Source organism: Medicago sativa, chromosome 7 (assembly GCF_051527215.1).
Source record: "Medicago sativa cultivar Bolivia chromosome 7, Bolivia_mono, whole genome shotgun sequence".
Taxonomy (NCBI): Eukaryota; Viridiplantae; Streptophyta; class Magnoliopsida; order Fabales; family Fabaceae; genus Medicago; species Medicago sativa.
Window position 1 is genome coordinate 25,640,543 of NC_140755.1, and position 72,089 is coordinate 25,712,631.

Genomic DNA, 72,089 nt, shown 5'->3' on the forward strand with positions numbered 1-72,089 from the left:
CTAACCTAAGCCGATCAGGCCTCTCCTGCTCAGACATATCTGCACAAAATCAAAAAATATTTAACACATTTTCACATAATTTAGACAGCAACATACGTGTAATCTTTAACAATACAACAACAACACTATGATGTCGACAGTGACATTTGAATCCATAAACTACCACATTGCAGTCATATTAACTATATTCAACATTAACAAACATAACTCTAACTAATTACATCACTAACAATCCAATAAAACAAAAAAATTATCATTGAGACATTTCACCGAACACGTAGTGTGCATTTTTCAAACAACTATGTAATCTAGCATTTTCAAAACCCTAAACTACCACACATTGTACCCTAAACAACATCTAAACAACAATTCCTAAGTTAAATCATCACTAACAACCATAATCTTTAACATGCAAGACAATTTTTTAAAAACCTAAAAATGTTAATTTTCTACATAAATTCGAAAATTTCAACCAAAATAATGCAAAGAAGTAGTATAATAATCACTTACTTGATGTTTTGGACGAAATTTACTTTGAATGGCGCAAGATTGATGAAATTCGAATATTGGGGTGCAATTTTCGTCTTTGGAAATGTTGGAAAATGATGGTTCTGTGTTGCTGTGTTGGTGAAAACCAACTTAAGTAACGCTGCGCAACTTAAGTTACGCGGCGCAACTTAAGTTGCGTAACCGTTATAACTAACGCATGTTAACTTGCGTGGCGCATGTTAACATGCGTAGGGGCTTTAAGGTAATTTACTTTGTGAATGAGCATTACTGTTTGGGTAAAGAGCAGGACTCACATAGGTTTTGGGAGGTGGTAAGTAAACTTCCCAAAAATCCAATAAATATTGGGAAATTATACCCTATACCCCAACATTTATACCTTTACCCTACAAACCATATTAAAATTCCAATTTTACCCATTTATCAATTCACTTCACCCCCACAAGATTTCCAATACAAAAAAGTTTTCGGAAATAACATATTAAACAATTATTTCGCATGTCAAGATGAAAATGGGGAAAGAATGAAGAATTGGAAGCAAACCTATAACATATGCCACAAAGAACGTAGAACCTTGTGAGCCCTTTTGAAAATCAAACATACAGAATTGAAATTAATCTCCAAAAATACCCAATTTTATTTTCAATTGAATCTATAATAAACATGATTAAGTGAAATTGTAAACCGTAACCATGAGAAAATGTTTTCGGAATCTGCAGATTTTTTAAAATTCAAAGAATAGGCAGTTTAGTTAAAATTATGGAAATCTGTACTTTCAGTTTACAATTTTGTTTGCGATAAAATTGATTAACATAGACTGGAAATCAATTCAGTTCCGGAAAACTTTTATGCATGGGAATGTTGTGGGGGTGAATTCAATTGAGAAAATGGGTAAAATTGGAACTTTCTATGGTTTGTAGGGGTAAAGGTATAGAGGTAGGGGTGTAGGGTAAAATCTTCTAAATATTGGGGGAAAGTTACCCTTGAAGAGCAAAATGGGTATCCAATTTCTTTCTAAGTTTGAACAATTTAGTCCTGTATATGTGGCATGGAGTTAACTTACATTTGAACTTGCCACTTACGCAGTTAATGTCCACATCATACCCTCTAACGGCCTCTAAGAGCATCCACAATGGTAGTTCCATAACAAGAACTCCTTAAATGGACCCCACGTGACACATCACTTATTTATAATTTTTTAATAAAAGTACCTATTAAGGACTCAATGACTCCAATGGTAATACACTAATAAGGACTCCAATAAAAAGTACTTAAATATGTCCAACTATCTTTATATCATTAAACAAAAATAATTTATCTATTACTCCTTTTTACAAGTGGGACCAAGTAGTACACATTTTATTACTCCTTTGTGCAAGTGGGACCAAGTAGTACACATTTTATTACTCCTTTATGCAAGTGGGACCAAGAAGTACACATTTTATTACTTTTTTAAACGTGGGACCCGTTAGTTACCCAGGAGAGAGAGGGTCCTTATATAGTTGCCCGTTCCTTAATAGGGACTCATTTTTTCTTCCTCCAATGGAGGGTCCTTAACGGGGAGTGGTCCTTGTTAAGTAAGGACCCCCCATTGGAGATGCTCTAAAAGCATAACTTACAAAATGTATTATCGTATTAAGCACAATATGAATGGGAACAAACCCTGCTTACAAAACTATTATGTCACGAAGATGATCTAAAGTGTCCTGATGTAGACAGCAATGAACAAGTGTTTCAAGGGAATAACAAACAATCAGGAAGTTGAGTCAACAAAATCTGATTAATAAGTTACAATCATGTAAAATCACACTACTAAGTGTCATCCTTGTTATCTGCAACTGCAAGTTTTATTATTTCATCGGCAGAACATTTCATAAACTTCTAGTTGAGGCTAGATTGACACTGTTAGGATAGTCATCTAAGTATATTGTTTTTAAAATATAAGAAAAATTCTGTAGGAAATGGTAATCTCATAAGAAATAGCATTTGCTGAAAACTAGCGACTATGATTGAGACTCGGCACCAAAACTTGATGAGAAGTTACACACACCATGAAGGCTTCTTCTCCATGCTATTTGCAAGATTAAGTTTTTCCTGATACAGCTTCAACAAATGAGTAGAATCCTCCTTAAAACATTTCACAAACTTGTCCAGAAACAACTTTTCTGACATAGCAAATGGTGTATTTAGTGCCGCGTCTTCTCTTCTCAAACCTTTTGATACAAGGAACTTCAAAATTGCAGCCATTGGAATTACCCGTTCTCAAGTCTCAATAGAGAGATTCCCGGAGTACCCTATATGATTCGGGTCTTGGGTTTGACCAGACCTAACCCAAACCCACCCACGTACACCCCTACTCACGACAACATAACACTACCAATTATTTTTTTCAAAATATAAAAATAATCTAATCAAGTGATTAATTAATTTTTATGCTAAAAAATAATCTAATCAAGTGATTAATTAATTTTTATGCTAAATTTATTAGATATGTTTACTAAATTGTAGCAAAAAGTAGTAAGTGTTTTTTTTTTTTTTTAATTTTTATGAAAAGTGGTAAGTGAAATTAGTGCACTAGATATCAGTACCAAGCTTCTGTTGAAGTCATTAACTTTCTAAAAAATGAATTTGTTGATCCTTCTCCAGTGTGTCCATCCAGTTTGATCACAATAGCCTTGTCATGGTATGGTGTTCCCTCATTGTGTGAGTGGCATTATTATAAGACAATTATATGATATTTGGGGGATATATTGATATAAATTAAAGTGATAACAATCATTGGCCATGAATTAGAGAAATAGTACCATTTTTGCGCTATTACCAAGCATATGACTTTTAATTCCAGCTAAGACTCTAGCTCTTCTCATGCTGCTTTACACACCATGTCCATCAGAACAATGTTGTCGAAAGCAAATCGCAAAAAATAGTAGTTTGTTCAAATTCCGCTATGCTAGAATGTTATAGGCAGGGGCGTTGCCAGGACCCTGGTTCAAACTTTTAAACTTGCATTAATACTCCATTCGGTCATATTTATAAGCAAAAAAACATTTTTTTTAAGTACATTAAATTGTTTTGAGACTTTTTTAGTACCTTTTTATTTTAAACTCAATATTATTGCAAGCTCCTTAACCTCTCAAGAAGAAAAAGCCGGTGCAAAAAAAAGTACAAATTTCTAACACTAAGGCAACAATTTTTTAGTACAATTTATCAAAAAAATGTCTCAACTTTTTAATTTACAGTTATTAATTAAAACACTTTTTCCAACTCTTGTTTAACTTTTTTTTTAATATTAGTGAGTATATTTAATACTTCACAATTTATTTTGCAATATATTTATAAACATATTTAAAAAATTATAATTATCAATAATTATGTTGGTTTTGATCCAGTTTGTTTCTTTGCCTTATAAGAAGTGAGTACATAACGAACCAAATAGTCACCTAAGAAAAAAAATTTAAAGCTTACATCTATTAAATAAATATAATATTATATTATGTCTTTAGCAAAATATAATATAATACTATAGGTCCACAAAAGCCATATTTTACAGCTTGCAACTATTTTCTCCAATTACTGCAACTACTTTGAATGCTAAAAACATAAAGCAGTTTTATGTGCTAACAGAACATAACGACTCTTTTACTGGGGGTGTAGCTTATCAAACAAGAACTAAACCACAATTTGTAAGGACAATCAGTAACAGAAATTAAAATTATAATATTAGTTATGTCACAAGGATTTATGTTTATATACCAATCACTCACAACTTCAAGTCTACTCAAACAAAAACAAGATTATAAATAATTAAGGTACCAGAAACATGTAGCTCCAACGTTATACATAAGGAAGCAAATCAAATAACAAAATTATAATTAATCAATGATAATCATTTCAACATCTGAGCAACCTTTGTTGATCTTATTCATAGCTGCTTCAAAGACCATCTTAAGCTCCTTCAAAAAGTTTACAAAAACAGACGTATCTTCCTGCTGGTTGCCATCAATCAAACTTTCTCCCTTTATCATTGCAGAATTAATCTTCTCTTTGTCTACACGGTCGAGCTTTGAACTAACACTATCATTCTTCATTTTTTTTCTCATTTTGTAAAGATAATCTTCCAAAGCATTTCTTGCTTCAACTTTCATTTTGAACTTCATGTCTTCAGCCTTGAAATTGTCAGCTTCCTGGATCATTCTCTCAATCTCTTCCCTTGATAATCTTCCATTTTCATTAGTTATTGTAATTTCATTTTTATTGCCACTGGTTTCTTCCACTGCAGAGACGTTTAATATACCATTAGCATCTATAGCAAAGTATACTGTGAGAGGAAGCCCACGGGGAGCAAGAGGAACTTTGAGATCAAACAAACCAAGCAAGTTGTTCTCACTTGCAACAATTCTCTCACCCTCATAAACCATAATTTCAACTAAAAATTCATTACCTTCAACCTGAGGGGTATAATAAACTTGTGTCTTCTTGAATGGTACAGAAGTATTCCTAGGAATCACCACACTCATAATATCTCCTTCTGTATCGATACCAAGTGACAAAGGAGTAACATTCCGCAGTACCAAGTTTGGAACATTCTTAGTGTCTTCACTAAGCAAAACAGCCTGGACAGCTGCACCATAAGCAACAGCCTCATCAGGGTTAATGCTCTTGCATAATTCCTTCCCTTTGAAAAACTCCTGTAATAACTGCCTCACTTTAGGAATCCTAGAAGAACCACCAACAAGGACTACATCATCTACACAACTCTTGTCCATCTTAGCATCTGCAAGACAACTCTTAACAATCTCCATACACTTTTCAAAGAGGTCCATATTCAGTTGCTCAAACTTAGCCCGTGTGATTGATGAACAGAAGTCAATTCCTTGACATAGAGCATCTATGTCAATTATGGCCTTATTGATATAAGAAAGTTCTCTTTTTGCCCTTTCGCAAGAATTTCGCAACCTCCTCAAGGCTTTTGGGACGCCACTAATGTCAACTTGGTTCTTCCTTTCAAACTCTTTCACAAAGTGTTCCACCATTCTGTTATCAAAGTCCTCTCCTCCGAGGTGTGTGTCTCCAGAAGTGGCCTTGACTTCAAAGACATTATCCTTAATTGTGAGAAGAGAAACATCAAAAGTTCCACCACCGAGATCAAAGATGAAAATATTTCTCTCTTCAACACAATTAGATTTCTTTTGAAGTCCATATGCAAGAGCCGCTGCAGTTGGTTCATTGATTATCTGCATTACATTAAGACCAGCAATTTCACCTGCATCTTTGGTGGCTCTTCTTTGAGAATCATTAAAATAAGCAGGTACGGTAATCACTGCATTCTCAACAGGTGACTCCAAAAATGCTTCTGCAATCTCTCGCATCTGTGTGAGAATCATAGCTGATATTTCTTCGGGAACAAGATGCTTTTCCTTGCCCCTGTATTTCACAACGATCATCGGTTTGTCATCAACACCAGCAATGACCTTAAAGGGCCACAACAGTATATCATTCTGAACTATGGAATCACTGTATTTCCTTCCAATTAACCTCTTTGCATCTGCAAAAATTAAAATGGTCATGCATATATTATTTGTTTTTCAAATGTAACAATAGAACATAAAATATAACAATAACAATTTAAATAATATCTAAAAGAGTTAATTATGTTTCTACTTTGTAGTCTATAATCATCTCAAACAAAATTGAAATTAAATTTAAAAGGGTAAAAACAGAAATATTATAAACTTTATAGGAAATAAAAAGATATTTTAACCTAAATAGAAATCAAAGAATGATGAACAAACAAAAATGAATTACCAAAGACAGTGTTGGTTGGGTTAGAGGAAGCTTGATTTTTGGCAGCATCACCAACCAACCTTTGAGTTCCAGTAAAAGCAACACAAGAAGGAGTGGTTTTGTTTCCTTGATCATTGTGTATGATTTCCACTCTATCGTTCTGTTCATTCCATACTCCAACGCAAGAGTAAGTCGTTCCAAGGTCAATTCCGATCGCAACTCCATCGTATTTTTCTTCCATTGTGCCAAGAGAATGAAACCGTGAATTCATTGCTATTTCAACAAAAACAGCATAAGAAACAAAAAACAGCTTAAATGACAAGATTAAAAAGTGTTTGTTCAAAAACAGCTTAACCAAAACACCAAAGAGCTTATACATGCAATGATTCAAACCGAAAGCAAATGAACTCCAAAGATGAAGTGAAGCTTGCTTACCTCAGAAAGATGGATCTCAAGGCAGTTTTATGAAAAGAGAATAGAGGATTTTTGTGGAAAGAGAATAGAGAATCTTATTGAAAGGGAAAGGAAGCTACTCCTGACAATAAGCTACTTTGGAAAAGATGATTTTGAAATCTTATTGTGGAAGAAAGTATGTGTGTGTTAATGTTTCCGGTGGAAAGTAAGCTACTCCTGACATTTTCTTCATTACAACATAGGTTTTCTCTTTGTTCATAGGATAATAGCATGCTCATGTATGTCTGTATTGACCGAAAAATAAAACAGTATCCATCACATTTATCACTCTTTTACTAATTAATAAGGCCGGGTTGGTGCGAATGATTTATTTCGAGCAAATATATTTGGAGCAAATGTAATTTGAAATTTGAAATTTGAATTTGAAAATTTACTTCTAAAAATGTATAAAAAAAGTATTAATAGGTTTGAATTTTGGATTTACAAATTTAGGATTTGAGATTTAAGTTGGGAACTATGAAGTACATACATCTCTCATTAGGCGTGTCTCGATGTCGGATATATGTCGTGTTCGACACCGACGTTTGTAATTACACTTAATTATGTGATTTTTTCAAATTATTAGCTGTGTCAGCGTGTCAGTGTCCGTGTCGTATCCGGTGTTCGTGTCCGTATCTGTGTTTCATAGTTTGGGAAGATATTGATTTTGATTTAGGGATTAAAGTGACTATTTTCTATTTTTACTTTAGTCTCCGTGATACCCCATGCACGACACCTCATCAGTTAACAAGAGTTTTTAACGTCAAAGACTAAACTGATAACGAAACTGCACATTCAGAGACTACTTTATATTTAATCCTGAATCAGGAACCTTTATGACATCGAGGTGCAGAATCAGACATCAAAGTAATTATTTACTCCTTTTGATAGTAGTATTAGGAATAGTAGTATTAAATAGTTTAAAAGTAGTTAAGTTTTGTTTATATATGTGACCAAAATTTGAGATAATTTTTTGTTTATAAAAGTGACCAGAGAGAGTAGATTTGTCCTTGTGGGGATGGTGAATATCTATTGTGACAGCATAAAAGAATATTGTGTTGCTTTTGTCCTATTAGAAAACGGTTTCTATGGTACCATTTTAAAGTGGCGTTGCATTACATTATACTTCCTCCGGTCCTTATTATAAGAAACAATTGACTTTTTTGGTTCATAGATTAATTAATGTATCTTGTTATAAATATAGACTAGATACATCACTTACACAATGAACCTAAAAAGTCAACTTTTTCTTATAATAAGGACTGGAGGGAGTAATTGGTGTAATGTCAACAGTCAACCATATAATGTTTATGTCTTTGATTATGTGGTGACTTTTTGTTGCTTTGTTATTCTCTCTGACTCTTTCTCTATGATCTCTAGAAAGCAAACTATATATGCTCATTAAAAACTCGTAATTATGTCAGCTACATGACATGTTGGTCTCTCGTTTATATTGTCAAGTTGATTACTCCCTCCGGTCACATTTATAAGCAAAAAACACTTTTTTAGGTATATTGAATAGTTAACGTATCTAGTCACATGTATATGTTAGATACATCAATTATTCAATGTACCTAAAAAAGTGTTTTTTGCTTATAAAAGTGACCGGAGGGAGTATGTTCATATAATTAAAAGGGAAATGCGAAGAAGTTTAAATAAGATGATTAAGGGTGTGTTTGCTAAAGCTTATAGCTGATAGCTTATAAGCTCGTTTGACAAAAAAAACTCTGTTTGGTAACGCTTTTTCACCATGAGCTTATATCTTATTTCACGAGCTTATAAGCTATTTTTCAGAAGCTATTCCAAGTAACGTTTGAGCTTATAGCTTATAACTTATTGTTTTTTCTTCCACTTTTACCCTTACTATTTTTTCTAAAATCCTTTTTTACCCTTTATAATTTATATACGACCTTTTTTTTACTGTGCAAGTGGCATGCAATTTTCTTCTTGTTCCATATTACGACCTTTTTTTTTTACTTGTAGCATTTATAATATTCAACTAAAAATTTATACTTTAATTTCTTATAAAGATACGTTGTGCTATAATTTATTTCTAAAGTATAAAAACTGAAATGGAATAAATTTAAAATATAACTATAACAAAAAATAATAAGTTAATAATACATATATTAAGAATATAATTTAATAATTCTATTAAAAATAAGAATGTTGAGGAGGTGTAGTTGATATTTGTTATGTGCAAAATATTTTTAGTGCAATGTTATGAAGTATAAAAACTGAAATAAAATAATTCATACTTTAATTTTTCTTTAAGTCTAAAAATCAAAATGGAATAAATTTATAAATAAAATTTTAGCAAAACATTAATTTAATAATATATAAAATATTTATTAAACTAATAAATTTAAATTACTAAATATATATCTTAAATATTAATTGATATATATTTTAATATAAATTAAGAATATCTTTTTATGTCATTTTACATTTATCAGCTAGTTGAACCGCTAATTTTACCAAACACTTTAATTAGCTTATCAGCTATAAGTCATCAACTATAAGCTATCAACTATCAGTTAGCTTATAAGCTATCCGCTATTTTTACCAAACAGAGCCTAAGAAGTTTAAATAAGAAACTTTATTTTGAAAATGAAAACTTTTAAAAATAATTTTTTTTACATAAAATTTACCAATTATTTCAATTTTTGAATCTTTAACTGGACACTTGTTAGCAAAACTCTAATTAAAAACTACAATTCATTCTATTCTAGAGTGGATGCTCAAGTAACTAAACCCTCCGATCACAAATATAAGCAAAAATTCACTTTTTAGGTTCGTTCAATAAATGATGTATTTGGACTATTAATAGTCCAAATACATCATTTATTGAATGAACCTAAAAAGTAAATTTTTGCTTATATTTGTGACCGGAGGGTGTATTTTCATTGGAGACCACACTAAATGTGACTAACTAGGTTCTTCAATAGGGATTAGCAATCGGCAAAACCGATAAATACTTCCACGAATTACATGGTTACCAAAAAATATCTATACTCATTATAAATGTCAATATTAATTGAGATTCCATCTTGAAAAATACTCTCTCCGGTCCGAAACAAAAGTATCAAATTTTTTGGTCCTTTTTATAAGAAACTTTGACCAATTTTCAAATATATTAAATGTTAAATTTCATCTATGTCCTTATTTATTATGAAAGAGAATTTTAAAAGTAGATAAGTTGGTGTAATCAAGTTAATACTCTTATCAACTTGATTGTGCACCTGCAAATGAATCAGTTTGTACAGAACGATGCATGAAATTTTTACGCCTCAGTTCAGTTTTTACTGATAAAATATTACTATGTGATTATGAATTCAGACATGGTGGTCATGCCTAATTAGTTAGCTTCATATACTCTATTCAAAATTATTATGAGTATAGCCTTTGGGAGTGATTCCTACCAAAGGAACATTAGACAATGCCAATTGTCAACATTCAAAATCAAAATCTCATCATGCAGACCAAGAACACTGCTGTCAAATTCTATTTCTGATGTAAATAAAATCAAAACCATATAATGAGAATTCGGTTAATTTCAAGATCAATCTCAACTCTATAATGATACTCAAAATTAGAGCAGATAGTCACTTTAGTCCCTCACTCTGCACCTCGCTGTCACATAGGTCCCTCACTCAGGATTAAATACAAACAAGTCCCTAACTCTACACTTCCGTTATCACTTTAGTCCCTGCCGTTAAAAAAACTGTTAAGTGATGATGTGGCACGCTGACAAGGAGTTTGACGTGTCACAGGGACTAAAGTGAAAGTAAAAAATGGTCACTTTGGTCCCTGAATCGAAAATCAATATCCTCAATTTACTGTTAGATCTCTGACTGTGTATACTTACTGTCAGTTAGGTCCCTGAATCGAAAATCAATATGCTCATCTTACTGTTAGGTCCCTGACTGTGTATACTTACTGTCAGTTAGGTCCCTAACAATAAACACGAAATTTCACTAAGATCCTTGCCAAGTTGTTAGTTTAACATGCTACTTCCTGACAACACTAAGGTATCTGTGCTAAATACCAAAATATTATTATAACCCTTATAAAAATGATTCCATAGTTTAATAACAAATGTTTCCATAACATAACTATTAAGTCATTAATGTCAACCATAGAGTAATCAAAAGATTGCACCATATTTGGGCATATAATTCAACAAGTCATTACATAATGATTCAGTAAAATATTAAACAAAATATTGCACCATAATTGTGCTTATAATTTAGCAATTTCAGTACATAAATAAACTGACAAACATCACATAGTTGGCCTCGGACACATAGTTGTGCTTATAATGATTCCATAGTTTAAACTAACAATATCAGACACATGCAGGGACTTGTAAAGTACTAAAACAAAGTCAATTGCAGTTAAAAAACAAATTGTATATCCATTAAACTATATTGGATTTCATAGAAATATAATGGATTTTATCTTTAAGATAGTTACAGAGCATTGTCTTCACTGAGTTCTATGCATCTTTAAGTTTGCTATTAATGCTTTATTTGATTTAAGTGAGTCTGCATACCAAGAAATGAGATTTTGGTATTACTACCTCCAGCATTTGTTATAAGAAAAGCATGTTACTTTTTATCCTATGCTTATTAATCCTTAACTACTTATTAGTGCTTATTCTATGCTTATTTCATAGAAATAATATTGGTTAAACTATGTGTCCGAGGTCAACTATGTGATGTTTGTTAGTTTATTTATGTACCGAAATTGCTAAATTATAAGCACAACTGTCGTGCAATATTTTGTTTAATATTTTGCTGAATTATTATGTAATGAATTGCTGAATTATATGCCTAAATATGATGCAATCTTTTGATTAATAGTTAAATTTATGGAAACATCTGTTATTAAACTATGGAATCATTTTTATAAGTGTTATAATAATATTTTGGTATTTAGCACAAATACCTTAGTGTTGTCCGTAAGTAGCATGTTAAACTAACAACTTGCTAAGGATCTTAGTGAAATTTCGTGTTTACTATCAGGGACCTAACTGACAGTAAGTATACACAGTCAGGGACCTAACAGTAAGTTGAGGATATTGATTTTCGAATCAGGGACCTAACTGACAGTAAGTATACACAGTCAGAGATCTAACAGTAAATTGAGGATATTGATTTTCGATTCAGGGACCAAAGTGACCATTTTTTACTTTCACTTTAGTCCCTGTGACACGTCATACTCCTTGTCAGCGTGCCACATCATCACTTAACAGTTTTTTTTAACGGCAGGGACTAAAGTGATAACGGAAGTGTAGAGTCAGAGACTTGTTTGTATTTAATCCTAAGTCAGGGACCTATGTGACAGTGAGGTGCAAAGTCAGGGACTAAATTGACTATTTACTCAAAGATAAACTAGCCCACTATAGCATATTTTACCAAAATGATAAAATATGTAATCAAAGAAACAAAATAAGTAGGCCCACAGTTATAGAAACGGATGCAAAGAAAATTGGTAAAAAACTACTAACGATAACTAAAGTACTAAACCAGTATCTTAATCAACCAAACCATTTTTTTTCATGCCCAAAGTAGATCCGGTGATGCTCTCAAGCTCCTTCAACATGTTCACAAACACATATGCTTCTTCCTTCTTGTCACCATCAAGCAAATATTCGCATTTTGTAATTAGAGAAGTGATCTTATTTTTGCTTTGTGTAGGAAGCAAAGAACTAACATTCGTATCCTTCATAACTTTCTTCACATTGTAGAGATAGTCATCCAAAGCATTTATTGCCTTAGATTTCTTCTTGAACGTCATGTCTTCTTCTTTGAAATTCTCATCTTCTTGAATCATTCTCTTAATTTCTTTAGTTGATAATCTTCCATTTTCATTAGTTATTGTAATATCTTTCTTATTCCCAGAGGTTTCATCCTCACGAGACGTTCAAAATTCCATCAGCATCTACTTTAAAGCATACTACATGAGGAAGGCCTCGAGGTCCACGAGCAACTGGGAGATCAAAAGAACCCAACAAGTTGTTCTCGCTGGCTGTTATTCTCTCGCCCTCATAAACTTCATTCAACACACTGCGTTGGTTATCATATATTGTTTCATATGTTCTTCTTTTCTTGACAGGAATGGAAGTGTTCCTTGGAATCAGTATATCCATGATATCTCCTCTAACTGAGGTACCAAGAGACAAAGGTATAACATCTCGCAGCATCAAGTTCGGAGCAGTCATAATGCCTCCACTCAACAAAGCAGCCTGGACAGCAGCACCATAAGCAACAGCTTCATCAGGGTTGATGCTTTTAAAAATATCTTTCCCCCTGAAAAAGTTTTGCAAAAGACTCTGCACTTTGGGAATCCTACTAGTACAACATCATCCATACTACTACTGCTGTCCATCTTAGCATCATTAAAACAACTCTTAACAGTCTCCATACACTTTTCAAAGAGGTCCATGTTGAGTTGCTCAAACTTAGCTCGAGTGATTGATGAACAGAAGTCAACACCCTGACATATAGCATCTATATCAATTGTGGCTTCAGTGTCGTAAGAAAGCGACCTTTTTGCCCTCTCGCATGCAGTTCTCAGCTACCTCAGGGCTTTTGAGTTTCCACTAATGTCAACTTTGTTTTTCCTTTTCAATTCATTCACGAAATGATTCACCATCCGATTATCAAAGTCCTCTCCTCCAAGGTGAGTATCTCCGGCAGTGGCCTTGACTGTAAAGACATTATTCTTCAATGTAAGGAGAGATACATCAAAAGTTCCCCCACCAAGATCAAAGATGAAAACTTTTCTCTCGTCAACACAATTAGCTCTCTTTTGAAGGCCATATGCAAGAGCAGCCGCTGTAGGTTCATTGATTATCCTAATGACATTAAGGCCAGCAATGACACCAGCATCTTTGGTGGCTCTTCGCTGTGAATCATTGAAATAAGCAGGTACTGTAATCACTGCATTTTTGACAGGTGACTCCAAAAATACTTCAGCAAACTCCCGCATCTTTGTGAGGACCATAGATGATATTTCTTCAGCAAAAACGTGTTTCTCTTGACCCTTGCACGTCACAACAATCATGGGTTTATCATTAGCATCAGCATTTACCTTGAAGGGCCACAACAGTAAATCATTTTGAACAACAGAATCACTATATTTTCTTCCAATCAACCTCTTAGCATCTGCATTAAATTTCACAATTTTTAGGAAAAAGAAACGAGTACAATAATTAAAAATAAAAATAAAAAATGTAAACGTTATAGAGAACAAGAACATATTTGACACTAACTAAAGATTAAACAGTGCTGGAACAAAAGAATAAATGAATTACCAAACACAGTGTTTGTTGGGTTAGAGGAAGCTTGATTTTTGGCAGCATCACCAATCAATCTTTGAGAATTAGTAAAAGCAACACAAGAAGGTGTTGTTTTGTTTCCTTGATCATTGTGTATGATTTCCACACGATCGTTTTGCTCCTGCCACACTCCAACACATGAGTAGGTCGTGCCAAGGTCAATTCCAATAGCAGCTCCCTCATATTTTTTTGCCATTGTTTCAAGTGAATCAAACTGTTCGTACAGAAGATTTGAATTAAATTCAAACTTTGGAAAAGATACAGCACTGTATTTCTGATTGGTTTTGAATCTGTGGTATATGAACATTAGCTACGTGCATATGTGACAGGTGAATGTAATGAGTTTAATCTTCCTATCAGAACTGAAAGCCTTCAAGTGATAGCTAATGTGATAAGTGTCCTATCCATAATTAATTTTCCTTCTTCAATGTGACTCGTTATTTTTTCTTTTGAAAATGTTATTTTGACACAAAAAGTTGATAGTCGACACGGAATATTATATTAAACGATTTTGAAATTTTTTATTAGTCTCTACTATCTCCTTCAATCAAATACACCCTCTAGTCACTATTATAAGCAAAAATGTACACACTTGGATGAAAATGTTGATTTTTGCTTATAATAGTGACCAGAGGGTGTACACACTTGGATTGCGTATTTTTTCATATACGGTTGATGAACACAATGTCAATTTTTTCTGTTTAAATCATTGCTCATCATAGTTCTTACTAAAATGGTCAATTATACCAAAACTAGAGAGTAAACTGTTATTTTGATCCATGAATGTGTGAGGTGATGTCATGACGATATATGAATGTTATCAAAATTGTAAGTTCATTCAAAGTGTCTCCTTTGTTTGTAATTTTCCGAACTAAATAGACTAACGAAAGACACATTTTATGATCAAAATAGCTAACTAAAAAGACGGTTGAGGATGTGTTAGCAATTTTGATACATTCAAGGACTATCAACATCTCGCACATTCAAGGATCAAAATGACGGTTTACCTAAAACAAGATCATCGATTTCAAACACCAGTTCACCAAATGAAAGTGACATATCAAAATAATACCTAGGTCAACCAGAGTTGCTTAAAATTCCAAAATAAAAAAGAAATGATACAAAATACTACCACTAACAGATTTAATGTATAATATGCATATTCTATTTAATCACGGCAATTTCGGTTTCTTGGAAGAAAAAAAGAATTTATTAATATTCTTCGCTAACGTATTACGAAGAACTCTAGTAAGAGTGAAAGGAAGAAGAAAAGGTTTACCTTGCTTTTTCTTGTTGATTTCAACTCACGCTGAGGAGTGAAGGTTCAAAAATGTTGTTTTCTTGAACTTATGTGCACTTTGTGATGTTGTACGAAAAATGCGCAACCGTGACGCGCCGTGCCAGATTTTGAATTTGATTGTTTAGATTTTCTTGAACTTATTTCTTTTTTTACAATTTGGTCCTATAACATACTCCGTCCGTTCTTATTATAAGAAACAATTAACTTTTTTGATTCATTGTATAAATGATGTATCTAGTCTATATTTACAATAAGATACATTAATTATTCTATGAACCTAAAAAGTCAAATTTTTCTTATAATAAAGACTGGAGGGAGTAACTTTTTTTTTTTTTTTTACAAAAGTTTCAATTTGGTTCTTTTATATATGTTTTTTGTCAATCATTTTGGTCCTACTTTGTTAATTTTAAATTTCTCAAAAAAGAGACGGTTGGATAAAAGAAATCTATCATATCTAACGGTGTATCATCAACACTTAATTATTTTTATTTTTTTCATCTTCTTTCTTGATGGTGGTCAGGAAAGAAGATGAAAAAAAATAAAAATAATTAAGTGTTGATGATACACCGTTAGATATTCTTTCCTCGTATAACCTTTATCATCTTCATAAAAAAACTCAATTTTTTATCTTTTAAAAATTCATCAATTCAACTTTAACAAAAACCATATAATCAAACTCTTAAACCTAGAGTTAACACTACCACCAGGGCCGTTTTTACGAATTTGGAGGCTCGGCTCTGTAAATGAAAAGAGGTCCGTAATAAAATAAAAATGTTTTTTTTTAAAGAACAATGTTCTATTTAAATTTTTTAAAACATAATTACAATGTGCTGTATATATCTTGTACACCCAAAGGTGAAAATCACTACCGTATACATGAGGAACCTCAAACCATCATCCCGAAAAAACACCCACCTAACATTAAAAGCAAGAGGACTCAATTCTAACCCAAAGGAAAGGAAAGTGGAAACTTTTTGGTGAAGCTTTTGGCTTGGTCTTAGATTATAACTCAAACTAAGGATCACTCCTACAATTTTTTTGAGGGAAAATGCTTAGAGGTGTTACTATTCTCGTATTTTGATTGTGTCTGTTGCGTTGTTATCCCCGTATGCTTATGTGCTTTTTTATTTTTTAACTTTTGTATAATTTTTATTTCAACACTTTTTGTGTTTTGATTGTTCTGTATTACATATTCCCCGTATGCTTAGTAGTGATGTTTTGAGGTTACTGTATGAGTCTTATAGTAATCAATAACATTAATTCTGGTATATACTTTACTGCTTAAAATTTATATATACATTATCAACACTATTCAAGATTTCTGGATCCGTCCCTCCTCATAAATGCCAATCCCAAAGTTAGTGGCCAACTAAGAAAACTAGGAGCAATATGAAAGATTTTATGTGCCCATGAAAACATGATTAGTCTCCATAAAAAGCAAAAGACATTCTTCCAATGAGGATTTAGATTTAGATTAAAAATACAACAAATCCTATTAATTAAATTAGACTAGCAATGTTGCGTAGGAGTTAGGACATCCTTCTTTCAGCAGATAACCAATAATTCAGCTTGGATACTAAGGCTTTGTTTGCGAGTTGGGTTTTGGAGGGGAAGGGAGGGGTAGGAAAAGCTTATGGAGAGGTAAACCCTTGTTTGCAAGTTTTAAAAAAACAAGGGAAATGTTTTGGGGGGTTTAGAAGGGCTTCATTTGTTCAATTTTAAAGTTCCCCCAAATTCGGGGGTTTTGAGGGGTTAAACATACAAATTGACAATTTTGCCCTCATAATAATTCAAATTGACAATTTTAGATATAACCCAATTATTACGATCTCTTTTCAAAACAACTTTTTCAAAACAACTTATTTATCCAAAAAAGCTTATTACAACCTCTTTTCAAAAAACAACTTATTTAAAACAGCTTATTTATGCAAATCAACTTTTAACGACCTCTTTTTCAAAATCAGCTTATTCAAAACAGCTTATTCATCAAAAACAACTTATTACGACCTCTTTCAAAAACAACTTATTGAAAATAACTTATTCATCCAAAACAGCTTATTACAATCTCTTTTTCAAAATCAACTTATTCAAAAAGGCTTATTTATCCAAAACAGCTTATTATGACCTCTTTTCAAAAAACAACTTATTCAAAACAGCTTATTTATGCAAAACAACTTATTGCAACCTCTTTTTCAAAAACAACTTATTCAAAACAGCTTATTTATACAAAACAGCTTATTAACACGTCTTTTCAAAAAACATCTTATTCAAAACAGCTTATTTAAGCAAATCAACTTTTAACAACCTCTTTTTCAAAATCAGCTTATTCAAAACAGCTTATTCATCCAAAACAACTTATTACGACCTCTTTTTCAAAAACAGCTTATTGAAAACAGCTTATTCATCCAAAACAGCTTATTACGACCTCTTTTTCAAAAACAGCTTATTGAAAACAACTTATTCATTCAAAACAGCTTATTACGACCTCTTTTTCAAAAACAGCATATTGAAAACAGCTTATTGATCCAAAACAACTTATTACGACCTCTTTTTCAAATTCAGCTTATTGAAAACAGCTTATTCATCCAAAACAGCTTATTACGACCTCTTTTTCAAAAACAGCTTATTGAAAACAACTTATTCATCCAAAACAACTTACTATGACCTCTTTTTCAAAAACAGCTTATTGAAAACAGCTTATTCATCCAAAACAGCTTATTACGACCTCTTTTTCAAAAACAGCATATTGAAAACAGCTTATTGAAAACAGCCTGTTTTGAATAAGCTGTTTTGAAAAAGAGGTTCTAATAAGCTGTTTTGTATAAATAATCTGTTTTGAATAAGCTGTTTTTGAAAAAGAGGTCGTAATAAGCTGTTTTGGATGAATAAGCTGTTTTCAATAAGCTGTTTTTAAAAAAGAAGTCGTAATAAGTTGTTGTGCATAAATAAGCTGTTTTGAATAAGCTGCTTTTTTAAAAGAGGTTGTAATAAGCTTTTTTGGATAAATAAGTTGTTTTGAAAAAGTTGTTTTGAAAAGAGATCGTATTAAGCAGTTTTGTATAAATAAGCTGTTTTGAATAAGTTGTTTTTGAAAGAGATTGTATTAAGCTGTTTTGTATAAATAAGCTGTTTTAAATAAGTTGTTTTTAAAAAAGAGATTGTAATAAGCTTTTTTTTTTATATATAAATAAGCTGTTTTTTAAAAATAGATCGTAATAATTTATTTTTTATGAGAAAAGTTGTTTTGAATAAATATCAAGATAAATTACAAAGTATAACACAGTGTATTGTTTTTAAGAGAAAAAAGGGTAAAATAGTAAAATTATAACATAAGCCCTCCATTTCCTTTCCTTGTTGGTTTTTTAACTCCCAAACAAGGGGAAGGTTTTCCCTCCTTTCTCCCTTCCCTCCCTTTCCTTTCCTTCCCCTCCTTAGCCTTTCCTTTCCTTCCCCTCAAAACTCGCAAACAAAGCCTTAGTGTAGTTTTTATTCTTAGTTTAATTTCTCTTCTATTTAGGAACAACCCAAAAGTTGTTCTTAACAACTTTCCAGACCAGTGGTGGCGATCATGGTAAGATCTGGAACATTGGAATTACTATGTCAACCCCTTGTTTGATCCTACAACTCGATATCTTTCAAGGTAAGATGTGGAACTTTGGAATTACTTTGTCCTTAAGATGTTTTGGTCAACGCCTTGAATGGTTACTATGTCAAACCGTCCCAAACATTTGAAGAGAAATATCAATCCTGCGGTGTTACAAACCCACAGGCTGGGAATAATCCAACATTGGAAAAATATTGGAAATCACATGAATTGAGTTATAAGTACCCTCAAATTTTAGAACATAATAATTGGATGAGTTATTCTTTCCTTCTCCGGGTAGACATCGATTGGAGACGCTGAATGCATCACCATCTGCCACACCATGGTCATATCTTCATGCATATATTCAGCATTATTACTTATTTTCATGAAGGCTGAAACAACCACTATTTTTATTTCCATTTTATAGCCAGGGATGCTTCTGACACTTCGCTTTTCATTCTCCTAGGATAAGGCTTTGTCTTGGAATATGTAGTGCTAGCTTATGGCAAATCAATTGGGAATGATGTGAAATTCCTCGATTGCCTCAGACAAATTCTTCCATGACAAGGAGAGTTTGCATCCACTTCTCAAATTCTAAGGTCTTCACAACTACAAGGGAAAGTTGCATGTATAAGGATAAATTCACTGTAAATTCCTCAAGTACCAATTTCTATGTAAATTTTCCTATTTCTATGTAATATATGCTAGTTTGTAGCTCAATATATACATGTTGAATGTTATTAGCCAATGGTATATAACATTTCTATGTAAATAGATTGTATTAAGCTGATTTGTATAAATAAGCTGTTTTAAATAAGTTGTTTTTTAAAAAAGAGATCGTAATAAGTTGTTTTGGATAAATAAGTTGTTTTGAATAATTTGTTTTTGAAAAAGAGGTTGTAATAAGTTGTTTTGCATAAGTTGTTTTTTGAAAAGAGATCGTAATAAGCTGTTTTGGATAAATAAGTTGTTTTGAATAATTTGTTTTTGAAAAAGAGGTCGTAATAAGTTGTTTTGCATAAATAAGTTGTTTTGAATAAGTTGTTTTTTGAAAAGAGATCGTAATAAGTTCTTTTGGACAAATAAGTTGTTTTGAATAAGTTGTTTTTTGAAAAAGATATCATAATAAGTTCTTTTGTATAAATAAGTTGTTTGAATAAGCTGTTTTTTAAAAAAGAGATCGTAATAAGCTTTTTTTTATTTATAAATAAGTTGTCTTTTAAAAATAGATCGTAATAATTTATTTTTTATGAGATAAGTTGTTTTGAATAAATTTCAAGATAAATTACAAAGTATAACACAATGTATTGTTTTTAAGAGAAAAAAGGGTAAAATAGTAAAATTATAACATAAGCCCTCCATTTCCTTTCCTTGTTGGTTTTTTAACTCCCAAACAAGGGGAAGGTTTTCCCTCCTTTTTCCTTTCCCTCCCTTTCCTTCCCTTCCCCTCCTAAGCCTTTCCTTTCCTTCCCCTCAAAACTCGCAAACAAAGCCTAAGGCAGAATTCATATTGTTGCACTTCTCACCCTGCTTTACACACCTTGCACATCACAGATCGCTAAAAATGGCCTACCGCGGAACAATTGTGATCTGTTCAAATTCTCTACGCAATAATGCTACTATAGCCGCTGTTTAATGACACACTGCATCTCGACTAATAGCAAAAGCTATTTTGGAACTGAAATCACCTGTATTGAAAAAGCTCTTTTCCTTATCTCCCAACATCAGAGTCCATACATATCTAACTTTTCTGATTCAAATGAGCAGAGGTTTTAAAATGACCTAAGGATGAAAAAAAGTGGCTGAGTATCTTACTTCTTGGATAAGCTCCATATATATGACACCTAAGTCATTTTCTTATTAACCTACCAACCACTAAGAGCAAGTTTACCCTATACAGCTTGCAATTATTTTAATCCATATACTGCAATTACTTGGTATGTACCAAGTTTACCCTATAATTCTTGCATATATATAGCAGTTTTATGTGCTAACAGAGCATTATTACTCATTTCCTTGGTGCATGGCATATAAAACAAGAATAAAACCAGAACTACATATTAAAATCAGAAAATCAAGGACATACTAGGGTAAAGCCATGATGAAATCTGTGAATTATTAGTTATGACTCTTATGAGCATATAATAAGACATACAATTTCAAAAGGTCAAACAGCAACACATTAAAATTAGAAATATTAAAAAGATATAACATATAAGTATCAAATATAGCAATACTATATCAAAATGTGTCATCAGAAAATCAAAACAAGCAGATCCAACATTATACACTGGGAAGCAAATCAAATAACAAAATATTATCGCTAAGAATCCGAATCACTTTCCCCATCAGAGTAACCTTTGTTGATCTTGTTCATAGCAGATTCAAAGATGCTCTCAAGCTCCTTCAAAAAGTCCACAAACACAAAGGTATCTTCTTGTTGGCTATCATCAATCAAACTTTTTCCCTTGGTCATTGCTGAGTTGATCTTCTCTTTGTCTACAGGAGTGAGCTTTGAGCTAGTACTATCGTTCTTCATTACTTTTCTTACTTTGTAAAGATAATCATCCAAAGCATTTCTTGCTTCAACTTTCTTTTTGAACTTCATGTCTTGAGCCTTGAAATTCTCAGCTTCCTGGATCATTCTCTCAATCTCTTCCCTTGATAATCTTCCATTTTCATTAGTTATTGTAATTTCATTTTTATTGCCACTGGTTTCTTCCACTGCAGAGACGTTTAATATACCATTAGCATCTATATCAAAGTATACTGTGAGAGGAAGGCCACGGGGAGCAAGAGGAACTTTGAGATCAAACAAACCAAGCAAGTTGTTCTCACTTGCAACAATTCTCTCACCCTCATAAACCATAATTGGGACTGGAGATTGGTAATCTGAAGCTGTTGAATAATCTTGTGTCTTCTTGAATGGTACAGAAGTATTCCTAGGAATCACCACACTCATAATATCTCCGTTCACTTCAATACCAAGTGACAAAGGGGTAACATCTCTCAGCACCATGTTTGGAACATTCTTAGTGTCTTCACTAAGCAAAACAGCCTGGACAGCTGCACCATAAGCAACAGCCTCATCAGGGTTAATGCTCTTGCATAATTCCTTCCCTTTGAAAAACTCCTGTAATAACTGCCTCACTTTAGGAATCCTAGAAGAACCACCAACAAGGACAACATCATCGACACTACTCTTGTCCATTTTAGCATCAACAAGACAGCTATTAACAGTGTACATACACTTTTCAAAGAGGTCCATATTCAATTGCTCAAACTTGGCCCGAGTGATTGATGAACAAAAGTCAATACCTTGATATATAGCATCTAGGTCAATTGTGGCCTCAGTGTCGTATGAAAGTGTCCTTTTTGCTCTTTCACAGGCAGTTCTCAACCTCCTCAAGGCTTTTGGGTTTCCACTAATATCCTTTTTGTTCTTCCTCTTGAACTCCTTCACAAAGTGATTCACCATTCTGTTATCAAAGTCTTCACCGCCTAGGTGAGTGTCTCCAGCAGTGGCCTTGACATCAAAGACCTTATTTTTAATTGTAAGAATAGACACATCAAAAGTTCCACCGCCAAGGTCAAAGATAAAAATATTTCTCTTATCAACACAATTATCTCTCTTTTGAAGGCCATATGCAAGAGCCGCCGCAGTCGGTTCATTGATTATCCGCATTACATTGAGACCAGCAATATCACCTGCATCTTTAGTGGCTCTTCGTTGTGAATCATTAAAATAAGCAGGTACAGTAATCACTGCATTCTTAACAGGTGACTCCAAAAATGCCTCTGCAATCTCTCGCATCTGTGAGAGGATCACAGATGATATTTCTTCAGCAACAAAGTGCTTTTCCTCACCCTTGTAGTTCACAAGAATTGTCGGTTTGTCATCAGCACCGGAAATGACCATAAAAGGCCACAACAGTAGATCATTCTGAACAATGGAATCACTATATTTCCTTCCAATTAACCTCTTTGCATCTGCAAAAATTAAGGGCACATTTACTTCCTATTTTCATTTTCATATCAACTAATAAACACATGAGAGCATAGATTCAATGTTTCACTTGTCATTCTCTTCTACAATTTTGGTAACATATTTGACATTTTTGGAAGTTTTGAAAATGGTAAAACATAGTTGTTATTGTTTCTGAAAAAAACATTTTTTCTAGTTAGCCGTCTATCTTTTATCCAGCAGAATTATTAACTATGAGTATATCAAACCCATGTTAGCAATTTAAAATGAACACCAAGAATGTTTTTAGAAAGTAAACAAGCCCTAAAATGGTGATCTATAATACGTTGTACTAATGAAAGTAAAGAATAACACAAACAAAAAATCAAAATTATAATAACTAAAAATTAAACAGTGCTGGAACAAAAGAATAAGTAAATTACCAAATACAGTGTTGATTGGGTTAGAAGAAGCCTGATTTTTGGCAGCATCACCAATCAGCCTTTGGGAATTTGTGAAAGCAACACAAGAAGGTGTTGTTTTGTTTCCTTGATCATTGTGAATAATTTCCACACGATCGTTCTGCTCCTGCCATACTCCAACACAAGAGTAAGTCGTGCCAAGGTCAATTCCGATCGCAACTCCTTCATATTTTTTTGCCATTGTGCTTCAAGTGAATGAAACCATTTCTAGAGAAGATTTGAATTGGCTTCAAAATTTGGAAGATATATAGCGCTGTAGTGTATAGTAGTATTTTGGAAAGGTTTTGAATCTGTAAAATCTGAATATTAGCTGAATCTGAATGTGCAAACATGAATGTATCTTCGTTACATAAAATGAATTTTTATCTTCCTATCAGAGGCCATGACTTTTCCTGCTTCAATGTGATAGCTAGTGTGGTAAGTTCTACATTATTATTCTTCCTTCTTCAATGTGACTAGTATTTTCAAATACTAACAAATTAACAATTAACATACTAACATTGGTTGTTTGAAGGAAAAAAATGTGACTAGAAACTTAGTTTTGACTCACTAGTCTTTATTTTTAATCAACAAAGTTGTATTACTATTAAGAAACCGAGTGAGTACAAGAAGTATTTGTTGGGCTAAAAACACACTTAGAGCAAGTGTACTTTATCGCAAAAGTAGTATAAAAGATTATCGTATCCACATGGATTAATTAACAAGTACCAAACTAATTATTATTTAGACGAACAAGTAGTAGAATAGCTTCGGTTCGGTAACCAAGTAAAAAGTAACGACGAGGTAGGATAAAAGTGTGAAGATGTAAATCAACAAAGAGAGAGAGGTCTAGGGTCGCGGTTTCACTTGCAAGTTTCGATTCCTTTATGTCTAGTTCTAATTAAATTACAATTTCATTCAATCACCAATCCCTTTACTAAAACTATTAATTTGTTTGGTCATTCGCGATTAATACTCTTTTTCCTAAATTAACACTTTGTTTGATCATGCAAAGAGTTCAAATTCAAGAAAAGCATAAAGTGTAAAAAGGTTGAATGATTGGAAGACTAAAATTAAGGTTTGATCATGCAATAATTCTAGTCTCAATTGTCTTATAGGTCCAGCAGTTAACTGCAGTACGATCGCTGATCAATTAACTGATTATCAAACTGTGATAAAATCAATAGAACAAACTTGATTGGAATAAAAACTGAAATTCAAATCAATAAACTAGAACATTACAAAGTCTCATAACTTGCAAGGATATAATTCATGAAGAACAGTAAAACAGAGATATAATTCATGAAATTAAGAGTAAAGAAATAACCAACAAAAGATGACAAATTTAACCTTCAATCTCTACTCCATGCTCTTCTCTTCTCTCTGAAGTGCTCGACCCCTTCTCTCCTCTCTAGTGTGTGTAGTATGTAGTAAGTGAAGTAAGTGAAGTCTCTCTCCCTTGTTGATTTGCAATGCTTTATATAGACCTCTTGAATTCAATTTCACCGACCCCAAAATGGCAAAATTACTTCACAGTAAGGTTTTCTTCTTTCTATCACCGTAAAAACCCTTTTTCTTCTTTTTATCTAATGTGTCAGTACAGCCAATTGTTTGTTTCAAAAAGGTAAGCATTCCCTTAATCACGGGTGGCACTTTGGTGACATTAATGTCACCGTGCCATTGCATCTGGGCCACACATTGTCATTGCCATTGCATCTGGGCCACACAACACATCTAATGTCACCCAATGTGTGGTCCAGATTTAATGTCACCGTGACATTAATGTCACACAAGTATTTCCTTAATCACTAAGGATTATCACCGCCCTTTCTCTCTCCTTGGCGTATAAAACAAAACAACTTTTTCTCTTCTTCTTTATGCGGCCTCTGTTCCTTTTCTCTTCTCATGTGATGTAGTTTAGCTAAATAAAGAGCCATCTTAATTGTGCAGCCACTTACTGATTGAGTCATCGCCTTGACCTTTTGTTCCAACACTCTTGACTTTATTTTAGGCCATCAGTAGCAATGTTTTTAATCACCCCCACTTCTTTAGTAATTTAAACGTAATAGTAGAGAGAAAGAGAGATGTCTTTGATACATTTTTCACTTATATTATATATTTTTTTATATTCTACAAAATAAACTAAAAATAGGTAAGTATCTAAATAATAATAATAATAATACAAAATATAATAAATTATACCCAAAATATTAATATAAGTTATACTCCCTCCGTCCCATATTATAAGCAAAAAAAAAATCACACTTGTTAAGAAAACCAAAACATAGTAGTTTGCAACATAGTTTCTTGTGTTATCCTTGGAATAAGTTTCATAGAAAGATGTAAAAACAATTTTTATTGGTTATTAGTTATAGAGAAAATGAAAGAGAAAGCATAATGAATGCAAATTGCATTTAATTTCTTCTTGGAAAAGATGATTTTTTGAAAAAACATAATTAAATATGATAAAAGCTGGTTTTTTTTTGCTTATAATTTGGGACAAAGAAAATGAGTTTTTTTTGCTTATAATTTGGGACGGAGGGAGTACAATTGAGTGGTTGGTTTATCAGTATTCAGAAGATGAGTAGATTAAATCATGGTTCTTACTGATGCGACCATTTAAGCCAAAAACTAGATCATCAAACATCAGTTCACCAAATGAAACTCATATACACAGTACATATACCAAATTAAACTCATATTACTGCATATTACGTATCAGTTCGCTCTAATCCATTTTACATTCCGCCTCATTGCATCCATCTGCTCTCCTGCCACCCATTTCTATCCCCCACTTCCAGTCCTTCCACCAAGAACATAAAATTGTCCCTTACTTCTTCTATGCCTGCAGTGTTGTACTTTTTTTCAAATCAGAAGTCTCAAAAGTCCTGCAGCGAAACTATCTGGTTTCCTCTCAAATTCAATACCACCCTATCAGAACCACCAATCCTAAACAACTTGATGGATATACACACCATTGAGAAATTTGATAACCAAAACCTTTGACAGTTTGACTTTCACATACAACCAATTCCATCAGAACTGATTTTCACCTCCTCAAACATTCATTCCATATCTCCAATTCTTTATTCTCGAATACCAATTTATTCCTTGTTTTTACACCCAATTTTTTACCCTCTTGAGGGCACACACCCTCTCCCATTTAACCAATATACCTTCCTAGGCGGGTTTTGAATATTGTATTGGCATAGGGTTGTGGAGGGTTTTCAATATATTATCCAAATCCAATCTATGTTGTTATAATGTTCTCAATATTTAAAAAATATATTAATCATAAACATTTATTTATCATTATCTACAAAAACTCTCTAAAAAAATGAAAAGCCTTCTCGATTTTTTCATTTATTTCCTTTCCCCAAACTCCCAAAGAGTGCCTAAGAGACCTTAACACAAGTACTCTAACCAAAACTTAAACCATTAGGAATAAGGGTCACGTCTCTGATATATCCAACATTTTCTCCATTCCTAGTTGATGTGGAACTAACAACTCAACTTGAATTCCAACACCCTACTCATCAAAAAAATCCCAATCCACTCCGATTAATCTTTAATCCTTTTCAAAATCAACTTTAAAAAGATCAATGTCTTTTTTTTTAAGCATTGTTTCAAAAATCAATCAAGTCATTTTTTTCCCTATGTAATTTAAATTTCTTTTTTTTTTGTCAAGTAGCCTAGCGGCTAGAGTTCTCACAATTAAATTGTGGAGAAGTGGAGTGTCCGGGGTTCAAACCCCGACCCCTGGGGATTAATTTATTCAGTATAATTTTACCCTAACATTTACATGCAATAATATTTCTTTGGTATCAACTGAGTATCCTCTGCACGCAACCACAAAGAATAATCTAGATAGGACCGTAATAGATGGTAAAACACGATATAATACTATTCTCGGGGTTAGATTCGAACTAGAAATGTCCGATTAAGATGGAAAAAAATCCCTTACCATATCAATCTCCTAATAATTTATTGATACACAGAAATTAAAATATTTAGGAAAGGGAAAAAAAGTACAGATTAATAAATATTATCCGATTGAGGAATATTAAGAACTCAAGTAACGGTAAAAGGAAGAAGAATGTTTTTCTTAAAAAAAAAAAAGAGAGAAAAAAGAAGAAGAAGAAGAAGAAGAACGTTTACCTTGTTTTTTTACTTGAGTGTGAATGAATGTGAAAACAAGCGAAAGTTTTGGATTTTTCTTCTTGATTTCACCTCACACGGACTCAACTCAACTGTCAAAAATGTGGTGTAGTATTTTTTTTTTTTAAAACTTGCGCTCTTTTTGGTTTTGTAGGAAGAATGCGCTCAAAACAATTCCTTCTGGAACAAGATTTTGTACCAAAAATAAAATAAAAATAAAAGAAAAGTAGAGAATGAGAAGAAATAGATGATTTATGGAAAATGTTTTTTTTTGAAGACATAAAAATGGAATATATTAACACCGGTAATGCGAACTTCTCAGTACAAGGTGTACCAAAAAGAGCATCCCAAACAACAAAGTGTCATACAAAGTATATACATGAACTACATGTCAGTCGATACCCAAACAGATTAAAGGGTCCGACCACCATCTCTGCAAACCATAAACAAACTTGGCATTATTAGCCTTCATCCACCATAATGAGTGGAATTTTACTTTATCTAAAAGCTGGTCTATAGGAGTTTCGACATTATTAAATACTCTATTATTACGTTCACTCCATATGATCCAAATACCAAGTAGCCACAACAATTGAAGAAACGAACAGCGTGCTTTAGAGGGACCTGTATAGTGAATAAATTGAATAAAATGGTCTGTGATGCTAGCTGGATCGACTCCCTCCACTCCAATCCATGCCCTAATATGCTGCCACAATGAACCGAGCACGTTACAATGAATGAACACATGAGCTGCTGATTCCTCAATTCCGCACCCTGCAACACAAACAGCCCCCTCCGCTTGCACTATGCCGCGCCTAGCGAGGTTGATTCTGGTCGGGAGCCTGTCCTTTAGCAAACGCCAGGCAACAATGGAAACCTTTAAGGGTACCTGCTTATGCCAAATGAGATTACTAGTTTCGTCCAAAGTGGACAAAACTGGATTTGTCAGAATGTGATAAGCACCTCGAACAGTATATCCATCATGGATGTCTAGATCCCACTGCCACCTGTCAATAGAATTAGGCTGCACAGAAATACCATCAAGTAAAGTCCTACACTCTTCTAGCATTTCTTCCTCCCACATCCATAATCTTCTCCTCCAACTCCACGCCTCTCCCTCAACCTCCCAACCACGAGCACACATGTCAGCCACGGTACTAAATTTATTTGTTGCTAAAACAAACAGACGACCAAATCTTCTACACAACGGAACATCTCCTAACCATTTATCAAACCAAAAAAACGTGTTGGTTCCATCACCTACCACCTTCGACACCCTCTCGCCAAACCAACCGCCATCTACACCCTCCACCCCATCCCTAATCTTCACTAATTCCCTCCACCAAGAAGAAACACTCCGGCCCCCAACCTCCAACCGCCCAGCCACCTCACCATATCTCGCCACCAACACCCTATACCAAAACCCACCTCTATCCACCAACATCCGCCAGCACCATTTCCTAACAAAGCTATATTAAACTCCCTCAACTGTCTGACCCCCAGCCCTCCATACTCCTTACCTAAACAAATAGAGCTCCAAGCAATCCAGGAAATTTTCCTGTTATCCTCACTCCCTCCCCAAAAAAAAAATTTAAATAAAGTTTCAATGGAAGAGATTTATGGAAAATGTTAACGAGTGCCCCAGGGCACTGGTTAAGGAAGCTAAAAGAAGAAAGTGAAAGTAAAAAAAAAACACTTTTTAATCTTTTATGCATTGATTACACAGCTTTCAACACAAATATTACTATATTTGCTTCCTTAACAAGTACCCCGGGGGCACTGGTTAACAAGACCCATGATTTATTTATGGATCTTCTTATCAAATGTGCCGGAGTATTCTTTAATATTCTTTATTCTTTTAAAAAAGTTAAAACTTTAATTTTTAATATAAAATCTTATCCTTTTTGATGTTTAAAGAGTGTTTCCATTTCCTTTTTTGAGAAATGTTAGGGTCACACTCTCTAACACACTCCAATTACAACATGCCATGTAATCTACTTTTTTTAAGTTATTTACCTGCTACCGGTTCATTTTAAAAGAACAGAACTTTTCATTTTATATTATTTTGGACTTCAACTTTTCATCTTCACAAACTCAACCTTCCACCATGAGTGTCTCAACCTTCCACACGTTCTTAAAAATTATACTCTTTTAAAGGAAGTTTTTATAACCCAAATTGACAAGAAAATTGCTTTTCTGACATTGAAACCTTCACAATGACACATGTAAAATACCAAATTGCCCCCAGCGGTAGTTAACTACCGTTGACATATCCGGCAGCAGTTAACTACCGTTGGTGCCCAGCGGTAGTTAACTACCGCTGAATTAATTTCTTCACAGCTTCCCCAATTTTTTTTCCTCATCTAATTTATAGGAAAAGGATCATCTCCTGCCCAAGTGTATTCAGCCATCTCTCCTGCCCTTGATCCAACAAAAAGTGATCTAAAAAGAGAAAGTTATACTTTTCTTCATCCCCTTTCGTTTCGTGCTTTTTTAACTTATCCTTTCAAGATTTATGCTAAACAAAAAAAGAAATTCTATTTTCTTTATCATTATTAGAGCATAAGGATGAAAAGAGCGTTGTTACTTGAGCTGCAAGTAACTTGAGATACAAGTTACTTGAGCTGCAAGTAACTTCCTTTGCTTGGCTTGATAAGCTGTTAGTTTTAGCTGATAAGCCTTTGATCTTATCACATCTTGTATAAATACTAGTTGTATTCTCTTTTCACATTTAATGAGAATGAACCTTTTTCACTTTATTGCATTTCATAACATGGTATCTAGAGCCTTTTCTCTCATTTCCATGGAGAAAGTTAGTTACAAAGTTTGTTACGGTTCTGATTCTCATCTTCTTCATTGAAATTCGCCATTGTTGTTGCAGAAATTTCTTGCGTTGTTGTTTGATTCTTCGCAGAATTTCTTGCTTGTTTGCGAATCTTCTTCGTTTTTCTTGCATCATATCTGCAAATTCATTCTTCTTCTTCGTTTTTCGCAATGGTTCGTAACAATCAACCTGATACAGAGTCAGTGTTCTACGTTCATCCGAGTGAAGGACCGAACTCTGTTCTTGTTACTCCTCCATTAGATGGCTCCAATTACCTCGCATGGAGTCGTTATATGATTCGTGCTTTTGGCGCGAAGAACAAATTGAAGTTCATTGATGGATCTATGGAGATTCCAGATGATGATGATTTGAACCGTGCTGCATGGGAAAGATGTAATCATCTTATTCAATCTTGGATTATCAATTCAGTTTCACCGCAAATTGCGCAAACTCTTGTGTTTCATGAAAACGCCATTGATGCATGGCTGGATCTCAAGGAAAGATTTGCTAAAGCTGATAGAATTCGTATTGCAACTCTGAGATCCAAAATCAACAATTTGAAACAAGGTTCCAAAACTGTTTTGGATTATTTTACTGAAATGAAAACTCTATGGGAAGAGTTGAATTCACACAGGCCTATGCCTCATTGCACATGTCCTCATCCTTGTAGATGTGCATGATGAAAGTTCGTTGCAGAAGTCTCATCAAAAACAAAGTAAGTATTTGTATCGTCTCCACAGGGATTAGTGCGACATCAAGGATGGTTCGACTTCAATTATCATTCTAAGTTAAAAGAGTGGTTGTTTGGTTGTTTCATTTACAACTAGGCTAACTAATATGCAAAAGTAAAAAGATGAGATTATAAGGTTTGAAACTTGTTAGGAGTAGCGTTCCTTAACCAAGCGTCACACGTAACCTAATTGATCCATATGAATTCTAGCTTCATAAGCAACATTATCACAATCAATTCTAAACTATCCTTCGTGTCCAAAGTGATATAATTATTTCTAAGTTATCGTTTAAACATTCGTGTCCAAATTCCTTAAACGATAACAAAGTCGATCGGATAACCTAATCGACCGTGTCCAGCCTGGTTAAGTTATACGAAAGCATTTAGCTCTTGATTATGGTGATTATCGCAAGATTAACAAAGATGTCAAGTAAGTTAACCTAAGATATATTGCTATTCTAGCTCAAGATTCAAAAGTTTGTGTCCAAATCATCTTTGAATCTCATTGAAAGCATTAACACAAGAATAACAACAATATTGAATATAAATTGCTAGAATCATATTTTGCAAAATCAAAAGATTACATGTTAAGCAAAGATCAAGTACCTCTCATCCCAACAAAGGGGATTTAGCTACTCATCATCATGGAAGCCTTGCAAGGATGGATTGAAAAGGAAGGAATCATTACACCTTGTGATGTCTCACAAAGGAAGAAGAATCCAACTTCCAAAATCACTCTCACTCTATATGCACTAGCCCTATTTCTCTCTCTAAGAATGCTATAAAAATATCTAATGGAAAAGTGAATATATGAAAGAGAAGTAAAAGTGTTATTTAAAGGGGCTGAACTTTTGCACCTACGCTAATAGCGAAATCCACGCTATTAGCGAAGTAGGTCGGCCTATTTGGTGGCCAATGAGATTCTGCCACGTTGGTCCTTGGGTCCTGCTTCGCCCAAATTACGCTAATAGCGTGGTTCTCTGGAGCATTTACGCTAATAGCGTAGATCACGCTAATAGCGTATTTCTTCATGACTTCTTCTTGGCTTCGCTCCAGATACGCTAATAGCGTATCTCTCTGGACCTTGACACTTCATTGAACACGCTAATAGCGTAGAATACGCTATTAGCGCCATTTCTTCAAGCTTGCTGGACAGCTTCTGCCATTTTGCACTTTTTCATGATTTTTGGTCTTTGATCAGTGTCTTGAGGCTAATTCCTGAACAAAAAGATAGAGTAATGATAAGTAAAGCGTAATAAGGTATTTAACACTTATTTCTCGGCTTTTCCTTCAATTACTTGCAAAGCAAGCAACACAAAGTGCTTAAAATATAACATGAAATTAACACTTTTATGACACTTATCACACTCCCCAACTTAACTCTTTGTTTGTCCTCAAACAAAGGATTGAAAATCAAACAAGTTAATGACAAGACACAAGTACAAAAGGCTTTGAAAACTTTTTCAGATGAATGATTCAAAGTGAATGCGCGGGCAAGGCTAAGCTTCCAACTAATTTAGAATTCTACTACTAATATGAGATGAGTCCTATGTACAAAGTTCATGCCAAATATTTCAAAACAATAATATATTTATTAACGAACCACACCTAACACACTTCTATGAAAGTAGATAAACAATTGAAAACATAAAAATGAGGGCTATGAACACACATCCGGCAATCAAGTTAACATTCCAATCAAATTATGTGTCCATCCAAATATCATTTCAAAAGGCATAAAAACATGGATCAAAAGGTCTTTGAGGGTTATAACTTGGCTTGGCTACAAAAGAAATGTCATATGTGGGGCAATTGAAATCAAAAAGCCTAACAACTAGGAACATTCCTTGTATCAACCATTAAAGTCCACAATCTTCCCTACCAATTATTACAAACCCTTGGTGCTTAAACATGAAGCACTTTGATCTTGACAACTTATTTTCTTTTTGGATTTTTCTTTCTTTTTCTCTTTTTCTATTTTTTCTTTTCATGTACACATTGTTTTTCTTTTCTTTTTGTATTTACAACAACATGTTGTCTTGATCAAAGATAAAATTACACCATAGTACTTGACATAAGATTTACATCTACCTTCTCTCCCCAACTTGAATCAAAATACACCCTATTTGAATGTTCCCTTACTCTAAGGCAAAAGAGACAAATAAACATTGAAGTTTTAGGGTTCAACAATTAAAAACATATCAGAGTCTTAAAGTGCGTCAAAAATGAACTGGATATTGAAAAGTTAAAAGGCAAATTCATCAAGCATTGTGCTTATGAATTGACAGTTCATAATTGAGGACTCCGATTCATTTGGCTCAAGTGGGTTAGCAAATACTCGCTCTTCTCACAAGGTAGGCTATTTGTGGTCAAGTATGTTTCACTCATTAACAAAAATGTGCCTTGATCATATCCATGCCTTCACACAATTTAAAACAATTATTGGATTTAACATAAAACAAATGAGTTAAACAATGAAAGCCAGTCTCCTTGCATATGTACAAACATTTGAGGTTTCCTCACTTTAGGCTAGTACTACGTGGTTCACAAACAAATAAATTATTGTAAAGAACTAAATGACATGAAATTTACACAAAGTACCAGTTCCATGTTCGAGTAAAAACCTAGAAAAACTGGAAACTTGTACCTTGGCTTTGCGCTTTAAGAACAATTATGTATCATTACCAATCATCTGAGACTTGCAAATGAAGCAAGAGTGATACAAATGAAGCTTCCATGATTCTCAAAACAAAATGAAGTACTTAATCAACAAAAAATGCTAACACATTATTCAACATAAAACATAGTACTAATAAAACAAAATACGAGTTCATGTGCCAAAATGAAACAAACAACAGAAGCAAACTAGTGTTTAAAGGTATCAAGAAAGAAAACAAAAAACCAAACTATGCTTGCTCGCAATTGCGAGCTGTTTTTACTCGCCATTGCGAGTTGTGTCAGTTCAGGATTCTGCTCTCTGTTTAACTTCTGTTTTTGCTGTTTTGATGCATGCACATGACTCCTAGACTTATTATGCATTAAAACAGTAAATGAATTGGGTTGCCTCCCAACAAGCGCTTGTTTAACGTCGTTAGCTCGACGCCTTTTTCGTTAGGGTGGCCAAAATGAGACGGACAACACATCATCCTTTGTGTTCCTTTGCTTTGGGAGGAATTCCATGAACTTTAAGTACAGATGATGTGGAGTCCATAACCTCCCTATCTTGGTTTTGAACAAGGCACAAATTTTATCAATGACCCGGTCAATTTCAGCCTTGCTCACTTTCTTCCCCTTTTGTTCACATGTTTCTTCCTTGCTAAGTAACCGTTCCTGTTTCTCTGCCATCTTCACTTCTTCTCCATTATCAACAGCTTTGGCCTCTACAGCATAAGACCTTTGAGGAAGTTCTGGTTCATGTGGTGGCTCTATTTCTATTGCATTCTCTAGTACACCACATTCTTCTAATGTTGTGTCTTCCTCAGTTTGAACAACACCTTCTTCAACAATCTCTCCGTCATGAGTGGATTGAATGTTGGATTTGTTCTCCATGATTTGTGCTTGAATCATCTCCAACTGGATTGATAAATTCCTCAATCTTTGGTTGGTATTTTGCATGTTTATCATGGATTGTTGCATGAAGATATTCAAAGTATTTTCCACATTGGAAATCTGCTCCTCTTCATAAGGATATTGTTGATACTGTTGATATGGCTCAAACTCGGGTGGAGTGTAGAAGTTACTATAACCATGATCAGCCATGATTGTGGCTAGGTGAGGATCCTGAAACGGAAACAACTAACAAGAAATTTTTCTTTGTATATCAAAGAGGGGTTAGTGGTAACAACTATAAAGTAAAGAAAAATATTTACGGTTTATGTGCAAAAGCTTAAAATGATAAATCAATCTCTCTATCTATGATATCTAAACACCAATCCCCGGCAACGGCGCCATTTTGATGAAAGTTCGTTGCAGAAGTCTCATCAAAAACAAAGTAAGTATTTGTATCGTCTCCACAGGGATTAGTGCGACATCAAGGATGGTTCGACTTCAATTATCATTCTAAGTTAAAAGAGTGGTTGTTTGGTTGTTTCATTTACAACTAGGCTAACTAATATGCAAAAGTAAAAAGATGAGATTATAAGGTTTGAAACTTGTTAGGAGTAGCGTTCCTTAACCAAGCGTCACACGTAACCTAATTGATCCATATGAATTCTAGCTTCATAAGCAACATTATCACAATCAATTCTAAACTATCCTTCGTGTCCAAAGTGATATAATTATTTCTAAGTTATCGTTTAAACATTCGTGTCCAAATTCCTTAAACGATAACAAAGTCGATCGGATAACCTAATCGACCGTGTCCAGCCTGGTTAAGTTATACGAAAGCATTTAGCTCTTGATTATGGTGATTATCGCAAGATTAACAAAGATGTCAAGTAAGTTAACCTAAGATATATTGCTATTCTAGCTCAAGATTCAAGAGTTTGTGTCCAAATCATCTTTGAATCTCATTGAAAGCATTAACACAAGAATAACAACAATATTGAATATAAATTGCTAGAATCATATTTTGCAAAATCAAAAGATTACATGTTAAGCAAAGATCAAGTACCTCTCATCCCAACAAAGGGGATTTAGCTACTCATCATCATGGAAGCCTTGCAAGGATGGATTGAAAAGGAAGGAATCATTACACCTTGTGATGTCTCACAAAGGAAGAAGAATCCAACTTCCAAAATCACTCTCACTCTATATGCACTAGCCCTATTTCTCTCTCTAAGAATGCTATAAAAATATCTAATGGAAAAGTGAATATATGAAAGAGAAGTAAAAGTGTTATTTAAAGGGGCTGAACTTTTGCACCTACGCTAATAGCGAAATCCACGCTATTAGCGAAGTAGGTCGGCCTATTTGGTGGCCAATGAGATTCTGCCACGTTGGTCCTTGGGTCCTGCTTCGCCCAAATTACGCTAATAGCGTGGTTCTCTGGAGCATTTACGCTAATAGCGTAGATCACGCTAATAGCGTATTTCTTCATGACTTCTTCTTGGCTTCGCTCCAGATACGCTAATAGCGTATCTCTCTGGACCTTGACACTTCATTGAACACGCTAATAGCGTAGAATACGCTATTAGCGCCATTTCTTCAAGCTTGCTGGACAGCTTCTGCCATTTTGCACTTTTTCATGATTTTTGGTCTTTGATCAGTGTCTTGAGGCTAATTCCTGAACAAAAAGATAGAGTAATGATAAGTAAAGCGTAATAAGGTATTTAACACTTATTTCTCGGCTTTTCCTTCAATTACTTGCAAAGCAAGCAACACAAAGTGCTTAAAATATAACATGAAATTAACACTTTTATGACACTTATCAGTGCAGCAATGAGATAAGCAAGAAACTTTAGACTTGAGGATCAAGTTATTCAGTTTTTGACTGGGTTAAATGATCAGTTCAATGTGGTAAAAACTCAAGTTCTTATGATGGATCCTCTTCCTTCTATTAACAAAGTGTATTCCCTAGTGATTCAAGAGGAAAGTAATAATCACTCTCTCTCTGTTCCTCATGATGAATCCCTTTCCCTTGTGAATGCTGCTGAATCCTCCCATGGCAGAGGCAGAGGAAGAGGAAGGGGATATTCTTCTGGATTCAGGCCACCTAGACATTGCAGTTTCTGTGGCAAAAGCAATCATACTGTTGATTTTTGCTATCAAAAGCATGGCCATCCCAATTTTCAGAAGCAAGGATCTTCTGTCAATGTCTCTAGTAGCAATGATGAAATTGAGACACAACCAGGAAGTAGTAGTGAGGCTTCTTCCACTCCTGGTACCAATATTTCTCAGGAGAAGTATGATCAGCTTCTCAGTTTGTTACAACAAGTGAATTTACTCCCTGCAACTCCCACATCCAGTAACAATCACATTCATACTCCTTCAAATTCACAATCCTTTACTGGTTCAGGTATATCTTCCATCTTCACTTGTTCCCTTCAATCTAAATTAGATTTATGGCTTTTAGACTCTGGTGCTAATGAGCACATTGTTTCTTCAATTCATTGGTTCACCTCCTATCACAAAATTACCCCTAAACCTGTTAATTTACCCAATGGTTCTTCTGTTTTAGTTGACATTGCTGGCACCATTCATTTCACTCCTACCTTTTATATTGACAATGTTTTGTTTTCACCATTATTCACTCTTAATTTGATCTCTATCTTCAAACTTTGTGATTCTCTGAAATGTTATATCACTTTTCATGATAATAAGTGTTTCTTACAGGACCTTCAATCCCAGAGGATGATTGGTTTGGGTGAGCAATTTGAAGGTCTCTATAGATTGAACTTAGATTTTTTTAGTTCCTCTTTGAATAAATCTTTGTCTGTTAATAATGTTTCTACCAATAATCATACTTCTATTCCTTTGTCTGCTATTTGGCATTTCAAACTGGGCCATATTTCTTACAAAAGACTAGCTCACATGTCTCAGCTTTATCCTTCTTTGACTTTTGATTCCAAAGCCACCTGTGATATATGTCACTTTGCTAGGCAAAAGAAACTGCCATTTTCTCTTAGTTCTTCTGTTGCATCTCATAAGTTTGAACTATTGCACTTTGATATTTGGGGTCCTCTAGCTGTGCCCTCTATTCATAATCACAAGTACTTTCTTACTATACTTGATGATTACAGTAGGTTTGTTTGGATTGTCCTTCTTAAATCCAAATCTGATGTGTCTCAACATGTCAAAAACTTCATTACACTTGTTGAAAACCAGTTTCATATAACACCTAAAACTGTCAGGACTGATAATGGCCCTGAGTTTCTTAACCCTTCATTTTATGCCTCTAAGGGTATTGTTCATCATAGATCATGTGTTGAAACTCCCCAACAAAATGGGAGAGTTGAGAGGAAACATCAACATTTGTTGAATGTAGGCAGAGCCCTTTTATACCAATCCAAACTGCCTGCATCATATTGGTCTTATGCCCTTTTACATGCTACCTTCAACATCAATAGAGTCACCTCTCCTCAACTTCACAATAAATCACCTTATCAATTACTCCACAACAAAATCCCTGATATTGATAGTTTCAAAGTTTTTGGATGTTTGTGTTATTCCACATCCCTTCAGGCACATAGAACCAAATTGTCTGCTAGACCCAGGAAATCAGTTTTTCTTGGTTACACTATTGGTTTTAAAGGCTTTGTTTTACTTGATGTTCACAATAGAGAAATTCATGTTTCCAGACATGTCAGTTTCCATGAACATATTCTTCCTTATCCATCCAATCCCTCTTCTATTACTACTAATTGGGATTATTTCCCTTCAGTTACTTGTTCTACAAGTCAACCACCTCCTGCTCCTTCTATCACACCAGCAACTTCCTTCATAGATCCTGACCCTCTAGTTACTAATAACTCACCATATACATCCCCATCTCCTCCACCTGTTCTAAGAAAATCATCCAGACATGTTCATCCACCTTCCCATTTGCAAGACTATGTCTGCAATCAGTCACATGTGTCTTCAACTGTTTCTTATCCAATTTCTAATTATGTTTCTTATAATAATCTCTCACCTTCTCATTGTGCTTTTGCTTTGTCCATTGCTTCCCACACTGAGCCAACCACATATGCGGAAGCTAGTAAATTCACTTGTTGGAAGCAAGCTATGCAAGCTGAGATTTCTGCTCTTGAAAATACCGGTACTTGGAAACTGGTTGATTTACCACCCAATGTGAAACCTATAGGGTGCAAATGGATCTATAAAATTAAACATCATGCTGATGGATCCATTGAGAGGTATAAGGCAAGACTTGTTGCCAAGGGTTATAATCAGGTTGAGGGTTTGGACTATTTTGATACATACTCACCTGTTGCCAAGCTCACTACTGTAAGAACTGTGATTGCTTTGGCTTCTCTCAATCATTGGCACATTCATCAACTGGATGTTAACAATGCTTTCTTACATGGAGATTTGCAAGAAGATGTTTACATGCTTGTTCCTCAGGGTATCACCACCTCAAAACCTAATCAAGTTTGTAAACTGCTGAAATCATTGTATGGTCTCAAACAGGCAAGCAGGAAATGGTATGAGAAATTGACTTCTCTGCTCATTCAGCATCAATACATTCAATCCAATGCTGACCATTCTCTCTTTATTAAGAAGACTGCCACTTCTTTCACTGCTTTATTGGTGTATGTGGATGATGTCATTATCACTGGTGATTCACTTGATGAATTCACATTCATCAAAAACATCCTCAACACTTCTTTCAAGATTAAAGATCTTGGACAGTTGAAATACTTCCTTGGCTTGGAAGTTGCTCATTCTTCACAAGGCATCTTTCTTTGTCAAAGAAAATACTGTTTGGACCTCCTCACTGATACAGGTTATCTTGCCTCTAAACCTGTTTCAACACCATCTGATCCTTCATGTAAGCTTCATACTGATAATAGTGCACCTTATACTGATGTGCCCTCATACAGAAGATTGATAGGCAGGTTGATTTACTTCACCAATACAAGACCAGATATTACATTTGCTACCCAGCAGCTTAGTCAATTTTTGACTTCTCCCACTGAGAAACACTACTCTGCAGCCACTAGAGTTTTAAAATACTTAAAGAAATGTCCTGGTCAGGGGTTGTTCTTTCCCAGAAAATCCTCATTGTTCCTTTCTGGCTTCTCAGATGCAGACTGGGCAGGGTGTCTGGATTCTAGGAGATCTATTTCTGGGCAATGTTTTTTTCTTGGTAGCTCCCTCATATCTTGGAGAACCAAGAAACAGTTGACTGTCTCCAGATCCTCCTCAGAAGCTGAATATAGAGCTCTTGGTGCAGCTACTTGTGAGCTGCAGTGGTTACTTTACCTGCTCCATGATCTTCATGTTTCAACTGTCAAGTTACCTGTTCTCTATTGTGATAACCAGAGTGCTTTGCACATTGCAGCCAATCCTGTGTTTCATGAGAGGACTAAACATTTAGAGATTGATTGTCATCTGGTTAGAGACAAAGTTCAAGCAGGAATCATGAAGCTTCTTCCTGTTTCCTCCAAAGATCAACTGGCAGATTTCTTTACAAAACCACTGCTTCCTCAGCCTTTCAACATTCTTTTATCCAAGCTGGGCATGCTTAACATCTATCATCCTCCAGCTTGTGGGGGGATATTAGAGCATAAGGATGAAGAGAGCGTTGTTACTTGAGCTGCAAGTAACTTGAGCTGCAAGTAACTTCCTTGGCTTGGCTTGATAAGCTGTTAGTTTTAGCTGATAAGCCTTTGATCTTATCACATCTTGTATAAATACTAGTTGTATTCTCTTTTCACATTTAATGAGAATGAACCTTTTTCACTTTATTGCATTTCATAACAATCATCTTATTCTTCTCATGGATTCATGTTGCAGCTACACGACAACACTATGAAATCAATTTGAATTAATTTTTTTCAATCAATGAACATCTTTCAAATCCTTTAACAATGGACAAATATTATCCTTCCCAAAATTCTTCAAGACTGCACTTTTTCTAGAAAATTTGTAAGTTCATTCGTTGGAGGATATATGCAGCTCCTCACTGCCTTCAATTTCACTACCTTCAATCTCTCACCATTCCACCACCATCATCAAATGGAATTGCCGTACTCAACGCATCATTGTCAACTGCAACTGCAACTTGTTCTGGGCTTACGAGAGATGGTTTTGTAATTGAGATACTCTGTTTTCATTTATTCTCTTCACTTGTTTCAATTAATTCTTTATTAGTGCTTTTGAAATAATTCCATTCCTAAAGGGAATCGAAAACCATTTGCACAATTCAGTAAAAACAAATTTTGCAGATGTGGGAGAGTATTTTATGGCCGCCGTCCTATTTTATGGAGAAGAATGGCTTCCTGGAGAAATTGAAAATAAGTATTCAGCGGTAGTTAACTACTGCTGGGACCAGCAGTAGTTAACTGCTGTTGGTTTTGTCAACAGTAGTTAACTACCGCTGGGGGCAATTTGGTATTTTACATGTGTCATTGTGAAACTTTTGATGTCAAAAAAGCAACTTTCAATTGACAAACACCATTTGCAATCTTATGCGAAAAAAGACATCCAGATCTTCGTTTTTCCCCAAATAATGCAATTTACAATATTGAGTAGAATATCTTGCCAAATTTCAATTGAAATCTAAAACAATTACCAAATTAATGTTTATACAGATTTCCAATTATAAAGCAAAAGAGGTAGAAGATGGTATGCTTCCACTATACCCAAGATAAAAGGAATCAATATTGAAAAACAATCTAGATCTGAAAGAAAAAATGCAACAAAAATGAAACCCAAGAAAAACTATGGAACCCCACAAGAGAGTGCAAGAGGCAGATCAGAAGCGAGATTTGAAGCAAAGCAGCAACGTTGAACTCTCTCTCCCCCATCAATGTCTTCGTTTTTGTTTTTCCGTAATAATGTTTTCTCAACTTATGCAATCGGTCAGCAGGTAATTGAATAAAAGAATTGGATGACATGACATGTTATAATTGGAGTGTGTTAAAGGGGTGTGTTAGAGGGGGGAGAGGATTCTCTCCAGTGTAAAGTGTGTCCAGTGAAATCAACACCACACAATTTTTTTTTGCATCAATTAGTTATATTAAAAAAGAAAACAATTAATGGTTTGGATTTTCACAGGACATCCTCAAGTGATTTTTTCACAGGAGAGGATCTGTGCCCCTAGCGTTCCTCTCCTTTTTTTGTTGATAAAAGTGTCCCCATTTCCCTTTATTTATAATGAGTGTTACCACATCATAAATATTGAAAAGGGTACAATATCAAAAAATTGAATGTTGATTGATCTTGGGGATGACAATTGGAACAGACTCGATGAGTATCCACAAAAATACCTATAATGGGTAGGTAAACCCACTTTTATGAGTTCAGGCTTGGGTCCGGATATTACCCGCAACCCGCATATACATATTTATTTAATATGATAAATAATTTATCTATTTTTTGTGCATAATTAATTAATTTAGATATTTAAGTCTAAGCCTAAACCTAAAAACTACTTAATACGATAACTGATCTCTCCTACTGGTATACAATTTTTGAAAGATGTTTTTTTATTTTGTTAAATACTATGATTCATGCTAGTTTATGAGTTGATTTAATACAATTTGAACCATAGTTTTATTTCAATTGTGATATTTTTATTGTCATAGTTAAAATACGGGTAATGAGTGCAGGTATAGGCACTAAGGTACGCATTAGGTATGTGGAAGGGCACTAAAGTTGTTGCCCACGAAGGTACGAGCTCGGGTACGATTATTTTTTTTACAAACGTAGGTATGGGAAAAGCACACTAGTTTGTCTAGGTTACTCCACCTTGTAATGCAGTAATTTGGTTGCACTAAAGTTAGGCACACCTTGTGCTTAACTTGGTTGATTTTTTCTCCGATATCTATTTAGTTATCTCTTTGGCTTCTTAAAAAAACCTATATAAAACAGATTTTTTTTTTTTTTTATACAAAATTATGTCAATTTTTTTTACACTCCCTTATTTTCTCTCTCCTAAAAAGAAAACTGTTTTTTTTGGGAAACTAGTCTTAGCATATTCTCATTTGAAGATGATTAAGATTTTTTTTAGATTCTTATTTTTTTTTTGGCTTAATTACACTTTTGGCCCCCTAAGTTTTTCAAAGTTGTGATTTTGGCCTCCTAAAAAAAACAACTCTTTCCATGCCCCCGAAGTTTACTTTCTGTTGCAATTTTGGCCCCCCACGCCAATTTTAACCCAGTCAACGCTGACGTGGGCGCCACGTGTGTAAATTTTTAATTATTTTTGTATTTTTTAATATTTTTTTATTTTTTAATTTTAAAAATAAATACTTTTTTTTATTTTTGATTTTATAATAAAAAAATTGTAATTAAATTTTTTTATTTGTAATAAAAAATATTTTTTGTAATTAAAAAAAACAATTTTTTTAATTACTGAATTTTTTTTAAAAAAAAATTAAAAAATTTACACACGTTGCGCCCACGTGTCCGTTGACTGGGTCAAAATTGGCGTGGGGGTCCAAAATTGCAACAGAAAGTAAACTTAGGGGGTCTGGAAAGAGTTGTTTTTTTAGGGGGCGAAAATCACAACTTTGGGAAACTTAGGGGGTCAAAAGTGTAATTAAGCCTTTTTTTTTTAAATTGTAACAAACAAATGCAAACGTTAAAAGTTGTTATTTTGTTTTAAAAAAGTTGATTTCTTTTTTTAAAAAAACTATAACAAACGACCTCTAAATTGAATATTGATTAAAAAAAGTTAGTTTAATTTAAAGTTGTGACCATATATGAATTATCCTTGAAAATACCTAAAAAAATTGGACATCAAATATTTTACCATAAATATTTTTCACATAAAATATATTTAGTTTTTGTTGAGATTTCTTTGACAAATTTAACTTCAATATTTCAGTTATCTTTACAATTTAAATTTGGATTTAAATCTTGACCTAAAAAAAAATTGGATTTAAATTAAAATCGCTATACAATAATTAAGGGAGTTTTGTTTATACCAAAAAACAAAAGAGGAGTTTTGTTTTTTTTAAAAATAACTATTTTTTTTTTTGACCATTTGAACCCGTACGATTTTTCCTTTAACAATACATTTATTTCTTTAATTTTTAGAATATATTTTTTTTCTGTAACAATACACTTTTTCTTTAATTTGAATTTAATTTTTAAAATATTCTTTTTAGGTAAGCTTTCAAAAGAAATTAGTAGTCTCATGCATTGGTTGTTGTCAATTTGTCAAACCAAGCTTCACTTTCACCAATCACATGAAAAATGTATTTTCGAAACAATAAGGACAAATATTTATAAAAATATATAAAGAATTTAAAGAAAATAAATGATCAACCAACGATATTGTGATAAATAAATTTACATGCAATCTCAGAAATAGAAGGACTTATTTAATTATTTGTAGAGGAAAAAGAAGGATCTAGTTATGAAGAAGCTGGATTGTACTCTGAATCATAAAAAGTTGGTTTAATCCATATTTTGTTTTTCTACAATTTGTGTGATAAAGCGTGGAGAATTAAAAGAAAAAAAACCACAAACAAAAATAATAACCAAACTTCTTTGTTTTAGGGAAATAATAACTTAACTTGAATAAAAACACGTTGAACCAAAGAAAAATAACTAAACTGTAACCAAAAAAAAAAAAAGAAAAATAACTAAACTTCAATTTTTGAGTTTCTACAATACTAACATCAAATCTAAAATAGAGAAATAAAATACAACTTTAAACTAGAATGATAACTAGACTTGTACTTTTCAGTTTTCATAGTTAAACCTAAAACATTTTACAAAATAAACTCAATTCATAGTTTCCATCGCAATATTTGCAAACCCCAACAACATCATTATCAAAGTCATCAAGAGATCATGTTGAGTGTTTCTTCATCACCTTCTCTGTCCCATTGTGGCAAGAACACAAAGACAATCCTTGATTTTGAGCCACCACAACATTCTTCACCCACATGCTTTGAATAAAAGATTTCACCCTTTTTCTACATCCGACTACATTATTGCACGTGGAATTTTTCAACTCACCAAAGAGATCAAACCCTAGTTTTCTTCCTTCTTCATGATCACCATTAGCCATCAAAAGCATAGAATAAACATATTTGGCTTCATGATGACCCTCTAATGCAGCCTTTTTCAAATTCTCAAAACCTAAATTCACCATCAAAGTACTAAAATATTGCACCATTCCTTCACGATAAATAATCTCCAAGTTACCACTTTCTCTACAACGCCTCAAGAACGAGACTTCTTTTTCATCGGTGAACCATGGAAGTGGAATCAATGCAAACTTATCCATGGCTGCATGTTGATAAACACAACCGTCCTCTGAAGCATTAAGAAACTCTTTGCAGCTTAGTTTGATTTTGCAAAGATCCGCCATTGAGCGTGAAGCAACCTTACCCACGATATCAACCAATAAGTCATTTGGAAGAGCTTTTATGATGCTTATCGGTGTCTGGTTTCTATGGCTTTTAAGTTTATTGATTTCTTTCTTGGGTCTTAACAAAGCCATGAGAATAAACCCTAGGAAACTTGTTGAAGTTTAATTTGTCGATAATAAAGGGAAGAGAAAACAAAAAAGAGTTTGTCGATAATAAAGTGAAGGGTTTATCGATAATAAAGGGAAGAGAGAACAGTGTTGAAATTTGTTGATAAAAAAGGGAAGAGTTTGTTGATAATAACGGGCAGAGAACAAAACCTATATATAGCGAAATTCTGAACCCCAGGAAGTTTCCGGTGCAAGTAAATAAAAAATATCAAATCAAATCTTATAAGATTTGATATGAAAATAAGATACTAGCAAAAAAAAAAAAAACTAAGAAACTTCCTAAAAAAACGATAACAACCTATCCTTGATACGAGGTGAAAATTATTTTGGAGATAGATTTCTTAAAAAGAAATTGAGATTCTTTTTTTTTTTTTTAAAAAAAAAATCGATCAATAAAGAATTATAGGCTATTTAAATAAAAGGCTTTATTGGATATACTAAAAAGTAAGATAAAAATAAAAAGTATAATAGTAAAATATAACACGTACATTTGAAGAATTAGTTTGTGATGGCGGTTTGATTTGACCAAGTCAAATGATTACGTAACATAAAAGTAACTCATGTGTTATTTTGGCATCTCAAGTGTTAATATGTTGTTTTTGGTTTTGCATTTGTTACACAAAGCTTCTGGAATTGAGTAGGACAATAGCCCCACAAAGCTGGATTACTATGGTGAGATGTGGAAGCTTCATTCTCCTGCCACACTTGTCTCTCACTTCAAAGTAACTAGTTAAACTTAAGCTTCTCGGTTAGTATATGGCAAATGAGAGTAATTAGTCCTAAGTCCAAACATCCACTATGATCTATATGAATAAGCTATTAAGCTATATGATCGATATATATAGAGGTGTTATCTCACATATTTTGGACGGAGATGTGATGTCCCGATTTTTTGATGGTTCTCACTTTCTGGTGTATGGTTTTCCAGGCCTTGGGTTGAATATAAAGGTGTAATTCCACAAAATGAAATGCAGAATAAGCAAAAGGAGTTAGTGATAGAGATAGAGGCCAATGCTTTAATTTCCATTCGGAGGAAAAGTAAGTTAAATCGTTTTCCTTTTATTGGTTTCACTAGTACTTGGTAGTATCTCTGCCTGATTGGTTTCAGTGTGTGTGTTTATTTACTGGGGCAGAATCAACAGTGTGTCTCATTAACCAGACATCATGTTTCGAAGAAGTCATTTTTTAGTGTGTTCCTTGATTTGTCCCTCCCGGACCCTGCTTATGCCGAAACTTTGTGCACCGGGCTGCCTTTTTTTCTTTCTTTTTTTTTATAGTATGGTTATATTTTAAAGTTTGCTGTTTTTTTCTTGTTATTAAAATGTATAGACTCTAGTAAAAAAAAAAAAAAAAAGAAGAGAGGATGCAGTTACACGCAATTTTTTATCTTGGCCATTAATATGAGATCAGACACTTACTGCACCAAATCCATCTAAGACTGCCCAAGGTAATTTGTATGTAAGTAGCTTTTCAATGGATTGCCCTTTGCCAAATATCATTTAATAGGATAAACTTGTATGTAGTATTTATTTTTTATTTTTTTTTAGAGGACTTGTATGTAGTATTAGAGCCTACAAGAACCATTGGGTCCTATATATGTAAAATATACATATTTGTGTGAGTCTTATTTTTTTAGTTTCATAGTCACCTTATGACATTGGATCAAAGTTACCATGTGCCTTTTTAATTAGTTATCAAATGCACTGAAAGATTAGTTACTTATTCAAATCACACCAACAAAGAATGGACAAACAATTGCAACTACTATAATTTTGAGCAAATACTTGAATTTTCTTTCTCACTTTAAAAAAGATTCTTCATTATCATTTCAAAGACATTGTCTTATTGGGGCCTCACCCTTTCATTATAAAATTATGAATGAATTTGTATATCAAGTAACAGCAGCTAGAAACATTGATTGATGCAAGGGCTAGCTGCTTTATTCAAAGCAAACAAGTTGAGTTCAGGAATCAGGATTAAGCAAAATGTAAAAAGCAAAATACAATTGATACCTTATATCCTTACATATGATTCTATTTTCACCAAAATGCATACTGTCAACAAAGCATATGTCCTTTTGGCATGAGAATGAAATATTAAACCATGAGTACCAAATTTTGTAGTAAAAACAACAATTCAGTGTTAAGACAAAGATCTTCTAAATGTAAAACCAGCATATAAAAAAAAAATTATATGGTTTATTGGTTCACATCCATGAACTTTGATTATCCTCACAAATCAACAAAAAAGGATGCACCCTCTTTTTAAGTTGTAATATCAAATCTCTAAGTAAACATGTTTATCACATGATCACAATAGCATTAAAATTCTAGTCTAAAGCTAATATTATCAGCTGAAGAAATTGGCGACGATTCTAACAAGGTTTTAAAATCAACATTCTCATCAAATTTCATTGAGCGTGTGACTTTCAAATCCTTCAAGCCATACCACCAACACTTGGTATCACTAGAGCTGCAAAAGCAGTCGTCGTCTTTTCTTCTCATTAGAGTCTCGTAGAAAAACTGTAGGTTTGGACAATTAATAAAATAAAGTTATAATTCAGAAGCTCCACATAACATTTATGTTAAAAACAACAACGACGACCAAGTCTTATCCCACTAAGTGGGGATAAAAATACTAAAAATAAACATTTTAAATATACATGCAATGATTTTGACAAAAGGAAATAATGGCAGAGCCTTTTTTCCCTATGTTATGAAAGAATTTTATTGACAACTTGAAATCAAGGAAACATGGGAGACAATGGAATACCTCGATGAATTCTCTGCTGCATAAACAAGGATGCATGCTCATAGATATAGTTGCAAAGCAACAACTTGAAAGTAAGACACTTAGAAGAGACGAATATAAAGTTTCTTTTTTTGGGAAAGTGTGTAGATGCAAGTGTTTGACGCTTGGTGGAGGGGATGAAACTTGAAATACCGCAGGGTTGAATTCATCCTACACAAGACAGGGTAAGTACACACACATTCAATATGTAAATATGCAAATCGAATGAATGAAATAAGTAGCTAATTCATACTCACCTCAGTTAGCTCAAAGATGAATAGAGATAGTGATGTCAAAACATTTTCAGGTTTGATGTTTTGGAGAAATTCCTTCAAGTTACCAAGATCCAAATAATCAATGTAGATTTGAACATCAACTTTCAGTTTACTAGAACTTCTTACAAAAGAAATAATAGATTCTAAATGTTGAGCATCAATGATATGCTCACATGACAATAGATTTGGAGCATCAATGTTGACCTCTTTCATGTTATGGCAACCAGATAACTCCAACACCTTAAGTTGAACACTTGAAATATTAATCGTCTCAGACATTGTGCATTTGACAAATTTCAATCTCTCAAGGAAAGGGAATTTCGAAAACAATTCAAGAAACCATTTGCTTGTGATAGTATTACCTTCCAAAGAGAACAAGTGTAACCTTTTCAAATTTCTGCAACTATCAAAATGAATCTTATACGGTGCGTCCAAAACATCATGACAATAATATAGATTCTCAAGACTTGGGACATCAATATAAACCTCTTGTAATCCATGAACATCAACTGTCTTGAGCTTTGGTAGACCATGCATGCTCAAACACTTCATGAGTTTTAAGCCGCCTCCAGGGCTCAACACTGAACAACGCTTCAAAGTTATATGTTCAATGAAAGGACAACAAGAAATTAGATGCTCAATTGCATGTTCATCTTCCAAAAGAACAATCCACAATGACAATACTCTCAATGAAAAAAACTTAATTGACTGATTCATGAATGCTTGATCAACTCTGATCCCCCCCTTCAACACCAACTTGGTAAGTGATTTTGCTTCGATTACACCTGCCGGTAAAACATAGCATTCGCCATGACCTTCCTCAATGTAGTTGGGACCACATGGCAAACAAAGCTCTAGTACTTCAACACCGCTTCCACTTGCCGACTTCAACCAAAGATCAACATGCTTTGACATGTAATGAATCATTCTTTGATAACCAATCCTTGATCACTAAACCTCGACAATGTTCTCGTCACATAATCAATGAACTTTTTTCTCATCTTTTTAACATCATTCATTGATAGGGGAAACCGACCCGTTAATTTATTATCAGAAAAAGATAATATGGGAAAAGTAAAACATGTATCTGCCCAAGCTTTCGACAAAACACTTGTCCTAGCAGCATCTTTCTCTGGCAACCTTGACAAAATGTGATGAAGAATGATTTTCGGTAGAATCGACAATCGGTCCTCCTGCTTCATTTCTGTAGTGAAAGCAACTAGAACAGCTGATAAACTAATCATAAATGTGCAGCAAAGGAGAATAACATACTATGAATCACCGATAATAATTTAAGAAATCGAAGTGGTTGAATGCAACTAACTACATGTTTAGGTGTCAAATCTAATGGGGATTGAAGAAGCACAAAATCGAGATTACTAACGAAATTTAATCAACAATTTTGCATGCATATAATTAGAATAGATAAAAAAAACTAAATTCAATCAACAATGTATCACTTACAATTATTCAGCAGTGACCTATTCATTCAATCACAGTTTTTAACATCCCGATTTCTGTCAAACAGTTCCACACCGACCCTTCTCCCTCAGCGTGAATCTCAATCCCTAAAATAAAACACCCTTTATTGCATTCACTTATGTACATGTGGGCTAGGCCCAACTACCACGGCCCAATATTCTTACACCCTGTATGTTCTGTTTCTTCCTTCTTTTAAATTAGTTTTTTAAGTTGTTTTTTTTGGGTAAATTCAATTCTTTGTTTTTTCATTGGTTTTGCTGTTATTTATCTTGTTATGTATGCTTAGTTTGAGTTATCATGCATGCATATATCTACTTTGGTTTTCTTTCAAAAAAAAAAAGAAAAATATCTACTTTGATTTCCTTTCTTTAAGTTGTTTATAGAAATGTGAAGTTTAGTATGTATTGCAAGATGGGTGCTACTGCTAAGGAGTTGTGGTAAAATCTGTTTCCCCTTTATTTTGAATCCGCAGTAGGTCTTTGATGTTAATGTGACATATCATTACCAGATTTCTATGTTCGATTTAATGTTCTGAAACAAAAATTGTTTTCTTTTCCTAGCAGCACACCCACGTTATATTACTTACGTTTGAGGATTATGAGATATGTATGTATGCCAGATTTTCTCTTGCTAGGAATTTCATTTGCACCAATTTTTGACCATGTTCTATTTAGTTGTCTAAACTCTCCTTTGCACACACCATGTTACTCTACCTTGTGCAAACTATATATGTTTAGTGTCACGACCCTCTCTAAGGTCATGACCGCGCACATGCTAATACTCACTCAACATATGATAAGCCTGGCAAGCCTGACATAAATGCACTCATGTTGACAAATCAAAGAGCTACCGAAAATTTAGCTGCTTACTTTTTTTTCTTTCAAAAAATAAAAAATCCTATGATATTTAACCATATACCAATATTAAATATCCATCACAAAATATTATCTAGCAGCAGTTAGACTTCTCATATGCTAAAGTTCTCATGTATTCAGAAGAAATAGTGGCTACACAAGTAGCAGTTCAAAACATGTGTTTTATATCCAACTAAACTATCAAATAACTCCTAACCATATAGCTGCATCACAATAAAGTCGCAATATTGACCACCACTATAAACTAGGGCTTACCAAAATGAGGGAACTCTAAGGGATTTACAACTATCAGGAAATGCCTATCTCGCAACCTTTGAATCTGGAAGGGAAAAAAATGAGGTGAGTCACATAGACTCAGTGAGAGCATAAGATACCAAGTGAACAGAATGGAGAAACAATAGTTGCACGAACACAAAAATAATAATCAAAGTAAATTATACAAAATAAAAATAAATTTATACACTAAGTATAGGTTTTATCTCAAAACTTTTTAAAACTTGAAATTAATATCAAAACAAATATCACATATTTCGTGAGTTGAGGTCTAGTATCACCAACACTACATTTCACTATCTGCACTCAGTGCTTATACTGCATTATCTCTTCGTTGCAGCAAACGGTAATCATCTCAATTTTAATATGAGCACGTAACTCATACTACATTATCTTTTTGTTGCAGAGAACGGTAATCATCTCAATTTTACTATAAGCACATAACTCATAGGCTGCATTACCTTTTCGTTGCAACGAACGATAATCATTTCAAAATACTATGAACAATTTAGTCCATAGGCTGCATTTTCTCTTCAGCAAACATATATTATCTAAAATTACTATAAGCACGTAACTCATAGGCTACATTATCTCTTCGTTGTAGTAAACGAAAATTATAAAAAAATTACTATGAGCACTTAACTCATAAGCTACATTATGTCTTGTAGCGAACATAAATTATCTAAAATTTCTCTGAGCGTGTTACTCATAGGCTGCATTATCTCTTCATTGCAGAAAACGGATATAAAATTCTCAATAGAACATCAAATCATTAATTAAAAATAATTCATATCACAAAACCCTCATAGGATTAAAACCCTTATAACATTGTTACCATATACCAATTTATTCGCATTATCACCTCAATTTTGCAATAACTACCGATTCTCACCGAAATCACGTTCTTATTATTGAAAATGAACAAAATAATGAAATCTTATTTTTGAAAGAAAACCTGCCACAAGGTAAATTAGCTACTCACAACAATGTCGATCAACTCTATTTCAAACAATGCCTTCAGGAACGACCACCGGAGCGATTTCCACTGAATCTGAACATCAAAAATCATATCAAATAATGAGAAAACTTATTTAAGGCTAACCTAACAATAGATAAAAGAATTAGACAAAATCCCCAATTTTCTATACTTAGGGTTTAAAGGAAGTCATGAAAATTTAAGATTATACAATCTACACTAGTTTCCACTACTCGTCAAAGCTAAATATCATCTCTAAATTCAATAAATCATAAAGTTTTACCTCAAGGAACACCAAATAGTAAATTCTTCGTGAGTGGTTATTTCCACTTCTCACCAAAGCATGAAATTACAATGAATGTAGAATATTTGATGACAATTAGAGGAAACGTAGTGAGAAAAATGAAAGGAAGAGGTGGAATGGGTAAATGGAATTTTTTGGGGAAGGTGGGGAATTGGTTCACGGGAGAGAGACGAGAAAGAGAATGTGTTTGTTATGTTTTTGGTGTGAGTGTAAAATGAGTGTGTTGGAAATAAAAACAGAGTTAATAGTGTTTTATCCCGGAAATAGTTATTTCCGGGTTTACCGAAAAATATTTTTTTGGGTTTACCTGTAAATTTTTTGTAACAACCCGCTTTATCATGTTGCGACGTATTATCCGTTAACGAAGAATTGTGTGCGTTTAAGGATAAGGGCACTTTAGAGATTTGAGCTTGAGGGGTATATAAAGACTTTAGGCCCCAAAATCTTCATATTTCCCTCACTTTCTCTCACTAGGGTAAGAGCAAAAGATTGTGCTCTCTCCTCTCTCTAGAATCGGTTCCTTCTTCCTCCTTTCACACAATCTTTACTTCAATTCCTCTTATTAAGAATCCTTGTAAGTGTTGTACATATAGAATCAAGCTACTACAACTTGTTTTTCTCTCTTGTGGAGCTAGTGATTATTAGGGTTTGGTGTAGAGAAGCTTGAAACCAACTTTTTTTTTTTTGACGTTGAAAACAATTTCATTAACGAAAGTCTGGCAATAAATCAAATGCCAAGACTGCAGAAATACAAGGCAAAGTTTCTTCGACCCATATGCAATCTAAATTCTTAAGAGCATATTTGGCTAAATAATGAGCAGCTTGGTTGGCTTCACGCCTAATATGCAAAAAATTTAAACTACGAAAACTACCCTTAAAACTAATACAATCTCGAATAATAGAGCCAACATAGTTGGAAGATTGTTGGTGAGCATTCAACGCTAAAACCACATTTGAAGCATCTGATTCTGCTATAAGATTCAGAAAAGACATGTCTTTAGCAAATTCCAAACCCTTCCGCATAGCTAAAGCTTCTGCAACCTCTGAATCTGGTAATGAATATACTTGCCAAGAACTAGCACCAACAACAACACCTTCATAATCTCTCACAACAACACCAATACCCCACTTATCACCCTCTACCGGACCCGCTGCGTCAACATTAAGCTTATAGAAACCACTAAAAGGAGGTGTCCAATGAACATCAGATATTGGCAACATTGGACCTCCACTTAGTGTCTCCACCAACACCTTACTAGCACTCTTAAAATTCACAATAGATCTTTGTGCCTTTTGAATAGTGGCAGCCACATCAACATCAGTCCCCTCAAAACATTTCTTATTTCTAGCACACCATATCTCATAACACAAGGCCAAAACTTGGACTATAATATCCTCATCGACATCAATAATATTTTCCTCTAACCACTTATGAAAAGGAACATACCTAGAATCATGCGAATTAAATACCACACCTAAAGAGGAAGCAAACCATATCTGCTTTGACCAATGACACTCCATAAAGAGGTGTGAAATTGTCTCATTATGTTCCCCACAAAGAACACACAATGGATCGCTGCTTATTCCTCTTTTAAACAGATCATTTTTTACTGGTAGTTTTTCATGTAGAATCCTCCAAGAAAAGTGGATGTGTTTTGAAATACTTTTAATTTTGCATAATTTTTTCCACACTTGGTGATTATTGTCCTGCATTGAGCTATGTGAGCCATCTGCTTCACGCCTTGCCTTTAAGAAATGGTATGAACTCTTCACAGAAAAAGTAGCTGACCGTGAAACACCCCACACAAATTCATCTTGTAATTGAGAGAAATAAATTGACAATTGAAGAATTTGTTGAGCCTCAAAAGGGAGAAAAATTTCATTAATTAAAGGAGCATTCCAACATCGAATATCATGGTGAATGAGATATGAAACAAAACTAATATCACAATTAGGGGGTTTAGGGGACCAAATCTTGTGTCCATTTTGATAAGGAAGCCAATTATCCTCCCATACATTAAAAAGACGACCGTCTCCTACTCTCCAAATACCAGGTTTCTCAATAACATCCACTCGTGCTTGTAAAATACTTCTCCATGTATAACTTGGACAGTAACCAGTTGAAGCGTTCAAGAAATTGCTTATAGGAAAATACCTTGCTTTCAAACATTGTGAGATCAATAAGTCGTCGTTGTGCATAATACGCCAACCTTGTTTAGACAACATTGCAAGGTTAAACTCATGAAATGTTCGAAAGCCTATTCCACCTTTCTTTTTTTCCTTACATAATGTCTCCTATTTAATCCAATGGATTTTACGTTCACCTTGCTTGCTACCCCACCAGAACTTACTAATCATACTTTCAATATGCTCACATAAACTCATCGGAAGTAGAAAACAACTCATCACATACGTAGGAATAGCTTGAACTACAGATTTGATCAAAACTTCTCTCCCAGCAGTTGAAAGAAATTTTTCTTTCCAACCTTTCAGCTTCTTCCACACCCTATCTTGGACAAAATTGAAAACCTGCTTCTTAGACCTACCAACAAAAGCAGGCAGCCCCAAATACTTTGAATGACATCTTGAAACCAACTTCAAAACTCTTCAAGGTGAGTTCTTAGTTAGTAATCTTTCCATGGGTTGAGTTTGGCAGCTTTAATCCCCAGTATTCATTAGGTGAAATATGTTTATTCTTATGCATAAAATCTATGAAATTGATGGTTGTTTAAGTGTGTTATGCGCTGTGCTTTGCTAAAATTTTTACATACTAATCTCTCTGGATGTTTAAGGTTACAAGGGAGTTCATGATTGAGTTTAACCACCTGATTTTGGAAAGTTCTGCACTTGATCTTCAAGAAACTCGCTAATGGCGAGTTTTCCACGCCAATAGCGAATTTTTCCCAGCACTTCCAGTGGATTACGCTGATGGCGAAAACAACATATGAGCTACAGAAAAATTTCGCTGATAGTGAAAGTCTCTGGACTTCTAGAGACATTTCGCTAGTGGCGACATGCTCACCGGTTTACGACATTGCTGACCCAAACGCTTTCTTGTAGCATCTTTGTATTACTTGATTTCAAGCTTAAACCTCTTTGCAAACAAGAGTAATTCTCCATTCTTTGAGCAAGAACCTTGTAACCCTAGACATATTTTATATTGTAGAGAAATGAAAAGCACAAGAAGCATATAATTTTTAAGCAATGATATGAAACCCTAGCGAGACTCTTCTTATGTGAGAATGGGTAGAAATCTATGTAGAAAGGGAAGATTAGAGCCTCGACCTAATGGTTGAGAATGAATGTAGGAAACACAACTTTGACGTATTATACAATTTGGATAAATGCTTGCATATGAAAGAAATGTTGTAGGTGTCACGACTCTCGTTATCGACATTAGAGGGATGCGAGGGGTTTCCTTCATGGAAATGGGATAAGCTCCGCAAGGGGGGCCCGCACGGCACTGAGGGAGTCCGACATGTCTTAGCTAGGCACACTTGGCTCTGTATGGGATTCATATTCGGGGTTACTCCACCCAGAACAATTCGTAAAACGAACTCAGATAAATTGTTTGTCTCACTCTATTATGATATGTATGAAATGACTATGGCAAGCAAATGAATGATAAGACAATTACAAGTATAGTTTACAATGAGCGACCTAGTTCCCCGCACGGTCGTGTAAGTATGAATAGAAGTCACACACGTATAATCAACCAATCGGTTGTAAAGTAGACACGTGATAACCTTAGATTGTCCCCAAAGTTATCAGTAGCCTAGGGAATAAATAGAACTCACTGAGACGTTATGTCTCATCCCGTTCTTTCATTTGTTCAAGTTCACAGGTTACGAGTGCCAAAGGTAAGGAGAAGGCTTTGGTTTGATCGTGCTATCATGGATCCGATTGTGAGACTTTCTAGTGATGCATATGTTATATTATGTGTTGTGTTGTAAAGTAATTTGTATCCAAGTTTATGGCGACAATCTTGGTGAAAATAATGTAACATATGACTGGAGTAGACTTTTGTAATCGAATTTCCGACTTATGTCACTCTGTATTGTATAATTAATGTATCAAGTACCTATTATAACGCGCGTATTTATTATTCTAGACACTATTAAATATGGGCGTTACATTTTTTTTTCTTCTTCAGAATACCCCTTAATAGGCCATACAAAAACGAATTTTTTTTTTCTTCAGAAATTTTGGTTTTTGTATGACCTATTAAGGGGTATTCTGGAAAAAAAATATATTTTACAGGAGGGTTAACAAAAAAATATATTTTACATGAGGTAAACTTGGAAATAACCTATATTACAGGGGGGTGAAGCACCATTAAAGTGTTAATGATGCTTTACCCCCTGTAAAACATTTTTTTTTGATTTACCCCTTGTAAAATATTTTTTTTTAGAATACCCCATTAATAGGCCATACAAAAACCAAAATTTCTGAAGAAAAAAGTAATTCGTTTTTTTATGGCCTATTAGGGGGGTATTCCAAATTTTTTTTTACAGGGGGTAAATCAATTTTTTTTACAGGGGGGTAAACATGGAAATGACCTATCATACGGGAGAGTAAAACACTATTAACCCTAAAAACAATGATTAAATGGTCGCTTTGATATCTTTCTCTACACTTCGTTATCTTAAAGGTATCTAACTTAAGGTTTAATACAACTTACTTTCTGAATGTGTAGTTTTGTTATCAGTTTAGTCTCTAGCGTTAAAATTTTTTGTTAACTGATGATGTGGCGTGCATGAGGTGTCACATGACTAAAGTGAAGTAGAAAATGGTAATTTTGGTCCCCGAACCGAAAATCATTATCTCAAATTGAATCTCAAATCCCTAAATCTCTTCTAATTTTCTCTTTTGTTTAAAATCAATTTTTTTTTGTTAATTCTTTGGATTGCATTGAATCCTAATGTTTATAAAAAAATCACCACATTTTACTCCTCAATTCCAAAAAGTATAACTTTTCCTCATTTTATAGTGTAAGTTCCTCATTCTATAGTGTAAGTGCAGTGAAGCTGGTCAATATGTTTCTACATGCATGTTTGATAAATATGTTTTAGTAGAAAGTAAGATATGATTGAAGCTATTTTGATCATGTTTAGTTAAGGCAAAGTTTTGGAGACATACTCAATTGTTTGACGGTTAAGAAACATACATATATTTTTACTAAAATCACATTTGACATGAAACATACTATTAATTATAATAGTCTACACCATATAAACTAAACTTCTTTGATTGACAACACAAAAGATTTGGAGTTTACTATATTCCTTTCTTACTACAAATCTCCACTTATTAACAACAAAAAAAGGAAACTGATTTTGAACAAAGAGGGAATTAGATGAGATTTAAGGATTGAAGTATTTGGGGATTAAATTTGGGATTTAGATATTTAGGAATTAAAGATTCAATTTCGGAAGATATTCATCTTCGGTTCAGGGATCAAAGTGACTATTTTCTACTTCCACTTCAATCCATGTGACACCTCGTGCACGTGACCTCATGTTAACATAAATTTTTAACGCCAAGGACTAAATTGATAACGGAAGTGTACATGCAATGACTACTTTGTATTTAATCCTGAGTCAGGAACCTTTGTGACATCAAGGTGCAAAGTCAAGAACCAAAGTGACCATTTAGTCTAAAAACAATATGAGGGGCAGAAGTATTGGTCCGGAAGAAAAAAGTTTTAGCCCCTCTAATATTTCTTTTTCTTTTTTACCTATCCTATGGGTGATGCTAACTTGTGTCCTTAAGTAGGACACATGTTAAACAACTTAAAAGTAGTTTTTATTTTATTTATATATTTTGTGCATTTAATTAATTAAAACTAAAAAAATTAAATTCAATGCATTAATTACAACAAAATATTTTCTACTATTAACTCATCTTGTGCCTGCTTTAAAAGGCATAAGTTAGTATTTCTATTATTTTATTTATTTATTTTAAAATATCATTCATTTCATAAACATAACTATTTTATACTTGAAGATAATTAACTATATACAATTCTTAATCCTATGATAGTCAATAAATCACTAAATTATACTTTTAAATTTTTAGGATGCTACATTTAGAGAGAGATTAGTTTTGATGCATTGCCGGTGTAAATCTTTTTACTCTGTCAACCAATTGAAACCACTATTTGTATGAATTTTAAGATAGGATCAAAGTCATTTTTTTTTTTAAATTCTTCAGAGTCAATACATGTCAATTTAATCATATATATGTGTGTAATATATATATTTATATGATATCGTGTTGCAATTTTATGGGTTGCTTTACTTGTATATTATCTGATTACTTGGAAAGTAGTGGAAAACATGTAAAATTTGCATAGCATTAAATCACGTACATCACCAATGCACTGATTTACTTCATTTTTTTTCTTCTTCCTATCTTGCTTATTATTTACTTCAGTTTTTCCCTATCTTTTACAGCTTATTACCAGATCGCAAATTGAAGAACCTGATACAGCCCCCTATAATGTCATGTAAATATAGATCAATATCAACCGGCAAAATCCGTTGAGGCATGATCACACTTTCCTTGCCTCAAAAAGTATAACTTACAAAATGTATTATCATATTAAGCACAATATGAATGTGAACAAACCTTGCTCACAAAACTATTATGTCACCGCACACAAGATGATCTAAAGTGTCCTGAGGTATGCAGCAATGAACAAGTGTTTCAAGGGAATGAACAAGTGTAACTTAGTGTCATCCTTGTTATCCTTCATCCTTGTTAGGATAGTCATATAAGTATTTTGTTCTTAAAACATAAGAAAACTTTCTGTAGGAAATGTAATCTCATAAGAAATAGCATTTGCTGAAAACTAGCAACCATGATCGAGACTCGGCACCAAAATTTGATTGAGAAGTTACACACTTCATGAAGGGTTCTTCACCATGTTATTTGAAAGATAAATTTTTTCCTGATACAGCTTCAACAAATGAGTAGAATCTTCCTTAAAACATTTCACAAACTTGTCCAGAAACAACTTTTCTGACATAGCAAATGGTGTACTTAGTGCCGCGTCCTTTCTTCTCAAACCTTTTGATACAAGGAACTTCAAAACTGCAGCCCTTGGAATAACCCGCTTCTCGAGTCTCAATAGAAAGATTCCTGAAGTACCCTATATGATTCGGGTCTTGGGTTTGGCAAGACCCAACCCAAATCGACCCACGTACACCCCTACTCACGGCAACATAACACTAACAATTTTTTATTTCAAAATATAAAAAAAAAAAATCTAACCAAGAGATTTATTAATTTTTTTGCTAAATTTATTAGTTGTTTACCAAGTTAATTTGTAGAAAAAAAGTAGCGAGATTTTTTTTTTTTTTTTTTTTTTTTTTTTTTTTTTTATGAAAAGTAGTAAGTGATATTAATGCACTAGATATCAGTACCAACCTTCTTTTGAAGTCATTAAATTTCTAAAGAAATTAATTTGTTGATCCTTCTCCATCCAGTTTGATCACAATATGATACAAGTGAGTGGCATTATTATAAGACAATTATATGATATTTGGGGAAAGATATTGATATTGATATAAATTAAAGTGATAACAATCATTGGCCATGAAGCAGAGAAATAGTACCATTTTTGCACTATTACCAAGCATATGAATTTTAATTCCAGCTAAGACTTTAGCTTTTCTCATGCTGTTTTACACACCATGCACATCACAACAATGTTGTTCAAAGCAGATCGCAAAAAATAGTAGTTTGTTCAAATTCCGCTATGCTACAATGTTATAGCTCCGCAATAGCCGTATTTTACAGCTTGCAACTATTTGCTCCAATTAGTGCAACTACTTTGAATGCTAATTAAAAACATAAAGCAGTTTTATGTGCTAATCAAACAAGAACTAAACCACAAGATAACCTACAAAATCAAGGACCTACAAAGGAAAAGCCATGATGATCTCTGAATAATAAGACTCTCAATTTGTAAGGACAATCTTCAACAGAAATTAAAATTATGATAGTAGTTATGCCATAAGGATTTGCGTTTATATATAAATCACAGCTTCAAGTCTAAACAGAAACAAGATTAAAAATAAAAAAAAAAAGTACCAGAAACAAGCAGCTCCAACGTTAACATAAGGAAGCAAATCAAATGACAAAAATTATCATTAATCAATCATAATCATTTCAACATCTGAGCAACCTTTGTCGATCTTGTTCATAGCAGCTTCAAAGACCGTCTTAAGCTCCTTCAAAAAGTCTACAAAAACAGACGTATCTTCCTGCTGGTTGCCATCAATCAAACTTTTTGCCTTTATCATTGCAGAATTAATCTTTTCCTTGTCTACAGTGGTGAGCTTTGAGCTAACACTATAATCCTCCATTTCTTTCCTCACATTGTAATGATACATGTCCAAAGCATTTATTGCTGTGACTTTCTTCTTGAACTCCAAGTCTTGAGCCTTAAAAAATTCAGCTTCTTGAATCATTCTCCCAATTTCCCCTCTTGACAATCTTCCATTTTCATTTCTTATTGTAATAGCTTTCTTATTACCACTTGTTTCTTCCTCTGCAGAGACATTTAATATACCGTCAGAATCAATAGCAAAGCATTCTTTGATAGGAATGCTACGTCGAGGAGCAGGAGGAACAGAGAAATTAAACAAACCCAGCAAGTTGTTATCACTTGCTCTTGTTCTCTCACCCTCGTACACCTTAATCGTGACACAGGATTGGTTATCATATACTGTATAGTACGTATTTGTCTTTTTAACAGGAATGGACGTATTCTTAGGAATCACGACATTCATGAGATTTCCTTGTATTTCTACACCAAGTGACAATGGTGTAACATCTCGCAAAATCAAGTTTGGAACACTCTTAATGCCTTCACTAAGCAAAGCAGCCTGAATAGCTGCACCATAAGCAACAGCCTCATCTGGGTTGATGCTCTTGCATAATTCCTTCCCCTTGAAAAACTCCTGTAATAGCTGTCTCAATTTAGGAATCCTAGAAGAACCACCAACAATGACTACATCATCTACACAACTCTTATCCATCTTAGCATCTGCAAGGCAACTCTTAACAATCTCCATACACTTTTCAAAGAGATCCATATTCAGTTGCTCAAACTTAGCCCGTGTGATTGATGAACAGAAGTCATTGCCCTGACACATAGCATCTATGTCAATTGTGGCCTTATTGATGTAAGAAAGTTCTCTTTTTGCCCTTTCGCAAGAATTTTGCAACCTCCTCAGGGCTTTTGGGTCACCATTAATGTCAACTTGGTTCTTCCTCTTGAACTCTTTCACAAAGTGTTTCACCATTCTGTTATCAAAGTCCACTCCTCCGAGGTGTGTGTCTCCGGAAGTGGCCTTGACTTCAAAGAGATTATTCTTAATTGTGAGAAGAGAAACATCAAAAGTTCCACCACCGAGATCAAAGATGAAAATATTTCTCTCTTCAACACAATTAGATTTCTTTTGAAGTCCATATGCAAGAGCCGCTGCAGTTGGTTCATTGATTATCTGCATTACATTAAGACCAGCAATTTCACCTGCATCTTTGGTGGCTCTTCTTTGAGAATCATTAAAATAAGCAGGTACGGTAATCACTGCATTCTCAACCGGTGACTCCAAAAATGCTTCTGCAATCTCTCGCATCTGTGTGAGAATCATAGCTGATATTTCTTCGGCAACAAGATGCTTTTCCTTGCCCCTGTATTTCACAAGGACCGTTGGTTTGTCATTATCGCCAGCGATGACCTTAAAGGGCCACAATAGTACATCACTTTGGACTATGGAATCACTGTATTTCCTTCCAATTAACCTCTTTGCATCTGCAAAAATTAAAATGGTCATGCATATATTATTTGTTTTTCCAATGTAACAATAGGACATAAAATATAACAATAACAATTATAAAAGTATCTAAAAGAGTTAAATATGCTTGTAGTCTATAATCATCTCAAATTTGACTGATTTGTGCTTTTAGTCTTTGTACTCTCACTATTTAGTCCCTACAAATTTTGAAAGAGAAATGATATCTGTACAATCATTTTTTTGACAACTTTTGTAACAACCAAGGTTTTAAATAACGGTTCGGTCATGGTCGCGGTAAGATTTTTCGTGATTTTAGCTGTAATAGATGTTGTGGTACAAACAATGGTCTTCGCGGAGTGAATTATCACAACGTTGCACATACTTATTAGAATTATTTATATTAGCATACAAAGTATAATAACTTAGATTAATCTTTTTTTCCCATTGTTATAACATGTTTAAAGTAAATATAAATATAATAATAAAACTAGGCTACATTCAAAATAAATAAAAACCATGACCCCGTCCTATATTATCAAAATGCACGCACCACATACAATCTAATTTTTCCTACACCACACATGTACAACAACACAAAACACACGCAGCAAACAATAAACAAGAGTCACAAACGGCAAAATACGCAGCACACAACAACACAATGAGGGTCACTCACTCATTCTCTAACTCTATCTATAACTGTTCATTTATTCTCTATTTTTCTTTCCCATCATTAATAGAGTCATAACACAATTAAAACCCCAATTTATTTATTTATTTTCTGAAACCACAATCTCTATTGAAAGATGAAACAACTACAAGCAATTTTAAAGTTTCTATTTTCTTTTGTGGTAACGGCGTTTCGCGGCTGTAACAGCGTTTCGGATCCATAACGCGTTTTCTCCGTGAATTTCTTTCTCGATGTTAAAAGGGGCAAATATGGTAACGGCTGCTACTGATACGGTTTTGTAAAGTCCGTTCCTCATATACACATTATGTTTCTACTTTCTTTCTCTACTGCTTTGTGTTTTGGTGTGTCAATACCTCATTTTCTTTATACAATTTTGCTTGTCTCAAAAATCGTCATTGATCAAATAACACAAATGAAAAACATATTGTTTTGTATATTTAAGAGACTAAAAATGAATTTAAAGGGTAAAAACCGAAATAATATAAACTTTATAGAGAATATAAAGATATTTAACCCTAACAAGAAATAAAAAAATGGTGAACAAACAAAAAGAATTACCAAAGACAGTATTGGTTGGGTTAGAGGAAGCTTTGGGAGCCGGAAACAGAATTTAACCCTAAACAGAATTTAACCCTAAGTAGAAATTAAAGAATGATAAACAAACAAAAAGGAATTACCAAAGACAGTGTTGGTTGGGTTAGAGGAAGCTTGATTTTTGGCAGCATCACCAACCAACCTTTGGGAGCCAGTAAAAGCAACACAAGAGGGAGTTGTTCTGTTTCCTTGATCATTGTTTATGATTTCCACACGATTGTTTTGCTCCTGCCATACTCCAACACATGAGTAGGTTGTTCCAAGGTCAATTCCAATTGCTGGACCTTCGTATTTTTTGGCCATTCTTTTTCAAGTGATTGAAAACTGTTTTGGAGAATATCTGAATTCAGAATCTGTAAATTAGGAAATTGATATAGCTGCGCTTATTATGTAGCTTGATTGCAAAATAAAATAAAATGAATATAATTATCCCAATTTAATAGTAACCCGTTTATCAACAGTGGCGTTAATTTAATAACTTCTCGAGACTGGAGTACTTTGTACTGCAACAATTTGATTTTTTATATCCAGTAGGAAACTACTGGATGTTCATTTAAAAAAATTTCATTTTCTACATCTAATAGATAACTACCAAATGTTTATTTTAAAAATTTCAATCTTCTACCTTCAGTACATAACTACCAGACTATTGCCCATTTCATCTTTTGTTTTACATAACAGACAACATCCAAACTTTTTCTCTCATGTTCTTACATCTCTCAACGAGCTAGCTCACTTTCTCCACCATTTCACTTTGATTACCTGATGTAAGATTTTTACATGTCATAAAACTATTTACACGTTAGTATAATATGATCGTTTCCGCAGGGAGTTGTGTATATCTTAAGCATTTCAATGTCATTTATCATATTAAGTGTTTGAGTTTAAAATATTTGTTTGTGTAAACCTATAGACTATTTGACATAAAATAAAATAGATAAGAGATAGGGCTATTTCGCTTAGGGTCAGAGACACTCAACCAAGCATTACAACAGCAACCTCTCGATCAAATAACGGATTCTAACTTTTTAAATGATATTATCACAATCACTCAACAATATCATTCGTGTCCAAATGATATCGTTATTTCTAAGAGATCGTTTAAATGTCGATTTCCCAAACTATTTAAACGATCACAAAGTCGATTGAATCGTTTAATCAATGATTTCCCAATCTATTAATCGATCCAAAAGCATTAAGTTCTACATTAAAAGTGATTATCAAAGATTAACATCTATGTCTAGAATGAAAACTTAGATAGATTGTTATTCTATTCCTAGATCCAAAAGTATTTGTCAATATCATTTCAAATCTCAATAAAGCTTTAAATACAAGAATAACAACAAAATTGAATAAATAAGCTTGAACTATATATTAAAAGTTTACATAATGGCTTGTTTGAATACCTCAAAACCCACAAGGATAGATGTAGCTACATATGTCTATGATAGTTTGGCAAAGGATGAAGAAAAGATGAAGATTTCATGCCTAGATTCATGATGTTTCAACAAATCTTGGGTTGAATATACTCTTAACTACCTTGCTTTGTGTTTCTCTCTCTAGAAAAGCCCTAATTTTCTCTCTAAAATCAGAAAGATGCAATAAAACAGTAATCGAATAGTTGGAAAGAGAAGAGAAAACTATTTATATGGGCCAAGTCTGCACAATTTCGCTAATAGCCAAATATTTCGCTATCAGCGAAATGCAGAAAATCTGCTTCTGCACCAATGGGATGGTTCCACATGGCCCTTATCCTGTTTGATTTTTTTGATCTCGCCAAAGTTTCAGTAATGGCGAATACTCTCTGGGCAAATTTTGCTATCAGCGGAATACTCACTAATAGCGAATTTTTTCAATTATGCTTCAGGGACTTCGTCAAAACTTTGCTATCAGCGTGTACTATCTGGACCAATTTTGCTATTGGCGAAATTTCTTGCTAATGGCAAAATTCGTGTGAACTTTGGCTATTTTGGACCCATGCTTGTATTTTCCTGCACAAAAAGGGCTGAGTAAGGCATGTAAAGCATAAGTAGCATTGATGCATAAAATTGAAGCTTTTCCATCAATAACTTGAAAAACAAATCACCAAAATGCCTAAACTAACACATGAATTAAATCACTTTTGGGCACTTATCATTACCTAACTGAACCACCAATCTCAACCCACTCTTTCCACGTGAACGTCGAATCCTCACCGTCCAATTACCCACCATCATCAAAAGCCACCAAACTTGCTAATTGATCGTAATTGAGTGAAGATTGACGTTATTTGTTGTATTGACTGTGATGAAAACAAAAAAAATAATTCAAAAATCGCAAGGTTTAGAAGCATATTCAAGTTGAATGCAAAATAGGAAGTAACTGCTTACAAACCTCTCAAAAATCGCAAGTTGAGTGCTTAAAATAGGAAGTTGAGTTCATATTCAAGTTGGTACAAAATTGAAATTTCAAAAATGAACATCCGGTAGTTATCTACTGAAGGTATAAAATGGAAATTATTAAAATAAACATCCGGTAGTTATCTATATAACGTGTTATTAAGGGCAATTTCGTAATTTTAGGGGCCTAAAGAGATATGAGAGGGTATAAAAAGAAATCTTCGAACGGTCGCCCTCCATTCCCAGCCTCAGATACAGCCCTCCCCAAAATCTTTTGGGCCTAGCCCACATGGCCATAAGTAAATGCAATAAAGGGTTTTTTGTTTCAGGGATTAAGATTCACGCTGTGGGAGAAGGGTGTGGAACTGTTTGATAGAAATCGGTGCAAAGAAGGGAGAGATATTTTGTTGAATATGTCATTGCTGAATAATTGTAAGTGATATTTTGTTGATTGAATTCAGTTGTTTTATCTAATTATATGCATGCAAAATTGTTGATTAAATTTCGTTAGTCATCTCAATTGTGTGCTTCAATCTCCTAATAAATTCCTTTGATTTGCGTCAGATTTGACACCTAAATTAAACATGTAGTTAGTTACATTCAACAACTTCAATTTTCTTAAATTATAATTCATAGTATGTTATTCTCCTTTGTCGCACATTTATGATTAGTTTCACATAGTTTCTCAGCTGTTGTTGTTGATTTCACTACAGAAATGGAGTAGGAGGAGGACCGATTATCGAATCTACCAAAAATCATTCTGCATTACATTTTTTCAGGAGCCAAAGTTAATGCATCTTGTTTTCGATAGCCCAATTCATAAGAACTTCATAGTTAAGCGTGTTTGACTTGGAGCAATTTTTGGATGATGACTTTATGGGAAGTTTCCCGGAAAGCATGCGAGTGAGGACAAAGTACGCTGAAAAGAGTCATCTAAGACGTTACAAGTACCTATCCCAAGATGATGTGGTTCGGGGATGAACCGATCAAAAGCTGGTGAGAATGTAACGCCTCCACTTGGTGGGCATGTAACGTTCGAGGCTGATGAGGGTTTTGAGTGGGCTGGCTCCTGGCACCTTCTAAGCAATATTGAATCTCATCGAATGAGAGGGATCCTGAAGCCGTGCATGTATGGTACTGCATGGATGAAGGAAGTCTTATAAGAATTGTTTGGTACTACCTATATCAAAAATGTGCATCGTTTTTTTGATAGCCCAATCCATAAGAACTCCACAGTTAAGCGTCCTTGACTTAAAGCAATTTTGGGATAGGTGACCTTTTGGGAATTTTTCTGGAAAGCGTGCGAGTGAGGACAAAGTACGCTGAAAAGACTCGTGTTGGTTTGTGGGTTCAGTCGGCAATCATGAAATTCGTCTGGGACGTTACACTATGCGTCCCGAGCATGAGTAAAAATGGGCCATAACTTATTATTGCTACTTTTAAGTAAAAAATCCTGATTTTTTAGCCCAACTTCATGTGGAACCCTGTAAATACCAAGTCTTTCATTCATAATTTGTTATTCGGAACGATGTGGTTCAAGAGGATGGCAAGCACTAGGAGCTTCAAGGGAGGAGTTTTCTCTCCTCATTCCGTGTCTCTAGGGTATGTTTTATTTTCTTTTGTAATTTATCTTTAGCTACCATGTGTAACTAAATCTTTTTAGGCTAGGGTTCTAGGATGAACCTATATTCTGTTTGTTGGATATTTTTTAATTTAAAGTCTTTATTAAGTTATTTTTTGAATCCTATTTAATTTTACTGCTGTGCGTAACACTAGGATAACAGTACTTAGGAATGTGGCAAACCTAATATTGGTGCAGATATGCCCGAATCAAGAAGTAACTAATTTAGTAATTTGGGAAATAGGTGACTTCATGAGTTAAATCAGCCCAATAACTTCATTCTTTTTGCACCTTTGTAAGGTAAATGTGTTGGAACAAAATATGTTTAACAATGAACCTTAAAGAGTTTTGATGATAACAAGGTATTAAAAATTGTAAATTGGACTAGCTAATATTTGTTCAAGTGTACAGGACCATAGTTAAATTTTTACATCATTTATTGGTACTGAAGAACAAATAAAGAGCAAAAGAAATCAACAAAATTGAAGCTTAGACGCTCCTGAAGGCAATATGCTCCTGAAGACAAAAAGCGCTCCTGAAGTCTAGTTGCTCCTGAAGAGAGAAAAGCGCTCCTGAAGTCAAGTGCTCCTGAAGACTAGTGCTCCTGAAGACTGGAAGTCCTGAAGCGCCACGTCATCATCAGAAGCTACATTATCAGAAGTTGCCTCATCAGAAGCCATTTCACCAGAAGCTGAAGATCAACTGAATTTGCAAAATTCAAGGATTCAAGAGTTGTTTCATTGATCGAAATTCATCAAAGGACAGCAGAAATCTAGTGGAATGTTGCAACGGTCATTTCAAAGGTGTTTGAAGGCATTTGCTTGCAATATGAACGAAAGCGTTGACATTGTACTTTGTACGAACTGTACAACCACCTTCTCCACTACTCTGTTTTGTGTCCATGCTACAAGACAAGAAAACAGCTCCAGAATACGGCTTCGCCTGCAAAGATGTTCCTTTGGATTAGGAATGGATTTCAAATTGGTTCTTCATAGGACAACAACCAAATCAGGCAAAAGATCATTGGTGAAAGATCAAGCTTCAACAACGACTCTTTTGATGTGCTGGCAATTTCACAACGTCTCTTTCACACCTCTATATAAAGGAGTGAAGACTTAGAGATTTGGTAATGCTGAACGAAAGACTCTCAACATTTTTACAAGTGTCAAACCTTTGCTGAAATTGTTCTGCATTCACTTAGAATTTCTGTGTCTCAAAGTCATATCATAGAAATTCCTAAGTCTTAGAGTCTGTATCTGATTTGTATTGTGAGCACCTCTGATTGTATATCAAGTGTTCAACCTTAAACAATTTTCTGTGTAATTTTGTTTATCTAGAAGTCTCTTGCAGTTGTGCTTGAGCAGAGAAGTCTCTTGATTGTGTTCTTGAGCATAGGAAGACTCTTGCAAAGTGTGCTTGAGCAAAGGAAGTCTCTTGCTGTGTGCTTGAGCAATTGTAATCAGATATTACATTCTAGTGAAATCTCCTTGGAAGTGCAAGGGGGACTGGACTACTTCCGGATTGTGGAAGGAACCAGGATAATTGCTTTGTGTCGTTCTTCTTCTCTCTCTCTCTCTCTCTCTCTCTCTCTCTCTCTCTCTCTCTCTGTTTTATTCCGCTGCATTTAGATTCTGATTATCACTTTAGAAGCTGTCTCACTTAGCTTCTGATAAGTGTGTTCAGTGTTTAAGAGAAACGAAGAATTTTTCAAAAACACAATTCAACCCCCCTTCTTGTGTTTTTCTCACCTTCAAAATGCTGATAGGGTTGCCCATTTGTAGAACTACCGAGAGGGAGAGTGTGCTGATGTCCTTCTAAGATTTAATAGGTGAGGGAACCTTTAGGATACTTTGAATTTAGTAACCTTATTATCCGTCGTTGTTTCAAATACCTCTGAGAAAGTAAGAACCTACACGTAAACCTCTGAGCGTAAGTGTATCTCTCTATAGAACTGAAAACTCTAAACACTGAAACCCGTAGGAACTCTTATATAATGGTTGCAACTGATAGCTGGAGTGCAATGAACCCATATCTGTGAGAGTAAGACCCCACATGTACCTACCTGTGTTATAAATAGGTGCAGCTTGACAGCTGATATGTAGTAAAATCCCACGAACTCATCACATAGATAGAAAACGCATAAAGTTGAATAAGACTTGGCTGTTACGTAATTCCAACAAATAAATAGATCGGATTCTAAAAATCCTAACCGCCGCTAATATTCTGCAATCAAAATAGGTAAACTTTCTCTGTTGCAAACAGATTAAATTGCAAAACCTTAAATCCTTATCTTTATTTTAATTGTTTCCAAATAAGTAACGTTAATCGCCTAGTTGGAACGACAATCCTTGTGGATACGATTTGGTGCATTTGCCTAAATCCAACCATTGTTTCTGGCGTATTTGCTGGGATTGTTGATTTTTTTCTTTTTAGTACTTGATGACATCTTGTCATTACGTAATTTTATATGTATTTTAGCACAAAAATGGAGTTCACAAGGAGACTTATGCAGCAAAAGAGCAGAAAAACTGAAGAAAATACAAAGAAAGAAAACGTGTCACGATTTATCAGAAACGTGACACGATTTAAGAGCTTCAGAAAGGTTTGGTTCGACATTATGAAAACGTGTCACGATTGGTAAAACGTGACACGATTTGGTGAAGCCCTAATTCAGTTTCTTGCTCCAGAAGGTAAAAACGTGTCACGATTCACTTAAAACGTGACACGATTTGGGCGATTTTCTGTGCCTATTTATGCTGAAGTCTATTCCAAAAACAAGGGTTACGAATTATAGAGAGCCAAGTGCGATTTTGCAACTGCAAGGAAGACCAGGAGGACGATTTCTTCATCTTCCAACCACTTTGTGTATGTTTTATTACCTCTAATGATTATGTTATTTGTAAACACTATTATGAGTAGCTAAATCCATTAGAGGTTAGGTCTGAGATGATTCGTTGTAACCCTAATTGAGATATTATGTTGTGAAACTCTATTTATTGTGAATGATATTCTAGTCTTTATTCAATTCAATTGTTCTTAATGCTTTTTATATCCTGATCAAATATAAATATGATTTTGTGAGAATGAATGACTACTGACCATAGCTTTCTACTTAGACCTATTGAATTGTTCTAATAAACATGGTTAGTCTAGGAATGGATAATCGTTTATTAGTGATATTAGGTTAACGTGCTTTAAACCTTCAAAGATTATTAGACCACCTAAGGGATTAGGGGCTGTAGTTTAAGAAGAGGGTCCTAACTCAAGGGATTGATTAGGACTATTTTGTTAACTATCGTGGGATTAGAAGATCATTCATACGAATAGGTGCAACATAACAATTAGGGGAACATAGATGATTCGATAGACCTAAACTCATCTCTCTCTTATTCTTGAAAACCAATTTATTTTTAGCAATTACTTTTATGCAATCAAACCAATCTACTGCCTAGTGGCAAATCAAAATAACCTTTATACATCCTAAAATACAACGTAATTGAATTATTGAGATTAAAAACAGTCCTCGTGGGATCAATATTTTTACTACTTCGATAGTATTTGGTGCACTTGCCAAACGTCTATCAAGTTTTTGGCGCCGTTGCCGGGGACTGTTGAATTATTTCAACAAGGCAATTACGTTATAATTTAGGGTTTTTGCAATTTACTTTTCTGTTTTTTTTTTATTTTTATTTTTCTGTTTTCATATTCACTTGATTATTTTGCGTTGTGCAGTGCTACTAAGGTATTTTGCTGTTTATGCGAGGTAAACAGAGCTCTGACGACCTAGAGTACGATCCGGAAATTGAAAGGACTGCTAGAGCACTTCGGAAAGCTGTCCGGTCGCAAAGGTTAGCTCAGTCCGTTCCACCGGGTGTTCGAGAACAAATACCGGAACAACTCTCAAGTGAATCTGAAACAGTCTCTTCTCCTAAATCTGCAACTATGGAAGGAGAAGGAGTTGTACCACCAAGACCTAAGCTAGGAGACTACGGGTTAGCCACTCATCGCGGTCAACTGACCCACACTTTTCAACCAGCTAACCCCGTAGCTTTCGACATCAAGACAACTGTCCTCAACGGTTTGAGGGACAGGCAATTCGATGGGACTGAAGCGATGAGTCCTCATGAACACTTGAGCCGCTTTGCTGAAACCTGCGAGTTTTGTGTGCAACCAGCCACCGTAACTGAAGCACAAAAGAAGCTAAGGCTGTTTCCTTTCACCTTGACGGGAAGAGCAAAAGATTGGTTGCTAACAATACCGAACGGGACTGTCCAAACATGGGAAGAGTTAGAGCTGAAGTTCTTGGAGAAATATTTCCCTATGTCTAAATATTGGGAAAAGAAGATGGAGATCTCTAACTTCAAGCAAGGAGAAGGTGAATCATTGTATGATGCTTGGGAGCGATTCAATTTGCTTCTTAAGAGATGCCCTAATCATGAGTTCACCGAGAAGCAATACCTCCAAATCTTCACTGAGGGGGTAACACCAAACACTAGAATGTTCTTAGATGCTTCCGCGGGAGGTAGTCTCAAGAGCAAAACTGATCATGAAGTCCAAGCTTTGATAGAAAACATGGCTGGAAATGAGTATCGTGCTGAAGCTAAGAAGAAGGAAAGAGGAGTGTTTGGGGTGAGTGAACAAACTGCTATCCTTGCTAACCAAGCAGCTATGAACAAACAAATTGAAGCTCTAACTAAGGAGTTTCAAGGGTTCACTTTGGCTCATAAACAACAACAAGTAGCTGCAATCAAGTGCGACTTATGTGGTGAAGAACATCCCAACGGTGAATGCGTTCCGGAAGGATCAAGTGA

General features: G+C 34.2%; 6 protein-coding genes, 1 non-coding gene and 3 pseudogenes across 13 annotated transcripts; all 10 read right to left on the minus strand.

The window, feature by feature from the left end:
* Positions 1–4,204: 4,204 nt before the first annotated feature.
* LOC146905153 (heat shock 70 kDa protein 4-like) lies at positions 4,205–7,018 on the minus strand. Of its 2 annotated transcripts, XM_085730005.1 has the most exons (3): positions 6,727–7,018; positions 6,313–6,564; positions 4,205–6,052 (listed from the first exon to the last, which is right to left on the minus strand). In XM_085730005.1, the coding sequence occupies exons 2-3, from the start codon at positions 6,560–6,562 to the stop codon at positions 4,380–4,382; spliced, it is 1,923 nt and encodes a 640-aa protein (XP_085586131.1). In that variant the 5' UTR covers positions 6,563–6,564; positions 6,727–7,018; the 3' UTR covers positions 4,205–4,379. The 2 variants fall into 2 exon arrangements, with proteins under 2 accessions (XP_085586131.1, XP_085586129.1); XM_085730003.1 differs by lacking the exon at positions 6,727–7,018 and having other exon boundaries at positions 6,313–6,672.
* Positions 7,019–12,131: 5,113 nt separating this feature from the next.
* Positions 12,132–15,474, minus strand: LOC146905154 (heat shock 70 kDa protein 4-like; annotated as a pseudogene). The gene is made up of 3 exons (XR_015020438.1): positions 15,369–15,474; positions 14,066–14,303; positions 12,132–13,916 (listed from the first exon to the last, which is right to left on the minus strand). The product of XR_015020438.1 is annotated as a heat shock 70 kDa protein 4-like (transcript).
* A 5,584-nt stretch (positions 15,475–21,058) lies between these two features.
* On the minus strand, positions 21,059–24,841 carry LOC146905155 (heat shock cognate 70 kDa protein-like). 4 transcript variants are annotated; one of them, XM_085730010.1, is made up of 3 exons: positions 24,751–24,841; positions 23,383–23,628; positions 21,059–22,965 (listed from the first exon to the last, which is right to left on the minus strand). In XM_085730010.1, the coding sequence occupies exons 2-3, from the start codon at positions 23,600–23,602 to the stop codon at positions 21,299–21,301; spliced, it is 1,887 nt and encodes a 628-aa protein (XP_085586136.1). In that variant the 5' UTR covers positions 23,603–23,628; positions 24,751–24,841; the 3' UTR covers positions 21,059–21,298. The 4 variants fall into 4 exon arrangements, with proteins under 4 accessions (XP_085586136.1, XP_085586134.1, XP_085586135.1 ...); XM_085730008.1 differs by having other exon boundaries at positions 23,383–23,711; XM_085730009.1 differs by having other exon boundaries at positions 24,728–24,841.
* Positions 24,842–27,949: 3,108 nt separating this feature from the next.
* Positions 27,950–29,002, minus strand: LOC146905156 (uncharacterized). The gene has a single exon (XM_085728452.1). It carries the CDS (start codon positions 29,000–29,002, stop codon positions 27,950–27,952), a length of 1,053 nt encoding a protein of 350 aa, XP_085584578.1.
* A 2,647-nt stretch (positions 29,003–31,649) lies between these two features.
* Positions 31,650–36,454, minus strand: LOC146905157 (uncharacterized). The gene has a single exon (XM_085726662.1). The coding sequence runs from the start codon at positions 34,869–34,871 to the stop codon at positions 34,224–34,226; it is 648 nt and encodes a 215-aa protein (XP_085582788.1). The 5' UTR covers positions 34,872–36,454; the 3' UTR covers positions 31,650–34,223.
* A 7,933-nt stretch (positions 36,455–44,387) lies between these two features.
* LOC146905158 (F-box protein At2g35280-like) lies at positions 44,388–45,369 on the minus strand (annotated as a pseudogene).
* Positions 45,370–47,299: 1,930 nt separating this feature from the next.
* Positions 47,300–52,390, minus strand: LOC146905159 (putative F-box/LRR-repeat protein At3g44810; annotated as a pseudogene). The gene is made up of 6 exons (XR_015020439.1): positions 52,165–52,390; positions 51,861–51,956; positions 50,888–50,951; positions 48,258–49,511; positions 47,983–48,171; positions 47,300–47,732 (listed from the first exon to the last, which is right to left on the minus strand). The product of XR_015020439.1 is annotated as a putative F-box/LRR-repeat protein At3g44810 (transcript).
* Positions 52,391–52,868: 478 nt separating this feature from the next.
* LOC146905160 (uncharacterized) lies at positions 52,869–53,706 on the minus strand. The gene has a single exon (XM_085728453.1). It carries the CDS (start codon positions 53,704–53,706, stop codon positions 52,891–52,893), a length of 816 nt encoding a protein of 271 aa, XP_085584579.1. The 3' UTR covers positions 52,869–52,890.
* Positions 53,707–60,141: 6,435 nt separating this feature from the next.
* LOC146905161 (heat shock 70 kDa protein 4-like) lies at positions 60,142–63,643 on the minus strand. Its single transcript, XM_085730006.1, has 2 exons — positions 63,363–63,643; positions 60,142–62,011 (listed from the first exon to the last, which is right to left on the minus strand). Exons 1-2 carry the CDS (start codon positions 63,580–63,582, stop codon positions 60,342–60,344), a joined length of 1,890 nt encoding a protein of 629 aa, XP_085586132.1. The 5' UTR covers positions 63,583–63,643; the 3' UTR covers positions 60,142–60,341.
* A 7,971-nt stretch (positions 63,644–71,614) lies between these two features.
* LOC146905162 (small nucleolar RNA R71) lies at positions 71,615–71,720 on the minus strand. The gene has a single exon (XR_015020979.1). It is a non-coding gene; the product is annotated as a small nucleolar RNA R71 (small nucleolar RNA).
* Positions 71,721–72,089: the final 369 nt, after the last annotated feature.

Bases quoted from the DNA above. Each gene is read 5' to 3' on its own strand.
- LOC146905153 (XM_085730003.1), bottom strand. From the start codon at position 6,670: ATGTATAAGCTCTTTGGTGTTTTGGTTAAGCTGTTTTTGAACAAACAC. The intron at 6,053-6,312 runs GTAATTCATTTT...TAATTTTTGCAG, and splicing joins CCCAACCAACACTGTCTTTG to ATGCAAAGAGGTTAATTGGA.
- LOC146905155 (XM_085730010.1), bottom strand. From the start codon at position 23,602: ATGGCAAAAAAATATGAAGGAGTTGCGATCGGAATTGACCTTGGCACG. The intron at 22,966-23,382 runs GTAATTTACTTA...TAATTTTTGCAG, and splicing joins CCCAATCAACACTGTATTTG to ATGCAAAGAGGTTAATTGGA.
- LOC146905156 (XM_085728452.1), bottom strand. From the start codon at position 29,002: ATGTTGGTGGATAGAGGTGGGTTTTGGTATAGGGTGTTGGTGGCGAGA.
- LOC146905157 (XM_085726662.1), bottom strand. From the start codon at position 34,871: ATGGCTGATCATGGTTATAGTAACTTCTACACTCCACCCGAGTTTGAG.
- LOC146905160 (XM_085728453.1), bottom strand. From the start codon at position 53,706: ATGGAGTGTCATTGGTCAAAGCAGATATGGTTTGCTTCCTCTTTAGGT.
- LOC146905161 (XM_085730006.1), bottom strand. From the start codon at position 63,582: ATGGCCAAAAAATACGAAGGTCCAGCAATTGGAATTGACCTTGGAACA. The intron at 62,012-63,362 runs GTAATTCCTTTT...TAATTTTTGCAG, and splicing joins CCCAACCAACACTGTCTTTG to ATGCAAAGAGGTTAATTGGA.